This window comes from Monodon monoceros, unplaced genomic scaffold (assembly GCF_005190385.1).
Source record: "Monodon monoceros isolate NGI ecotype Baffin Bay Population unplaced genomic scaffold, NGI_Narwhal_1 Super_Scaffold_5, whole genome shotgun sequence".
In the NCBI taxonomy this organism is placed as follows: Eukaryota; Metazoa; Chordata; class Mammalia; order Artiodactyla; family Monodontidae; genus Monodon; species Monodon monoceros.
The window spans coordinates 32,004,229-32,061,341 of NW_021703782.1; the positions used below are offsets into that span (position 1 = coordinate 32,004,229).

General features: G+C 37.1%; 1 protein-coding gene across 2 annotated transcripts; it reads left to right on the forward strand.

The window, feature by feature from the left end:
• Positions 1-2,670: 2,670 nt before the first annotated feature.
• UBQLN1 (ubiquilin 1) lies at positions 2,671-51,380 on the forward strand. 2 transcript variants are annotated; one of them, XM_029201635.1, is made up of 11 exons: positions 2,726-3,400; positions 30,790-30,941; positions 32,030-32,145; positions 36,314-36,576; positions 37,051-37,209; positions 37,382-37,616; positions 43,089-43,231; positions 46,186-46,269; positions 47,476-47,591; positions 47,849-48,017; positions 49,379-51,380. In XM_029201635.1, exons 1-11 carry the CDS (start codon positions 3,218-3,220, stop codon positions 49,529-49,531), a joined length of 1,773 nt encoding a protein of 590 aa, XP_029057468.1. In that variant the 5' UTR covers positions 2,726-3,217; the 3' UTR covers positions 49,532-51,380. The 2 variants fall into 2 exon arrangements, with proteins under 2 accessions (XP_029057469.1, XP_029057468.1); XM_029201636.1 differs by lacking the exon at positions 46,186-46,269 and having other exon boundaries at positions 2,671-3,400.
• Positions 51,381-57,113: the final 5,733 nt, after the last annotated feature.

Genomic DNA, 57,113 nt, shown 5'->3' on the forward strand with positions numbered 1-57,113 from the left:
AGGATGGTGACTTTAGACTGAGGCAAAGGAATCTGTAGGAGGTTATTGTTGCAATCTAGGCCAGAATTAATGAGGGTGTGAACTAGACTGGTAGCAGGAGAAACAGTTTTAGATAATAGAAGGTATGTTACAAGTGATGAATTGTCTGGTGAAGTGTACAAATGATTATGATGGTCAGAGGAAAAAATTATCCTGCTTGGGTGTTTTCTAAGAGAGAAAGCAGCAATAATGGACACAAACTCAGGGGGTGTAGTGACTTGAAGGAATGATCATAGGTGAGAAAACTACAATGTACATGTGCTTCTAGAGATGAGAGTAAATATGTTTGACTGCAGCAGATTGTATCTATAAAGTAATGGGAGTGAAGCTTGAAAGACCAGGAGTTAGTTGTAGAAGGCCTTGCATCCAGTTAAGAAGCTTGGGCTTCAGTTTTGAGACAATGGGAGTTTAGAATGGATCTCGAGTAGGGGAGTAACATGATGAAGGCGTGTTATTTACACCACTTATTTGACATATGTACCATCTTGTGTTATTATGTAAGTTTAATCCTGGACACAGGATTAAAGTTTGCTCAATAAATTCTTGTTGATTGACTGAATCGATTGACTCATTTTGTCAAGGAAGAATTCTTCTACCATGTGAATAATAATCTCATTAATATACTTTAATTCTGAATATTGAGACTTATAAAAAGGGATCTATCCAGTTAGATCTGGCTCATATTGGCTTGTGAAAACTGAATGATAAATTTTAGGAATTTTGTGAGCAAGGACCACAAGTTGGTAGCTTGAGATTGGCCATTTTGCAAGTATTTACATCAAGGAGATTGGGAAATGCTAAAAAATCAAAGCTTGTTTTCTGGAGAGTTGGTTATTAAACATATATCACCACGGCACTGCTTATCTCCACCTCCCTTCATTCTTCTAACCCCCCCCCCCCGCAAGGTTTTTGAGGGCGGAGACTGAATCTTATTTGTCTCTGTATCCTCAACACAGTATTTGGACATTAACGTGCTCAATTAATGTTTATAGAATGAATGAAATATGCTCTTGTAATTTTTTTCCAGACTATTTAATAAACAAAAATCATTCAAAAGAAATTCAAATAGAAATCTAGACCTTGTGGGCCAAATCAGATCCTATGCCTGTTTTTGTAAGTAGTTTTACTTGGACACGGCCAGGCTTAGTCATGTATGTATTGTCTATGGTTGCTTTGTGCTACAAGGGCAGAGCTGAGTATTTGAGACAGGAAATGTATGGCCCACAAAGCCCAACATATCTACTATTTGGTCCTCTCTGAAAGTTTGCTGATCCCTGATCTAGACCCACACATCCAACAGTTTCTTAAAAGGTAGGATTGTTTCTAAAAAGGGCCATAATGAATTACTATACCGTATATTCTTATAGGTAAATTATATTACTTCATAAATTGTGCATAGACATCAGAATTTTGTAGAAATTAATGTAGACACAGATAATTATAGAGCAATTTCATAAGCGTAGGGTTAGATATAAATGGTTTTCCAGTGGTGGAACTTTCTACCTTGAGAAGTAATGATTACCTCACATGTAAACATAAGCAAATAGTCATCCTTTAGCAGAAAGCCTTGTGTAATTTGTTCATGTTATTGAACAATGCTGCCAGAAACAGCTGATATGAAATGATGTCTATATTGCAATTTATACTTTAAGAACTTCTCTTAGACCCAGATTCCAAAATGTCCCTGCTAAAAAGTGGTCTTCATGCAAGCGTACTTACAGCCAGAACACAGTTGTATGGTTTAAGAACAGAAATACACAGTGTATCTTTGCATACACGGTGTGGTGTCAAGAGTTTACATTTGCAATACTGGTTAATAAAGTTCAGGTCCAGTGTTGTACATTCCTTGCAAGTCATCTTTAAAGGCAAATGACGAGGTCATTTAAAATTTAGAATTCTCTACGGGAAAATTAACTTCCTGTTTCTTATTTGTACCCATACTACATCGATAATAATTTTTGAACTACCTTTAATGCCACCTAAAGTCTGAAATGGAGCAGTAACTTAATTTGATAGAATATAAAATGAACACCTCAGCTACATTAAACTGTCCCAGTTGGGTGGGCACTCCTTGGGTACCCTGTTTCTGCCCCAAACATCCTGGGGAACCGCATTCACAGAGAATTCAGGGGTGGGCTAGCAGGGCTGTCAGCGCGGGAGCGAAGGCCATTGTCAACACAGGTGGCCTGATCACCTGACCAAACCGGGCTGACCCGAGGGTGGGAAGCTCTGGTCGTGGAGCAATGACTCCGCGTAACTGCTCAGGGTAAGCTACAGGCGCGTACACCATTTTCCCTTCGTTATGATAAGGATTTTTTTTTCCTCCATTAACCTTTCACCTCCGGCGCACCGGACTGTAAGAGCAAGCGTTTTAAATTTTTCAAGTATGCAAAACTTAAGCACATTTAAAAATGAACCACATAAAAAAAAATGAACCACAAAAAAACCTCGCAGGCATGTTTCAGACCCTCCTCCCAGTGGGGTATGCGAAGCCAGCACAGGCGCGGAGTGGGTGCGCACCGTAACCGCGGGGTGTGAGATGACTGGGTGGAAGAAACTACCTAGCCCGCCAGCGCGCAGGCGTATTTCCGACCTCAGCGCCCAGTGGTCGAGCCCCCTTTCCAGTAATTTCGCTAGCCGTGACGTCATCCCGGTGCGCCCTTACGGTGCCTCCCAGAAGCCGCAAATTCATTTTTTGGTAAAGGGGTAAAAAGGAATGAACTGACCTCTTCCGCCCCACTTTGTTTTTAGTCCGTCTCTCTGAACGCGCCTACGCTTTGCAATGGAACGGGAGAGAGAAAGAAAACCGGCCAGAGCTCCAAGCGGCAGCAGGCAGGCATGACTCGGCGACGTCGCCAGCCACGTTACCCGGCGTGCCCCGCGCGGCGCCGGCGGAGGGACGTGGGGGGAGGGGCGGGGAGGAGGAAGCGGCGGCGGCGGCGGCTGCGGATGTCGCTGCGACCGAGTGGCGTCTGAGCACACGGCGGCTGCTGAGCGCCCGACCCGGGCCTGCGCCGGAGCCCACGCCAAGCTCCGCGGCCCCTCGCCCGCTACGGCGGCCTTGCGCCCGTTGTCACTGAGGCGACGTGCCCCACATTCTCCGCTGCTCGGGCTGGCCGGCTCTGGCGTCCCCTGGCTCCCCCGCTCCCTCCTGCGCGCCTGAGTCACCGCCGCCGCCATGGCCGAGAATGGTGAAAGCGGCGGCCCTCCGAGCTCCCAGGACAGCGCCGCCGCTGCCGAAGGTGCTGGCGCCCCCGCCGCCGCTGCTGCCTCCACGGAACCCAAGATCATGAAAGTCACCGTGAAGACCCCGAAGGAGAAGGAGGAGTTCGCAGTGCCCGAGAATAGCTCCGTCCAGCAGGTGAGGGCCGCCCGAGGCTCGGGGCGGGGTGGGGATGGCGGCAGGACCTCCTCCCGCGGCGGGAGAAGCTTTTGCAAGGGCCTGGGAGGAGGGGGTCGTCCCCGGAGCTGCCCTCGGCTTTTCTCCCGGGCCTCCTCCCAAGTTAGATCACACCCAGGTTCGTGGGTTTGCACCTGGGGACGCCGCAGAGGTTTGTGGCGGGGCCGCGCGGCCTGTTTGCGGGACGTGCCGACGCCGCTTTCCACAGCGCCTTCCTCCTGCTCGGGCGTCCGCAGACCCCCAGCCGCCTCCTCCAGCTCCCCGCCCCCAGCCGCCTCCCTCCGGCTCCTCACAAAGGAAAGGGACCCGCCGCCTGGCTCCAGGCGGGGTGGAGGCTGGGCGAGGGTTTGCCTTAGCCTAGTCCGCGGTTTTGCCTCATGAAGGAAAAAAAGAGGGGGTGCTCATTGTTTTACCTGCCTGCGGGTTAAGGTGGATTTTGGGGGGTGAGGATCACTTGTACATTTAGTTCTGCTGAAATCTTTCCCACCTTCCAGTCTTTAAAGAAAAAATTAACTGTAATGTGGAAATTGCTTTCAGCCGCATCTTAATAGTACAAGGCTTAAGGAGAAAGGTGGATGACTTTCAGTTACGACTTGCTGGATTTCTTTTTAAAGTATATTTGTTATCCCTTAGATGCTAATCGTTGGGGAGGATTTTGTTTCATTTTAGAGGGATAGCTATGTTCTTCAGATACTAGCGCTTGCAATCTGATAAAAGAGAACGAAATTGGAGTTACTGGAGAAAAATAAAAAATAATTCACGGCTTAAAATCTGTTCAGGAATACAAATTTTGTAGTTAATAATCTTGAGGAATTTAACAAATCGTTTTAGTTTGTTGTTGAATATATGTCCCAGGATATTGCCCTAATTATTGAATTGATTTCAGGCAATGTGAACAGTTTATGAAGAAGCAAAAATTCCTGAAATGTACCTACAGATTGCCCTAGGAATAATAAATGATTGGGGTATTTTTTTATGTAATTCTGAAAGGTGGTGTGTAGTGAGAAACTTTGACCACCTATTGAATCACTTCTTTTGGTCTCTCAATTCTCCTATAAAAATTTTCCTTAACATTTTAATATTTTGCGACCTACAGGAAAATTGAAATGTGCAGTGAACACCCATGTGTCCCTCACCTAAATGAGAGTTTTGCTTTATTTGCTGTATGGCACAATTAATCATTTATCAGTCAATTTTATTTTTTGGGTGCATTTCAGAGTAAGTTGCAAGTATTAGTACATGTTACCCTTAAAAAGCACTTAAGCAATGTGCATATCATTAACCTGAGTTCAATTTTTAACTTAAAATTTTTTTTACGTAAGTTTGACTTGCAGTGAAATGTGCACGGTTGCCATTCCACGAGTTTACACAAATACATACACCTGTTTAATCCGAAGCCTAATGGAGTTGTAGAACTTCGTAATTAACTAGAAAGTTCCCTCTTGCCCTTTTCCAGTCAGTTCAGTCACTCCCCTCTGTCAACCAGTGTTTTGATATTTTTCCTCCATGGACTTATTTTGTTTATTCTAGAATTTCACATAAGTGGGATTATATGGTATGTACTCTTGGGAAAGGCTTTTTCATTCAGCTTAGTGTTTTTAAGTCTCGTGTATCCTCAGTAGTTCTTTCCTTTTCATTGCTGTGTTGTCTTCCGTTGTATGAATATACCACCATAATCTATCCATTTTCCTGTTGAGGGTCACCTGGGCTCTTTCCAGTTAGTTGCTATGAGTACTCTTATACAAATCTGTATTGTTGGACAAATGCGTTTATCTCTCCTGTTAGAAGTGCTTAGAAGTGGAATGACTGGGTCATAGCGTAGCTGTAGGTTTAGTTTCATAAGGAACTATGTTTTTTAAAAGTGCTTGTACCATTTTACAGTCACACTGACAGTACATGGGAATTCCCGTTGCTCCACATTCCTACTAACATTTGATAGTATCAGTCTTTTTTTAGTGGGTGTGTAGCCATATTAACTTTTGAAGCCCGTAGTTCTATCTAGGATTCCTGGTTCAGGTCTTCGCCATCCTGGCTGCTTTCAGTATTTTACTGTAAAAGATTAGAAATAAAGTCAATATTTTGTAAATAGAAGAATGCATTTAGTTCAGTTTATTATGCTTTTATCTGTGAGGATTTTTTAACTTTTTGTGATGGTGAAACTAGAATTTCAAATTCTGTGGAAGTTTTAGTTTTACTCCTCTGTAACCAAAGTAAAATTTTAATAGATAAAATTAAAGTCTCTCTGTAGCAACTTTTTGTCATGGCAGTTGAATTTTTGTTTTGACGAATACTTTCTGTTGAAGCAGAAAACGTGATAAAAATTGAAGCTCATCACTGCGTCAAGAACCAGAAGACATTGAACTACCTATGGGCTCTGTTAGGGGAAGTACATACAGAAAAATGTACAAGAATAAGAAAAGTAGTTTTCACATGGTTTGTAAAATTCCACCTGAAGCACAAAAAAAAGGATCTGTCATTTTATAATTTTAAATTTTTTCTAAGGGTTTCACAGATTTAAACTATTTGCTACAGATTAAAATTTGTCATTAAAATGAACTTAATGACATTGAGATTTCACTAAAAATGTTTAGTAAAAAATTGGGAAGTATTTGGTTCAGAAAATTCTTATCTAATCTTAGAGGTAAAGAGGGTAAGCAAAAGACCTACAAAAGGATAATATTGCAAGCTTAGGCTTTCTATCAGGCAAATCCCATTTTCTGCAATTTAAAATTTCTTTCACTGTTTCTATATAATGTAAATTCTCAATACATTATGCTGAAGTAGTATTTATATGAACATGTTCTAATAATTGATGAAACTATATTAAATCTCTTAGGTATAAAAAAGTTGTAAGGTGGTTATTAATTTTCTTGTTTTTCCCTCAATTTCTGTTTGTATATAACAGGCAGAAACAAGATACTTTAATACAGTTTGTATTTAACACTTTTAACTTGTTCAATTGATAATAAAGCTTATACTTTATTAAAATTAAAGTGAAATTTATTTTTCATTGCGTACTCAGAATCAGTTGAGTAATGTTTAAATTTCTAACTAAAGGTGGTTAGAATATAAACTTCACTATGTATGTTCCAAGATGATTTCATTAATAAGGGTTTTCATAATATAAGTAGATAGATTTTTAAAAATGTGTAATGGCAAAAAGTCCCTGTGTATGAGATTATGTTTTCTATTAATTATTCATTATTTTCTATTGGAAACAGTTTGAGGATTTCTAAGTGTTAAACAAGATGAAGTCCAGAGGAATGTTGTCTGTGTGTGAGTGGTTAAAATTAGTGCAGAGAATGGGAAGGGCAGTTTTGTATACAAGCTCCTAACTAGCTTGTTCTGGGATTTTTGTGGCTCTCTAGATTATAGTGTAAGATTTTGAAATGCAGTCACGTGAAGTATTCAGGCAGTGTATATTCTAGTTTTAGAAAATACCTTTGTCACTTGAATCTTTTAGAAAAATACTAGCATACTTAGACATAACGTAAATATTATGTATTGAATAGAAGTGAACCTTTCCTTGATAAGAGAAATTATATTGCATCAGTGTCATCATCACAAACATCATTTAAAATTATAGTTTATAGGGTAGATCTAGAACTCTTGTTCACAGTGGTGCCACCAGCCACATCTGACTGTTGAACACTTAAAATATGGCTAGACTGATTTGAAATGTGCTGTAGGGGTAAAATACACACCAGATTTTGAAAACTTTTGGCTTGTTTCTTTGCATAATGTTTTCAACATTTATCCATGTTGTAGCATGTATCAGTACTTCCTTTTTATTGCTGAATAATATTCCCATGTATGGATATATATGTTACATTTTATTTTTCAATTAGTTGAGGGACATTTGGGTTGTTTCTACTTCTTCACCATTATGAATAACGCCTATGTGAATACTTATACAAGTTTTTTGTGGCCATATGTTTTCATATTTCTTGAGCATATGCCTGTGAGTTGAATTACTGGGTCATGTGATAGCTCTGTGTTTACCTTTTTGAGGGACTGCCAAACTATTTTCCAAAGTGGCTGTACCAATTTTTATTCCCACCAGAAGTGCATGAGGATTCCAATCACTTTCCATTGTGTATAACACTTGTTATTGGTCTGTCTTTGATCGTAGTCTTCCTAATTGCTATGAAGTACCTTACTGTGATTGCTTGGCTTCCTGTTGCTCAAGCAGCAGTTCTTAATATGGTCTGGGGGGTCACCAGGGCCCTTCTCGGAGGATCATAAGATCAAAATTAGTTTCATGATAGTTCTGAGAGGTTATTTGTGTTTTTCACTCTAATTTTATCACAAACAAGCAGCGTACTTTTTCAGAATCTTTTAGATGTGAAAATCCAATTGTCTTCTATTATGAGACTAAAGCGATGTGCAAAAATTTAAAACAGTGCTATTCTTCAAACTAGGAAAATAGCTATTTTTCATAAAAAAGGCATTTAATGTAATGAGTTTGTTATCTTGAATGAATTTTTCAAAGATTTCTCAGTTTTAATTTCTAGTGTATCAGTAGATATAACCTACATAAACAAAAACTCTGGGGGTTCAAATTTGTAAGAGTTGTGCCCTGAGGCCAAAAATTGCTGCAATGGAGTATTTAATAGATTACGTAGATACTTATAAGATTGAGGATTGGGCTTCCCTAATGGCGCAGTGGTTGTTGGGAGTCCACCTGCCAATGTAGGGGATGCGGGTTCGAGCCCTGGTCTGGGAAGGTCCCACATGCCATGGAGCAACTAAGCCCGTGAGCCACAACTGCTGAGACTGGCGTGCCACAACTACTGAAGCCCGCGCGCCTGGAGCTGTGCTCCATAACAAGAGGAGCCAACTCAATGAGAAGCCCACGCACCGCTACGAAGAGTAGCCCCTGCTCGCTGCAACTAGAGAAAGCCCGCGCGCAGCAGTGAAGACCAAGGCAGCCAAAAATAAATACATAAATTAATTAATTTAAAAAAAAGATTGAGGATTGACTTCAATAAATTACCGTTATTTCTTGCCTAGAAACTGTGGTAGCCTACTGGTCAGTCTCCCCCATTAATTCCTAGAGCGATCTCTGAAAAATATTAATCAGATCATTTTATTCTCTACATAAAACTAACAGCTCCCCATTGATCTTGGACTTATGTAATGTGGCCATGAGGCCCTGTGAGATAAGATTCTATCCTGTGTCTCCATTCTGACACCATCTTTCCTCCTTGGCTCTTGCTTTATTGACTTCTTAGTTCCTTGACCTGTTAATCACATTTTTTTTCCTGCCTCAGGAGTTTTGTGCAGTTTGTTCTTGCTACCTGGAACGCCTCCTACTCTTTGCCCATTCTCAATGCAAAGGTCACTTTCTCAAAGAAGTATCCCTGATTTTCCAGAGTTGGTTGGGATTCCCCATCGTACTTTCTCACAGCACCCTGTTTTTGGCCATAATTTATTACAATTTAAAGTCTATATGTGATTATTTGATTAATGCTTTTTTTTTGCTAGAGAGGATCTGTGATTGTTCATTATTGTGTTACCAGAGCTTAGCACATAGTATGTGTTCAGTAAATATTTGTTTACAAGTGAATCTGTCATATGCATGATAATGTGTAATTAATAATTACGACCAGTTGTTCAGTCATTAGTGAATGCAGTACAGTTGTCCCTCGCTATCTGCCAGGGATTGGTTCCAGGACCCACTGTGGATACCAAAACCCACAAATGCTCAAGTTCCACAGTCGCCCTCTGCATTTGTGGATTTGGATGGCTGAGTGTGTACATAATCTCATTGGTTTCTAGCCCTCCTCTCACAGCTTCGTTTTAAACTGCTCTCCCCTTAGCTAACCACTCTTGACTGCCACAGGGTGTTCACTCTCGCTTCTGGTTACTGGAACAATTCTTCTAGAATAGCATTTCTTTTTTTTTTTTTTTTTTTGCGGTACGCGGGCCTCTCACTGTTGTGGCCTCTCCCGTTGCGGAGCACAGGCTCCGGACGTGCAGGCTCAGCAGCCATGGCTCACGGGCCCAGCCGCTCCGCAGCATGTGGGATCTTCCCGGACCGGGACACGAACTCGTGTCCCCTGCATCGGCAGGCAGACTCTCATCCACTGCGCCACCAGGGAAGCCCGAGAAGTTAATTCTTTACATAAAGTAGGGTGTGCTGCTAAATGTTTTATCAACTAGTTCTTTGGGGAAAAACAGCACTGATTTACTGTAGTGTTTGCTGATTTCCATTTGTAAATACCTCTCACCATGGAAGATTTTAGGCTACTGATTCTAAACTGGCTTACACAGTTCCTGAAAATTCAGCAGTCTAGCTGGTAGGAGCCATTGCTTACAGTGGGTGTCTTAAGGCAGGTGTCAGCAAACTAGAGTGGGCCAAATCCACCATGCCCATGCACGTCTCTATTTATGCTTTCAGGACAGACCATGTGGCCCACAGAGCTGAAAGCATTACTATCTGTCCCTTTACAGAAAGTTTGCTGACCCCTGCCTTTAGGGCATTAGGGCTTACTGGATCTCGATTTTGTCACACTTCCTCAAAACCCTTCTCATTGGAAAATTTTGCCATGACTTAAGTTTAACAGTGTGACCAATAGAGATAATGCAAGCTACATATGTAATTTAAGTTCTCTCAGCCACTTCAAAAATAAAATTAATTTTTTATTAGAATATTTAGAACATAAAATTTACCATCTTAACCATTTTTGAGTGTACAGTTCAGTGACATTAAATACATTCATATTCTTGTGCAACCATCACCACCATCCATCTCCAGAACTCTGTTCACCTTGAAAAACTGAAACCCTGTACCTGTTAAACAATAGTTCCCCATTATCTCCTCCTGCCAGCCTCTGGCAACAACCATTCTACTTTTGGTCTCTATGAATTTGACTACTATAGCTTTCTGATAAGAGTGGAATCATAGTATTTGCCCTTTTGTGACTGACTTTCACTTAGCGTAGTGTCCTCAAGTTTCACCCATGTTGTAGCATGTGACAGAAATATCCGTCCTCTTTAAGGTTGAATGATGCTCCATTGTATGTGTATACCATTGTATGTATATACCCACTTTGTGTATCCATTCAGCTGTCAGTGTCACTGGGTTGTTTCTATCATTTGGGTATTGTAATGTTAAATATGTTTTATTTAACCTAGTATATCTTAAGTATCATTTCAACATGTAATTGATATTTCAAAAATTGAGATATTTTACTTTTTTTTTCATACTAGGCATTCAAGATCTGGTGTGTATTTTACACACACAGCACATCTCAATTTGGACTAGCCACATTTCAAGTGCTCAATAACCACATTTGGTTAGAGACTTCCGAATTAGATAGCATAGCTAATAAAGTCTTCATGCTTCATTCCCTACTTACCTCTCCCCCTTTATTCACTGCATTTCAGCCATTTTTAAGTCTTTCCCTCCAACTATCACTAGCTCTTTCCCTTTCTGAGCTTTTGCCAATGCTGCTAATGACAGTAACATAACAGTACTTATTCCAGGCTTATCAAGGCATACTGCATTATTGTTATTTTTTTTAAGTTTCACTTTATGATGAAAGTACTGTTGTTTCCTCCTTTTTAAAGTGAAGAAACCGGAACTCAGATTAGTAATGTGATTAAATTTATACGCCTGTTAAATAGTGCAGCCTAGATTGAAATCCAGTGACTAACTTTGGAGCCCACACCTAACCACTGCTCCAAGCTGCCTTGACTTTCCTCTGGTTGGCTTTTCAGCCTTTGGGTTTATTTAAATGTCAGTTCATTAAAGGTTGATTGGACTCATCAATCTAAATTAGATCAATGACTATAATCTCTTGATACCATTTTGTGATTATATGGACTTTTTCCTCTCCACCCCATACTGTCAGAATTTACAAAGGTAGGGGTGTTTTGCTTACCTCTTAATCCCATTGTACCTACCTAGTATTGCACTTGGCACACATTGAGTAATGCAAATATTTATTGAGTGAATGAACAAATAGTGTTTTAAAGATTTGTTTGCAGTATTTTGTACTTAGTTGGGACTATTTTAACAATGTGATTTACTTAGAAAAATGTGACATTTATTCGTAGTTCAATCAAATGTCTAAAGGCATTTTTTTAGTTGTTTTTGTATCTGAGCAGCTTAAAAAGAAAATCCCATTAAAATTAGGATTGGGAATTTATTAAGAGACTAAAGTTGCTATCTTCAAATCTGTTTGATGCAAATATTACTGAGTTAACATACCGAACAAATTCCATTTATTATAAGCATAAATAAAATGTATATATATGCGCCTCTATTTTGCAAATACTTTCATTACAAGAAGATATGAACTCTGGTTTGTTCCAGGTAAGTTCATGCCATTCTGAGTTAGTTTGATGTTCTGTAGATACGACAACACAGACTGCTTGGTTTATTGATTAAGCAGCTTCTATACAGATTTCTAGACTAGTAAAATGTTTTTGATAAATTTTGTATAGCCTTTAAAGCTCTCTCCAGTTTTTATAAAGGATATGGCTTTATTCATTTTTAAAATACAGACTGCAAAGAAAATGAAATACATTATGCATGCTGTTACTTTAGGAAGTTCAAATGATGTAGAAAAGTATGAAATAAGGGGACCCGTTCAAAAAAAGTTACTCTAAATGTGTATCTATCTATCTGATTCGGTCCGGAAACGTGTTTCTCTATTTACCCATATATAATTTTCTATTTATTCCTGTTAAGCAGATGGATTATTGACCACACTTCTACCTTACTCTTTTTATTTGTATCTTTGCAGTCTTTCCATATTGGCATGTGTAGAGCTAACTCATTCCACTATTTATGATTATTTGTGTTTTTATATTAATATTTTGAGAAGTGGGGAAAGGGTGTTGTCATTATTAACATTGAAATGTGGTCTGCATTTTGGAGAGAGCATGAACCTTGGAATTTGAGAGATCTGACTTTGGGCAAGGCGCTTGACACCTCTGAGCCTCACAGGCCACGTTTTTTTTTTTTCTTAACAACTTTATTAGGGTATAATTGCTTTACAATGGTGTGTTAGTTTCTGCTTTATAACAAAGTGAATCAGTTATACATATACATATGTTCCCATATCTCTTCCCTCTTGCGTCTCCCTCCCTAACCCACCCCTTCAGGCGGTCACAAAGCACTGAGCTGATATCCCTGTGCTATGTGGCTGCTTCCCACTAGCTATCTACCTTACGTTTCCTAGTGTATATATATCCATGCCTCTCTCTCGCTTTGTCACAGCTCACCCTTCCCCCTCCCCATATCTTCAAGTCCGTTCTGTAGTAGGTCTGTGTCTTTATTCCTGTCTTACCCCTAGGTTCTTCATGACATTTTTTTTTCTTAAATTCCGTATATATGTGTTAGCATACGGTATTTGTCTTTCTTTCTGACTTACTTCACTCTGTATGACAGACTCTGTGTCTATCGACCTCATTACAAATAGCTCAATTTCGTTTCTTTTTATGGCTGAGTAATATTCCATTGTATATATGTGCCACATCTTCTTTATCCATTCATCCGATGATGGGCACTTAGGTTGTCTCCATCTCCGAGCTATCGTAAATAGAGCTGCAATGAACATTTTGGTACATGACTCTTTTTGAATTATGGTTTTCTCAGGGTATATGCCCAGTAGTGGGATTGCTGAGTTATATGGTAGTTCTATTTGTAGTTTTTAAAGAAAACTCCGTACTGTTCTCCATAGTGGCTGTACCAATTCACATTCCCACCAGCAGTGCAAGAGTGTTCCCTTTTCTCCACACCTTCTCAAGCATTTGTTGTTTCTAGATTTTTTGATGATGGCCATTCTGACCAGTGTGAGATGATATCTCATTGTAGTTTTGATTTGCATTTCTCTAATGATTAATGATGTTGAACATTCTTTCATGTGTTTGTTGGCGATCTCTATATCTTCTTTGGAGAAATGACTATTTAGGTCTTCTGCCCATTTTTGGATTGAGTTGTTTGTTTTTTTGTTATTCAGCTGCATGAGCTGCTTGTAAATTTTGGAGATTAATCCTTTGTCAGTTGCTTCATTTGCAAATATTTTCTCCCATTCTGAGTGTTGTCTTTTGGTCTTGTTTATGGTTTCCTTTGCTGTGCAAAAGCTTTTAAGTTTCATTAGGTCCCATTTGTTTATTTTTGTTTTTATTTCCATTTCTCTAGCAGGTGGGTCAAAAAGGATCTTGCTGTGATTTATGTCATAGAGTGTTCTGCCTATGTTTTCCTCTAAGAGTTTGATAGTTTCTGGCCTTACATTTAGGTCTTTAATCCATTTTGAGCTTATTTTTGTGTATGGTGTTAGGGAGTGATCTAATCGCATACTTTTACATGTACCTGTCCAATTTTCCCAGCACCACTTATTGAAGAGGCTGTCCTTTCTCCACTGTACATTCCTGCCTCCTTTATCAAAGATAAGGTGACCATATGTGCGTGGGTTTATCTCTGGGCTTTCTATCCTGTTCCATTGATCTATCTTTCTGTTTTTCTGCCAGTACCATACTACCTTGATTACTGTAGCTTTGTAGTGTAGTCTGAAGTCAGGGAGCCTGATTCCTCCAGCTCCGTTTTTCAGTCTCAAGATTGCTTTGGCTATTCGGGGTCTTTTGTGTTTCCATACAAATTGTGAAATTTTTTGTTCTAGTTCTGTGAAAAATGCCAGTGGTAGTTTGATAGGGATTGCATTGAATCTGTAGATTGCTTTGGGTAGTAGAGTCATTTTCACAATGTTGATTCTTCCAATCCAAGAACATGGTATATCTCTCCATCTATTTGTATCATTTTTAATTTCTTTCATCACTGTCTTATAATTTTCTGCATACAGGTCTTTTGTCTCCTTAGGTAGGTTTATTCCTAGATATTTTATTCTTTTTGTTGCAATGGAAAATGGGAATGTTTTCTTGATTTCACTTTCAGATTTTTCATCATTAGTGTATAGGAATGCAAGAGATTTCTGGGCATTAATTTTGTATCCTGCAACGTTACCAAATTCATTGATTAGCTTTAGTAGTTTTCTGGTGCCATCTTTAGGATTCTCTGTGTATAGTATCATGTCATCTGCAAACAGTGACAGCTTTACTTCTCTTCCGATTTGGATTCCTTTTATTTCCTTGTCTTCTCTGATGGCTGTGGCTAAAACTTCCAAAACTATATTGAATAAGACTGGTGACAGTGGGCATCCTTGTCTTGTTCCTGATCTTAGTGGAAATGCTTTCAGTTTTTCACCATTGAGGATGATGTTGGCTATGGGTTTGTCATATATGGCCTTTATTATGTTGAGGAAAGTTCCCTCTATGCCTACTTTCTGCAGGGTTTTTATCATAAATGGTTGTTGAATTTTGTCAAAAGCTTTCTCTGCATCTATTGAGATGATCATATGGTTTTTCTCCTTCAATTTGTTAATATGGTGTATCACATTGATTGATTTGCGTATATTGAAGAATCCTTGCATTCCTGGAATAAACCCTACTTGATCATGGTGTATGATTCTTTTAATGTGCTCTTGGATTCTGTTTGCTAGTATTGTGTCGAGGATTTTTGCATCTATGTTCCTCAGTGATATTGGCCTGTAGTTTTCTTTCTTTGTGACATCCTTGTCTGGTTTTGGTATCAAGGTGATGGTGGCCTCGTAGAGTGAATTTGGGAGTGTTCCTCCCTCTACTATGTTTTGGAAGAGTTTGAGAAGGATAGGTGTTAGCTCTTCTTTAAATGTTTGATAGAATTTGCCTGTGAAGCCATCTGGTCCTGGGCTTTTGTTTGTTGGAAGATTTTTAATCACAGTTTCAATTTCAGTGCTTGTGATTGGTGTGTTCATATTTTCAATTTCTTCCTGATTCAGTCTTGGCAGGTTGTGCATTTCTAAGAATTTGTCCATTTCTTCCAGGTTGTCCATTTTGTTGGCATAGAGTTGCTTGTAGTAATCTCTCATGATCTTTTGTATTTCTGCAGTGTCAGTTGTTACTTCTCCTTTTTCATTTCTAATTCTATTGATTTGAGTCTTCTCCCTTTTTTTCTTGATGAGTCTGGCTGATGGTTTATCTATTTTGTTTATCTTCCCAAAGAACCAGCTTTTAGTTTTATTGATCTTTGCTCTTGTTTCCTTCATGTCTTTTCCATTTATTTCTGATCTGATTTTTATGATTTCTTTCCTTCTGCTAACTTTGGGGTTTTTTGTTCTTCTTTCTCTACTTGCTTTAGGTGCAAGCTTAGGTTGTTTATTTGAGATGTTTCCTGTTTCTTAAGGTGGGCTTGTATTGCTATAAACTACTCTCTTAGAACTGCTTTTGCTGCATCCCATAGTTTTGGGTCGTCGTGTCTCCATTGTCATTTGTTTCTAGGTATTTTTTGATTTCCTCTTTGATTTCTTCAGTGATCACTTCGTTATTAAGTAGTGTATTGTTTAGCCTCCATGTGTTTGTATTTTTTATAGATCTTTTCCTGTAATTGATATCTAGTCTCATGGCGTTGTGGTTGGAAAAGATACTTGATACAATTTCAATTTTCTTAAATTTACCAAGGCTTGATTTGTGACCCAAGATATGATCTATCCTGGAGAATGTTCCATGAGCACTTGAGACAAATGTGTATTCTGTTGTTTTTGGATGGAATGTCCTATAAATATCAATTACGTCCATCTTGTTTAATGTATCATTTAAAGCTTGTGTTTCCTTATTGATTTTCATTTTGGATGATCTGTCCATGGGTGAAAGTGGGGTGTTAAAGTCCCCTACTATGAATGTGTTACTGTCGATTTCCCCTTTTATGGCTGTTAGTATTTGCCTTATGTATTGACGTGCTCCTATGTTGGGTGCATAAATATTTACAATTGTTATATCTTCTTCTTGGATCGATCCCTTGATCATTATGTAGTGTCTTTCTTTGTCTCTTCTAATAGTCTTTATTTTAAAGTCTATTTTGTCTGATATGAGAATTGTTACTCCAGCTTTCTTTTGGTTTCCATTTGCATGGAATATCTTTTTCCAACCCCTACTTTCAGTCTGTATGTGTCTCTAGGTCTGAAGTGGATCTCTTGTAGACAGCATATATAGGGGTCTTGTTTTTGTATCCATTCAGCCAATCTGTGTCTTTTGGTGGGAGCATTTAGTCCATTTACATTTAAGGTAATTATTGATATGTATATTCCTATTCCCATTTTCTAAATTGTTTTGGCTTCGTTATTATAGGTCTTTTCCTCCTCTTGGGTTTCCTGCCTAGAGAAGTTCCTTTAGCATTTGTTGTAAAGCTGGATTGGTGGTGCTGAACTCGTCTCAGCTTTTGCTTGTCTGTAAAGGTTTTAATTTCTCCATCAAATCTGAATATCATCCTTGCTGGGTAGAGTAATCTTGGTTGCAGGTTTTTCTCCTTCATCACTTTCAGTATGTCCTGCCACTCCCTTCTGGCTTGCAGAGTTTCTGCTGAAAGGTCAGCTGTTAACCTTATGGGGATTCCCTTGTGTGTTATTTGTTGTTTTTCCCTTGCTGCTTTTAATATGCTTTCTTTGTATTTAATTTTTGACAGTTTGATTAATATGTGTCTTGGCGTATTTCTCCTGGATTTATCCTGTATGGGACTCTCTGTGCTTCCTGGACTTGATTAACTATTTCCTTTCCCATATTAGGGAAGTTTTCAACTATAGTGTCTTCAAATATTTTCTTATTCCCTTTTTCTCGTTTTCTTTTGGAACCCCTATAATTCGAATGTTGGTGCGTTTAATGTTGTCCCAGAGGTCTCTGAGACTGTCCTCAGTTCTTTTCATTCTTTTTTCTTCATTCTGCTCTGCAGTAGTTATTTCCACTATTTTATCTTCCAGGTCACTTATCTGTTCTTCTGCCTCAGTTATTCTGCTGTTGATCCCATCTAGAGTATTTTTCATTTCATTTATTGTGTTGTTCATCATTGTTTGTTTCATCTTTAGTTCTTCTAGGTCCTTGTTAAATGTTTCTTGTATTTTGTCTATTCTATTTCCAAGATTTTGGATCATCTTTACTATCATCATTCTGAATTCTTTTCCAGGTAGACTGCCTATTTCCTCTTCATTTGTTATGTCTGGTGCGTTTTTATCTTGCTCCTTCATCTGCTGTTTGTTTTTCTGTCTTCTCATTTTGCTTATCTTACTGTGTTTGGGGTCTCCTTTTTGTAGGCTGCAGGTTCGTAGTTCCTGTTGTTTTTAATGTCTGTCCCCAGTGGCTATGGTTGGTTCAGTGGGTTGTGTAGGCTTCCTGGTGGAGGGGACTAGTGCACAGGCCACATTTTTAACATGTGATATAATATCTGCTTCACTAGATTGTTTGGAGGATTTCATGAGATAATATGTAAAAGTACCTGGCTCAGAGTTTATATACTTTACCTGTATTGGTTTCTTTCCTCCTGTACGCTTTTGTTTGCCAGTGAATTGAGTCTTAATTTTTTTGTAGTAGAAGGAAGAATGTGAGCTTGTGTAAGTGAAGCATTTAGTTTGTGGATGTTAGATTTAGGTCATAGAAACTCCTAGAAATTACATTTTTATTGATAATGCACTATAACATTTTTGACTGAGTGTTCAGTTTTATATTTATAAGAAGGTGCCCTTTTCTCATATAGCTGCTTATGTCTCTAGTTTATCTTATACCCAACATCTTCGTGTAAGATTTATGCAATGGTTTTTTTTTTTAATATATATTTTTAAAATTTATTTTTGGCTGCGTTGGGTCTTTGTTGCCGTGTGCAGGCCTTTCTTTAGTTGTGGTGAGCGGGGGCTACTCTTCATTGGGGTGCGTGGGCTTCTCATTGCGGTGGCTTCTCTTGTTGCGGAGCACGGTCTCTAGGCTTGTGGGAGTAGTTGTGGCTCACGGGCTCTAGAGCACAGGCTCAGTAGTTGTGGCACACAGGCTTCGTTGCTCCGTGGCATGTAGGGTCTTCCCTGACCAGGGCTCAAATACGTGTCCCCTGCATTGGCAGGCAGATTCTTAACCACTGCGCCACCAGGGAAGCCCCTATGCAGTGTTTTTTAATGAGGGTACTTTAAGGTTACTCAGACTCAGGCACTTGTTGCAATAAGTTTTATGTTTCTGCAGACGAATAGTGTTTGTGGACTGCCTCTGTCTAAAGCTGCTTTGAGAAGTTTTAAGATTGCTAATTGTTTTTTTTCCTGAGTCAGTATTACTTAGTTTCTGATTTTTTGTTGTAGTATTCAATAAAAGTTTAGTAGGTAAAACAGACATAGAAGTAAAGTTCAAATGTTAGAGATCAAATTTTGGAAAATTTGAAGCCACTGTAAGCTATTTCCTCTGCCTTTTTTTAGAGTGCAGAATAGAAGTTTAAGGATATATGAAGTATGTGCAGGATTTTTGGCTCTTCTACAAACACATAACATTGTTTAAGTTGATCATATTTGGATTAAAATTTTATAAAATGCAGCTTATTTGGAAAAGTATAGCATATCTCTTTGATATGGTACAGTTAAAAACTAAGATTTATTCATTTTTGTTTCTAGTGGAGTGGCAGGCAGCTGAGCGTCATAATCCTTGGGTTTTGTAAGTTTGTTCCAAGCTTTGGGTAACTTACTCAGAGTAAATGAATATTACATTAGTCTATTTGGGAGTAGTTCTAATACCTAAATTGTTTGACATCGGTTGTTTGAAATGTAAAATTTATTTGTATAAGAATTAGATTATAATAAGTAGTCAGATTATACAGTTTCCCTTTGTATGGCACTAGAAGTATAGCTGTACCCTATCTGTCATAATGCTCTCCAACTTTCACCATGAAGTGCTATAAACTCATACTTTTGAATTGCCTTAGGTGCCCCTCAGAACCAAGAGTTCCATGAGGCTAGAGGATCCTAGTATCAGTGATGCTAATTTTCAACAATGCTGTGATTCTGTAGGAGGAAGTTATTTCTTATGGGTCTTGTTAAGGACTTTGGTTTCTTGAGATTTTGTTGTGAGGATTGAATGAGATGATGTGGGGGTGTGGTTCCAGGCACATTGTAGCTGCTAAATTAGCAATGAATGTAAATGCTTTTTGAACTGTGTGCCTTAGGATTTTACTCTTTTGCATCTAGGATACAACATAGAGAAGCCCCTAGTCTGTCCAGAAAGCCCACCTATCCTTCCTAACACTGACAACTCATGGCTAGTAGGATTCCAGCCCTTAAATATTACTAAGGGGTCAACTAAACTATTCACAGCTGTTCTATAAGCATTTGATGCTAGATAATGATGTTCATGGATGACCGTCTCTTACTCTTGAGTGATCATTCCTGCTGTGATTTACGCCTTATAGCCACTCTGGTCTGCTACCTAAAACTAAGGTATCTTCCCCCCTCCCCAGACAAATTTTATTTATTTATTTTTAAATTGTTATTGGAGTATAGTTGATTTCCAGTGTTGTGTTTCAGGTGTACAGCAAAGTGAATCAGTTATACATATACGTATATCCACTCTTTTTTTATATTCTTTTCCCATATAGGTCATTACAGAGTATTGAGTAGAGTTACCTGTGCTATACAGTAGGTTCTTATTGGCTATCTATTTCATGTATAGTAGTGTGTATATGTCAATCTCAACGTCTCAATTTATCCCTCCCCCTTTACCCCCTGGAAGCCATAAGTTTGTTTTCTACATCTGTGACTCTTAAAACTAGGGTATTTTCATCCCAATTTGCTTCTGATGACCTACCCAAGACAAGGTATATGATAGCTTTCTGGCTAGTTGAGTCACTTGAAATTGGATGCTCAGGAAAGTTGGTCATTTACGTTTCGACTTTCTGCTGTTTCTTATGTGTAGGGCATTCACAATCAACTTTTAAACCTATTTTAATTTAAGTATAGTACAGAAGAATGCACACATAAATGTACAGCTTCATTTATTAGCACAAAAGTTAGAAGCAGAATATTATCAACTTCCCAGATGTCACTTGTGATCCCTTACAATCACCACCTCCTCTTAACTACAACTTTTCTCACTTTTGACACTATGGTTTTTGCCCCTTTCCTCTCTTTTAACTTATGTTAATGATAACTTATGTTAATGAAATAACGTAGTTTATTGTCATTTGTGATTGGCTGCTTTTGCTCTACATTGATCCATGGTGACATGTGGTTGTAGTTCATGTGTTGTCATCATGTGTAACAGTCTATTGAATATATCACAATTTGTTCTACAGTTGAAGGTTTGGGTTGTTTTAAGTTTTGGGGTAATAAAGTTTGAACTTCCTTGAACGTGTCTTTTGGTGTACCTGTGAACACATAATTCGTTAGATAAAATCCCAGAAGTGGAATCGTTGAGTCATACAATAAGCATAAATTCAGCTTCTACTGTGAAATGTTTTTCTGAAATATGTGAATTTATACTTCTGTTTGCAATATATGTGGATTCCAGTTGCTCCAAATCCTCTGCAACAGTCTGTAACAGTCTTTTTAAATAGTACAACCACTTTGTTTATTTATTTATTTATTTATTTAGGCTGCATCAGGTCTTCGTTGCAGCACATGGGATCTTTTGTTGCGGCACCTGGGCTTCTCTAGTTGTGGCCAACAGGCTCCAGAGCGTGTGGGCTCTGTAGTTATGGCGTGCGGGCTTAGTTGCCCTGCGGCCTGTGGGATCTTAGTTCCCCCACCAGGGATCGAATCCTCATTCCCTGCATTGGAAAGTGGATTTTTAACCACTGGACCACGAGGGAAGTCCCTGTAACAGTCTTTATACTGGACTGTTCGGTGGGTGTGTCACTGGTTTTAAAGTTACCTGATGTTGTTAATTAGGATGAGTCCCCATTTTAGATGTTGTTAATTAGGATGAGTCCCCATTTAGATTTCATTTTTGTGAAGTTCCTATTTCAGTCTATTGACTAGTTTTCAGTTGGGTTGTGTCTTGCTGATTTTCATGCTTTATGTATAAAATCTGGAATCAAGCTCTCTGTTGGTTTTTGGTATTGTAGATATTTTTTCTCTGTTGCTTATCTTTTTACTCTATTAATGATAGTTTAATTTATTGTGCCGTTTTTATGGCTAAATCTTTTTGTGTCCTGTTTAGGAAATCTTTTCCAATTGAACTAATATTTTATTGATTCATCTTTTTGGTACTGTTTAATTGCAAGGTACTGTTTAATTTGCATGTAGTTAAAGTACATACTCCATATGATTTAAAATTTTTTAAATATGTCGACTTACTTTATGGCCCAGTATATAAGTTTGTAAATGTATTTATAAAGAATACTTACTCTGTAGTTGTTGGGTACAGTGTTCTATACATGCCAGTTGGGTCATCAGTTAATTTTGTTGTTCAAAGCTTTTATATCTTTTTTTTTTTTTGCCCTATTTTATTCTATCAGTTACTGAGGTAAATATGCTAAAATATCTTACTGTACTTTTGGATTAGTCTGTTTTTCTCTGTAGTTCAATTTGATGTTTGCTTTATTCTGAAGCTATATTATGTACATATACACTTAAAGTTTTATCTTCTTGTGAGTTGAACACTTTATAATGTTGAAATGTCCTAGTTGCTTTTGTACTAAAGTTTGCTTTTTCCAGGGAACTATATTCAATATCGTGTGATAAACCATAATGGAAAAGAATATGAGAAAGAATGTATATATATGTATAACTGAGTCACTTTGTTGTACAGCAGTAATTAACACAACACTGTAAATAAACTACACTTCAGTTTAAGAAAAAAGTTTGCGTTGTCAATTAGAGTAGCCTCATTAACTTTATTTGGTTAATTTTTACATGGACTCTCTTTATTCATTCTTTTTATTTTCAATCTTTCTTTTCCTTAGTAGTTTATGTGTATACCTTTTTTAAGCAGCATGAAGTTGGGTTTTTAAATCCAGTCCGGCAATTTTATCTTTTTAACACATAGTCTGTTATGTAATCACTGATACATTAGGTTTACGTTTACCATTATACTATTTGATTTCTGTTTTTCCTGTCTCCTATGTTGCTTTTTTCTCTTTCTTTTGTATTGTTTTGTATTATTCCAGTTGTTACCCCCCTTTTTCCCAGTTGCCCCTTTTATTAGGTTGGTAGATGCATGCTGCTTAAACTATTCTTTTAGTAGTTATCCTAGAGATTACTATATGCATCTTATAAAATGTCTAAATCAGAAAGTACTTGTACTTTCCAGTTAATTCAAGAACCTTAGAACAGTTGAACACTGTTCACCTGCCTGTGGACTACACTTGATGTTCCTTGCTTCCTTCTTTCCTCTCTTATTTTCTTCCTTCCAACACAAGACATTGTTACTAATGCTTTATAAAGTTGGTTTTTATTTCAATTTATTCTTTCTGTTTTTTTATTCCTTCATCTAGGAGAGGATCATTTTCTTCTGTCTGAGGAACATTTCCTGTAGTCTGTATATGCTGGGTAACAAATGCTCTGTTTTTGTGCGTCTGAAAATGTCTATTTTGATTTCATTTTGAGGGATTTTGCACTGGGTATAAAATTTTAGTTTGGCAGTTAATCTTCCCTCTTTATAATTTTTTTCTTAATTGTTTTTTTCTTGTGTGTGTGTGGTACTCGGGCCTCTCATTGTTGTGGCCTCTCCCGTTGTGGAGCACAGGCTCTGGACGCGCAGGCTCAGCGGCCATGGCTCACGGGCCCAGCCGCTCCGCGGCATGTGGGATCTTCCCAGACCGGGGCACAAACCCGTGTCCCCTGCATCGGCAGACGGACTCTCAACCACTGCGCCACCAGGGAAGCCCTTTTCTTAATTTTTAAATCATGGATAATTTCAAATATACAGAAGTAGAGATAATCGTAAGTTAGCTCCACCATGAATCCTTCACCCAGCTTTGACAATTAATTTTGGAGCCAGTCTTGTTTCAGGTGTACTTTCCCTTAAGGCCCCTCTACATACCGCATTATTTTGATGCATCTCTTATGCCTTATATCACTTCATCCTTTAATATTTCAGCATGTATCTCTAAAAGCTAAGGATCCCTTTAAAAAATGCAATATATTATCCTGCTTTACCAATTAATAATGTCTTAATTTCACCAGTCCAGAATTTCCCCATTGTTTCAAAATGATTTTTTAAGTGTAATGTTGGCATGGATTTATTATTATGTAGTTTTAACTTTTAAAAAATACTTTACTTTTTTGAGCAGTTTTAGATTTACAGCCAATTGAGCAGAAAGTACAGAGTTCCCATACTCCCTGCTCCCCCTACTTTAACCTCCCCCACCATCGACATCCTGCTCCAGAGTGGTACATTTGTTACAATTAATGGACCTCTATTGACACATCATTATCACTCAAAGTTCATAGTTTAAGATTCACTCTTGGTGTTTTGACAAATATATAGTGTATGTGCTCTACCTCTAACCAAACTCTTGGCAACCACTGATCCATTTACTGTCTCCATAGTTTTGTTCTTTCCAGAATGTCGTCTAGTTGGAATTATACAGTACGTAACCTTTTAGATTGGCTTATTTGACTTAGTAGTATGCATTTTAGGTTCCTCTATGGTTCTTTTCATGGTTTGATAGCTCATTTCTTTTTATTGCTGAATAATATCCCATTGTCTGGATGTACCAAGGTTTATTTATCCATTCACCTGTAGAAGAATTTCTTGGTTGCTTCCAAGTTTTAACATTAATGAATAAAGCTGCTATATACATCTGTGTGCAGGTTTTGTCTGGACATAAGTTCTCAATTCCTTTGGGTAAATATCAAGGAGAGGGTGATTGCTGGATCGAATGGTAAGAGTATGTTTAGTTTTGTAAGAAATTGCTAAACTGTCTTCCGGAGTGGCTATACCATTTTGTATTCCTATCAGCAGTGAATGAGAGTTCCTGTTGTTCCATATCATTGCAGCATTTGGTAGTGTTATCTGTTTTGGTTTGGCCATCCTAGTAGTTGTATAGCGCAGTCTCCTTATTTTAATTGGCAATTCCCCTAATGGCCTATGATGCAGAGCATCTTTACAGATATACTTATTTGCCATCTGTATATCTTCTTTGATGAGATGTCTGTTAAAATTTTTTGCCCATTTTTTAATTCAGTTGTTCAGTTTCTTGTTGAGTTTTAAGAGTTCTTTGTATACTTTGGGTAACAGTCCTTTATCAGATGTGTCATTTCCAAATATTTTCTCCCAGTCTGGCTTGTCTTCTCATTCTCTCGCAAAAGATTTTTTTTTCAAGTGGGATCCAAATAAAGCTCACACATTGCAAGGGACTGGTAAGTTTCCTATTTTTCCTTTTCTGGCAAGTATGCTTTTATTTCTTCTTCCTGCCTTGTTGCATTGGCTGATATTTTTAATATGCTGTTGAATAGAGTGAATAAAGAGCAGACATCCTTGTTTTGTTACTGATCTTAGAGGGAAAGCATTCAGTTGTTCACCATTACTACACCAAATTGTAGATATTTTGTAGATGCCCTTTATCAGATCTGGGTAGTTCCCTTTTATTCCTGATTCCCTGGGACTTTTGTCATGAATGAATAGTTTCAAATCCTTTTTTACTATCGATTGATAAGACGGTGTGGATTTTCTTTTGTCAGTGTGGTGAATTATTGATTTTTCAAATGTTGACTTACTTAGCGGCACATTTCTAGGATAAACCTAACTTGGTAATGAAGAATTACTCTTGTTCTATATTGCTGGATTTGTTTGCTAGTATTTTACAGAGGATTTCTGCATCTGTGTTCATGAAGGATATTGGTCCCTAGTTTTCTTTTCTGGTTTTGGTATCAGGGTAATATTGGCCTCACAAAGTAAATTGAGCAGTGTTTCCTCTTCTGTTTTCAGAAGAGAGTGAATGAGTTCTGGCAGCTTGAATCTTTCAAGAAATTGGTCCATTTCATCCAAGTTGTCAAATACTTGCATGTAGTTTTCCTTATTCTATTAATAAAATCTGTGAGGTCTGTAGTCATTTCCTTCTGTTGTTCCTGATATTGCTAGTCTATGTCTTCTCTGTTTTTTTCTTGGCCATTCTATCTAGAGGTTAATCAATTTTACTAATATTTTAAAAGATTTTTCTCTTATTTTTCTGTTTTTATTTTGATTTCTGCTCTTATTTTTATTTTTTGTTGGGTTTCATTTGCTTTTTGTCTAATTTCTAAAGGTTGAAACTTAGATTACTGATTTGTGATCTTTCTTAAATTTAAGCCTTTAATACTATAAATTTTCCTAGGCATTGCTTTAGCTGCATCTCAGAAATTTTGACATATTGTAACTTCATTTTTGTTCAGTTGAAAATATTTTCTAATTGCTCCTCAAGACTTTCTTTTTGACCCATGAATTATTTAGAAGTATTTTGTTTAATTTGGGAGTTTTCCAGATATCTTTCTGTTACTGATTTCTAGTGTAATTCCATTATTGTCAAGGAATATACTTATATGGCTCAATTATTTAAAATTTCCAAGGTTTGTTTTTATGGCCCAGTTTATGGTCTTACCTTGGTTGAGTGTCCCTTGTGTACTTAAAAGTATCATTTCATCTATAGGTTCCCCTCTGCTTTTTCCCCGTAGCAATTTATTTGTTAAGGACACCTTTTTTGTTGACTTTAGTAGCTGTATCCTTTTAATGTCACTTAATGTATTCCTTTGTTGCTTACAAATCTGGGGGAAATTTATTAGACCTAGAGCAGGCAGTGGTTCTTAGTAGTGTCCATCAGAATCACCTGGGAAGCTTGTTAAGCCATAGATTACTGGGCCCCATCCTCAGAGTTTCTGATTTGGTTGGGGCCTGAGAATTTGCATTTCTACCAAGTTAACCTGAGAATGATGAATGTTGCTCACCTGGGGACAACACTGTGAGAAGTACAGCAGTTTCTCAATCTTGTTATTGATTACATTTTGAGTTGGAAAATTCTTTGTTGTTGGGGCTGTCCTGTGCATTGTAGGACGTTCAGCATCTTCGGTCTCTACCCACCAGTGGTACTTAAGCCCTGTTGTGACAACCAGAAATGTCCTTAGACATTGCCAAATGCTTCTCAGGGCAGATAGAGACCTCCATTCACTTTAGGAACCGCTGCTTTAGGGTGACTAACTGGGGAAAACTCTTAGATCTTTATCTCTAAGTTCTTTTATTTTAATTCTCCTTGGAGACACTATATATTACAATCTTTCTGCTTGGATGTTGAAGGTCCAGATGCCAGCATTCTGTTTGATAGGTGTGAGGTGAAGGGGGAAAGGCTCAGTATCTGGTATGTCTCTGTTTACTTAATCTTCTGTTTTTAGTGTTTTATGTCTGTTCTTAATGTGTCTGGTGTGTTCTTTAGTTCAGAGACCCTCCGTTCCCCTTCCAGAGAGAAAAAAAAACTTCTAGTCTTTTGTCGGGTTTGGGGAGGGACAGTTGCTTACTTAGTGTGCAGTGAAGATGTGTCTGCTTCTTAGACTTTCAAATCCCGTTATTTTAGCCCTTAGGCACCTCTCACCTTATACCTTATCCTCAGCCTCTGGTGGTACCATGTCGAGTCTTCCAGGAATTCCGTAGATTGTGGGGATTGAATTAGCTTTTAGCTTGGCTTTCTGTATTGCCAGTTCAGTTCTCTTGGGTCCACTGGATGTCTGGGTTGAAAACTTTGTTCCAGTTAAGACCAAAAGGTCTCAATTTGTTCTGTTGTATGAGTTTCTGCTTTAAAAATTTCTTTGTGCAGATCGTATGTCTGATAAGACTTGTATGTAGAATATATAAGGAATTTTTACAACACAATAATAGGAAGGCAAATAACCCAATTAAAAAATGACAAAGGATGTTAATAAAGTTCTCCAAAGAAGATATATAAATAAGCACATGAAAAGATGCTCAACATTGTTAGCCATCGGGGAATGCAAATCAAAACTACTGCACATCTACTAGGATGGCTATTAAAAATACCAGTCAGGTAATAAATATTGGTGAAGGCATGGAGAGATTAGAACCCTTATACATTGCTGGTAGGATTGTACAATGGTATAGCCATTAGCCACTTTGGATAACACTTTGGTGGTTCCTCAAATGATTAAATCAAGAGTTACCATATGACCCAGTAATTTAATTCCACATCTAGGTATATACCCAAGAGAAATGAAAACATTTGTCCACAGAAAAACTTGTACATGAATGTTTATAGCAACATTATTCATAGTAGCCCAAAGGTGGAAACAGCCCCCATGCCCATCAGTTGAATGAATAAACAAAATGTTGTATATTCATACAATAGAATGTTGTTTGGCCATAAAAAGGGATGAAGTATTGATATATACCATGACATGGATGTACCTTGCAAACATTGCATATTATATGATTTCACTTATTGTGAAATGTCCAGAATAGGCAAATCTACTTGACAGAAAGTAGATCAGTGAGTGGTTTCTTTTTTTGTTAAATTGGTATCTGTGGAGTCACTGACTTTTTTTTTTTTTTTTTGGCCGTGCCACTCGGCTTGCAGAATCTTAGTTCCCCAACCAGGGATTGAACCTGGGGCCCTGGCAGTGAAAGTGTCTAGCCCTAACCACTGGACCACCAGGGAACTCCCCGATTAGTGGTTTCTTATGGTTTGGAGTGATGGGAGAATAGGGAGGTGATAGCTAAAGGGTACTGGTTTCTTTTTGAGAAGATGAAAATTTCAAAATTGACTGTGGTGATGGTTGCACTATCTGTGAATATACTAAAAACCATTGTACACCTTAAATGGGTGAATTGTATATGTGAGTTTGTTATATCTCTATAAAGCATGAAGAAATCTTTCATTGTTGTTTCAGTGGGCATTTGAAAGGATGTAAGAGATGTGTGTCATCAATCTGGCAACTTACCTTCAAGTCCTAAAATGTGCTAAAATGCTATATAATTGTATGTTAAACAATTAAATTATATGTTTTGGAATGACGTGAGGTGTATCAAGGATTCTGAAAAGGATTTCTTAGTTTAAGGTTAAGAAACACAAACTTAGATTAACCTCATTTTACATATGAAAATGTTTTGATGTTCTTGAAGTCAGACCTAGATTTCAAGCTTAACCTAGCAGTTTATTAGCTGTGTCACTGTGAGAGGAGGGGGACATATTGAACCTCTCTGTTTCTATATCTGAAATAGGATTAAAAGTCATCTTCAGGGCTTCCCTGGTGGCGCAGTGGTTGAGAGTCCGCCTGCCGATGCAGGGGACGCGGGTTCGTGCCCCGGTCCGGGAGGATCCCACATGCCGTGGAGTGGCTGCGCCCGTAAGCCATGGCCGCTGAGCCTGCGCGTCCGGAGCCTGTGCTCCGCAACGGGAGAGGCCACAACAGTGAGAGGCCCACATACCGCAAAAAAAAAAAAAAAAAGTCATCTTCTTCAGTTACTGAGGATTAAAAGAGCTGGCATTGTAGTAGCTACTATTTATTGACCACCATGTATGTGACTGATGCTTGAATTTTACATACATTCTCATTCAATCCTTATAAAAACATGTGTTCTGCTCGTTACCTTATGACTATTTCTAATAGCTGCCAAAGAGAGAATGAGATGTTTAATAATAGGAGAATGGTTAAATCATGGTTTGACTTACTTCTTTATATAGAATATTGTGCTAATGGTACTTTAAAAATATTTTTCTTGTTGGAAATTGCTTACCTTAGGTAAAAGGGTTATATATCATTTATTTCCTTTCTTTTTAAATTAGTTTTTATTGGAGTATGGTTGCTTTATAATGTGTTAGCCTCCACTGCACAACAAATGAATCAGGTATATACATAAAGACATCCCCTCCCTTTTGGACTTCCCTCCCATTTAGGTTACCACAGTGCATTAGGTAGAGTTCCCTGTGCTGTACAGTATGTTCTTATCAATTGTCTATTTTATACATAGTATCAATAATGTATATGTGTCAATCTGTCTCCCAGTTCCTCCCACCCCACCCCTTTCCCCCATACATTTGTTCTCTATGTCTCTGTCTCTATTTCTGCTTTGCAAATAAGATCATCTCTACCATTTTTCTAGATTCCACGTATATGTGTCATTATATTTGCTTTTCTTTTTCTGACTTACTTCACTCTGTATGATGCTTTTTAGGTCTGTCCATGTCTCTATAAATGACCCAATTTCATTCCTCTTTATAGTTGAGTAATATTTTGTTGTATATATGTACCAGATCTTCTTTATCCGTTCCTCTGTTGATGGACATTTAGGTTGCTTCCATGTTCTGGCTGTTGTAAATAGTGCTGCTGTGAACATTGGGATGCATGTGTTTTTTTGAATTATGGTTTTCTATCATATATTTTCAAATGTAGGAAAGTCAGATGGAAAAGGTCCAGAATATTTACTGCAGTATAATTTCTCATTATCTGTATGATTTTTTAAAAAACCAGTTGGTTACATTGAATGTTGTAACTTGATTATGGAAAATTTCATTTATACACAAAGGTAGAATGTGATGAACTTTTGTGTACCTCTCATTTTCAACAGTGATTGACATATGGCCTATCTTGCTTTATATTTGTATTCCTCTTCATCTCCCTCCTGCCTCTGCAAGAAAATGTTAGATATCATTTACTGTGTCTTTCCACTTACTGTGACAACCAAAAATATCCCCTTTTATTTCCAAAACATTGTCTTGGCGATAATGCTATCATCTATCGAGAGCCACTTCTGTAGGGCATTGGTGTCTGTAAGGCATTGGGGTAAGATGTGATTCTTTGAATTTCTTTACCACCCTGAGGTTTCCTGACTTTGACAGTGGAGTAAAAAAACCTAAGTATACAGGTGATTTTGATGAAGGTTTGAGAAACTGATCTAGTGTAGAATAAGTAAGCCTTTCTTATAGTATGACATTCTTTTCTATTCTCTGTTTTTGCATTTTATTCTTGTCCCTGGGAAGCCTTTCTTCAGGTTTTCCTGGCTACTTTCTAATTAGTTTTCACTGGAAAACTTTCTCTAACTACCCTTTGTGCTTCCTCTGTACTTTGTGGTTTACTGATTGCTCGCCTTCAGGGAAAGATTTTTGCTTTCTATCTTTGCATCTGCATGATACTGCTTGTTAATAAATGTTCAATGAAAGAGGTGGGGCGTAAAGTCAGTATAATTGGCTTTCTTTATATTGAACTAGAAAGGAGCAGGATTTGAGATGGAAATCTGAGGAAAAGATTATTGTAAACTTGGTAAGAGCTATGTGTGGCTTGAACTATGTTTAGCACCATTGATATAAAAAGAATAAGGCTATGACAAAGAAGTGAATTATTGGATCTTAGCAGAAGATTGAATATAGGATATGTACACCTATAATAAAATGTTTGCATTAGAGATGAGTGAGGTGGTAACACTCATTTCCCACTAAGATCAAGATATGGACACAGAAAGACTATGTCTTTATATTTGAATTGTTGCAGTATCTATAGTGGGGGCTTCTTTTGAGGTACTTTTCTAGAAACTAGACTAGATGATGTTATGCAAACATCCGTAATACATATTTATTTTATCTTATTTAGTTCAAGGAAGAAATCTCTAAACGTTTTAAATCCCATACCGACCAACTTGTGTTGATATTTGCTGGAAAAATTTTAAAAGATCAAGATACTTTGAGTCAGCATGGAATTCACGATGGACTTACTGTTCACCTTGTCATCAAAACGCAAAACAGGTATGTTTTTAGAAGACATTCAACTTTAAACCATGAATAAATGTTTACATTTCTCTCTTAAAAATAACCAGTCTTGGCTTTAAATGGCTTTCTGTCATTAATATGTAAATGGATTAAAATTCATTTATTTGCTGCTCACATAGATAGCAAATGTTTTAATGATTCAGTAATGCTAATGCTTACACATCTCATTTTAGAAGGTTTATCATTATTGAGTTATTATCTGAATTACAAAACAAGCAAATTAATGTTTTTAGCTATGTTTTTTGTTTAGAGAGAATTTTGGACAGAGATCAGGGGTGACTCATCTTCTTGGCAAACCACAAATTAGTAACCATGTTTCATTAAATCTAAGGCACCATTCAGTTTTTAAGAGATACCTTTATTTGTGTACCACTAAGTAAAAATATCGCCAATCAAATTGGTATATTTTCTTTTCACTTAAAATTATTTTATACTTAGTGAAAGAGCTCCTAGAGCGCCCTTAGACTTATTTAGATATGGTATTTTATCATCATTCAGATGAAATGAGATTCAGAACTCTTAACTGGTGTCCCATGGAATGGGTTTCCAATAAACTCTCCTTATTTTTTACTTAAGGATATTAAGTAATAATCAGTTATTACTTGTATTGATTTCTCAGCCTTCTTTTGGTGAAGTCTCTCTTTATTTTTTACTTTTAACTTCTTTAGTTTCTGAGTAAAAGTGCCCCCCCAACCCTCAAGAACTTAGAAAGGGGTAGATAAAAAGTAGCTTTTATAGTCAAGCTTTGTGATTGTGACCAGTCATTGATTCTCTTCAATGACTGGTGACCTGTCTCCCTCTCTTACGTAATCAGTATGATTGAAAGTAATAAAATATTTATGACAGTATACTTCAGGAAGGGCAGTTGAAATATAGTTTGGATTTTGTGGGGTTTCACTATGTTTCTTTATATTTGTGTTCCTAGTGCTTAGTTATTTCAGGGTATTTACTCTATGATAATTTGAGTTGTTCTGAAAACTTAATTTCTGCATATTGGAGTTCCAGAGGTTCTTTTGAAATAATTAGCTCCAGTGTTTATATCATGATATAATTATTTTTCCTAGGCCTCAGGATCATTCAGCTCAGCAAACAAACACCAGTGGAAGCAATGCTACTGCATCATCAGCGCCTAATAGTAACTCCACATCTGGTTCTGCCACTAGCAACCCTTTTGGTTTAGGTAAGTATCTTTAGTCATTTTTTATAAGGATTTTTTTAAAACTTCCTTCCCCCCAGGGTAGTTTTAACTAAAATGATAGAATTAAACATTAAGTCACTTTAGCAATGAAAACAAAAACTTGTATAGCTTATTTCTGTAGTTGTAGGTATTAAGGGAGTAGTAGTTGGAAATACAGATGTACTTGCTTAGCTTACATTTACATATAATAAGTGGTCAGTAAGTGACACATTTCTTTTCAATAATGAAATGTACTGTATGTATACCTGATCCGACCACCACATAATTGACTCTGGAGAGGATTAGCTAGTTGTTGATCATAAGCTAACCCCCTGAATACAATTTTCTTGTTTGTAAAATGAAGGGATCAGATTGCATTAGTGATTTCCTAACTGTTTTGAATGTGCACAAAAAGGCCTGGGCCTGGGAGCAAGCCCAGTGGTTAAGAATCTTCTGCATCAGCTAAAACTATCAATAGTTTTCTTATATCAGTTTTTACACTGAGGTTCTTCGGGAGGTTTTTTTTTTGGGAAAAGAGTAGTCTGAAGCTAACAAAAGTTGAACTAGGTAGCTAAATGGCTTAATGCTTCTTTCAGTTCCGAAGTTGTATGACAAGTATAGTACCTTGAAATGACATTTTAAAAAATATGTACAGTTTTCACATATCGAGGATCAAACCTTCCACCTCTTCCAGAAAAAGTTTTTTAGTAATGGCATGGATTCACATTTGCCTTTTTTTAAATGCTTGATTCTCTTATTTTTTAAAATGATCTTGGGTTAAATGTGTCTCTTTTGGTTGAAGCAGATGAGTTTTAGATGGCAAAATTATTAACATGAACAATCTAGAGAGATTAGGATGAAATTATTTAGTGTTCGGACTCATGAAAGGTGTTTTTGAGGTAAGTCTCTCCCCTCTTCCCTCATTTTATAGGCAAAGAAATTGAAGCCCACGGAGGCTTTTAGTTAATTTGTCTGAGGCCATACATCTCCCTAGTCTCTTCATTTCTTATCTCATTCCCACCCCCTCCTATCTTAGTTACTTTTCTCCACCAGTTATTCCATTTACCCTACATATTCAGCTTTTCTTTTGCTGTCTCTTTTCGTTAAGGTCTATTCCACTTTTGAAAGCCACAGAATCCCACTACCACCTTTCTTTTGCTTCCTTTGTCAGCTATCTTTGGAAAAGGCATTTTCTGTTTTCTGTCTATATTTCTCTTTCACTAAGTTTGCTGTGCTCCATTTCTTGTCCCCATCACTTTAGTGAAAATTCCCTAGATATAGTCACCATTGACCTCTTAGCTTGCCAAATTTAGTGGACACTTTTTTAGATTTTTAGATACTTAGATTAAAAGAAAGTGATTTAAAATCTAATTCACTCTCTTCCAATGCATACCAGTCTTTCCTTGAAATTTTTTTTTTCTTTAATTCCTGATATTCTTTTTCCCTGGTTAATTTTCTGACCACTTTTTTTCTCTCTCATTTGTGGGTCTCTTCTTCCTATTCCTTATATTAGTATTGTTCCCCAGAGTTCTGCCTTGTTTTTCATCTCTTCTTTTACTCTATTTTCCCCAAGTGACATTATCCTAACTATAACTTGTTGACTCTCAGATCTTTACCTCAGCCCACATCACTTCTGAACTCCTTGCCTTGTATTCAGCTCTCTTTGATATTGCCTGATGTTCTCTGAGTCCGTTAGCCTGTATGTGCCTCCTTAGAAAGCAAAGAAGAAAAAACAAATATAAAAACTCATCATCTTGTCTCAAACTACTACCTCTCCCCAACCAAATCTTTTAGTCCATAAAATCTTCTCTATCCCACCCCATGCAATTATTCTATTCTGTTGTTACTTCCTTGATGTAGCTCCTCAACTTTTAAAAATGTTTGCTCTGTGTCATTTCCACACTGTTATTAGAATATCTTAAGTGACTGTCTTGCTTTTAAAATCTTTCAAGACTTTGTGATGTAGTCCCTGTCTACCTCTCTCCATCCCCATTTCTTACCGTATCTCAACAGTTATACTAGTTAGGATAGGCAATCCTGTGGTAATAGATAACCCCAAACTCAGTGGCTTATTACCACAAGCTTAATTTCTTGCTCTAAAGCTTTTCTTCATTCTTCATTTTAAAAAAAAATTTATTTAATTGAAGTAGAGTTGATTTACAGTGCTGTGCCAATCTCTGCTGTACAGCAAAGTGACTCAGTTGTACACAGAGACATTATTTTTTTATATTCTTTTCCATTATGGTTTATCACAGGATATTCAGTATGGTTCCCTGTGCTATACAGTAGGACCTTGTTGTTTATTCATTCTAAATGTAATAGTTTGCTTGTGCTTCATGTTCTTCACTGGTCAGTGAGGCCTCCATCTACATAGTTCTCAGGGACTCAAGCTAATGGAATTCTGCCATCTTGTAGCTGCACCATTTGGAATGTGGCAGAATAGACAGCTAAAGTGTCCCAAGCTGGACCTTGTATTCTGTACTTGGGCCAGAAGTGACACACATCATTTCTTGCAATCCTTTGGCCATAACTAGTCACATGGGCCTGTCCAACTGCAAATGAAATAGAATGCTGCACGTGAGATGTTTGGTGAGCACTGCTGTCTGCCCTTTTGGTCATACTGAATTGTTTGTGGTTTCAAGAATACAGCAATTCTCACATTTATATCTGTGCTTTTGTATATAATGTTTGTTGTGCCTAGTATTAAATCTTGCAGCACTCCCTACTTCTTGCAACTTACTCATTTTCCAAGTTCATTAAATGTCATCTTGTGGGAAAGCAGCCATTTCACTTAGGTACTATACTACCGTGATATCCTGTGAATGTCTCTTTTGAAGTACTTATTCTGCATTTGTTTTCTTTGTCAGTCTTTCCCACCAGATTGAGTTCTGAGGGTATACTTGTGTCTTCCTTGTCACCTTATTCCCAGCATGTAGCACAGTGCTCAGTAAGTGAGGAATGAATGCATTTGGCTGGTTATATAATTTTACAAAGTTTTACAATAAGCACTTAATCATCCTCTTGGATCTATTAGGTTTCTCCATGATTTAATTCCTCCAGAGAGACATCTATTTTCATGATAGGCAGTAGCTCTGTTCCAACCAGTCATAGGTGAATTCTACTTGGTAAACTTAAAGTAGTCTTCTGGAAAGAGATTATTAGAAGTATAATCTGTATATTTTTCATTTCTTCCTTTGCGGACATATTCCGGGGTGTCTTTCTGACACCAGCCAGTTCTCCAACACTGCCTGGGTGGGTATCCAGTAGTTCAATTTGGACACTGCCTACTTGGAGTTAGTGTCAGATCCCACAAGTTAAAGGACTTAGTCCCCCATGACTGCTCCTACTTCAGATACCAGTCCATGTCTCAGGCTACCAGTACTTCTGACTGGCAGGCTTTAAATAAGGTGTTCCCACAACCCCCTTATCAGGTTTGGTAATTTGCTAGAATGGCTCACAGAACTCAGGAAAACACTTTACTTAAATGTACCAGTTTATTATAAAGGATACATCTCAGAAATAGCTAAGTGGAAGAGAAGCATAGGGCAAGGCATGGGGGGTGGGGGAAGAGTGTGGAGCTTCTATGCCCTCTCTGGGCATGTCCTCCTAATAGCACCTAGATGTGTTCACCAACCCAGAAGCTTCTGAACCTCATTGCACAGGAGTTTCACAGAACTCCATCTCTATATCCTCTTCTAGTCCTGGATGGGGCTGAAAGTTCCAGCTCTCAAATCACTTGGTCTTTGTGGTGACCACCCCATCCTGAGGCTGTCTAGGGGCTCCACCCTAAGAAACATCATTAGCATAAATGAAAAAGACATTCCCTTCAGTCAGGAAATTCTGAGGGTTTTAGGAGGTCTGTGCCTAGAACCAGGGACAAAGACCAAATATATTTTTGTATTATACTACACATAGGAAATATATATTTATTTGGTTTTATTACTTATACTTAAATATCAAAGTGAGTGCATTTTTTACAAGTGAATTATAGAAATTAAACATGTACTTATGAAAGTAATAGGAATTCTATTTTTGCTTTAAACTGAATGGTTTTCTGTTAATAGGCTGTTGATTCAGTTAATATTTTTGCATCTTCATATTTTAGCCTAGTCGTATTAATGATAAAACTTCTGAATTTCATTTATGTGTGTTCTTCTCTTTATCTTCTTAGGTGGGCTTGGAGGACTTGCAGGTCTGAGTAGCTTGGGTTTGAATACTACCAACTTCTCTGAACTACAGAGCCAGATGCAGCGGCAACTTATGTCCAATCCTGAAATGATGGTCCAGATCATGGAGAATCCCTTTGTCCAGAGCATGCTTTCAAATCCTGACCTGATGAGGCAGTTAATTATGGCCAATCCACAAATGCAGCAGTTGATACAGAGAAATCCAGAAATTAGTCATATGCTGAATAATCCAGATATTATGAGACAAGTATGTGGAAAGTTTCATTTAGCTAAGAAATTATATACTTACTTCTTCCTATTTAATTTTCTGTATTTAAAGAGCTTGCCATATTTATAAGCTAAAAAAAAAAATTCCTAATCCTTGTTCAGGAAAACTCAACAAAGCTGTAATTCGAACTATTTGAACTTTGAATTTTATGCTGTATTTTAAAGATTTTTGTAAACAGTTATTTTGCAGATTTAAGAAATAAAAAGAGTCCAATTCAAGAGATGGACAGTCATGCATAACAAAGTGCTTCTCTTTTGATGTTATTTGAATGTTAGCTTTTTGAGGTGATTTCCAACAGGAATTATTCAGAATAATTTTCTGATTTAAATATTGAAGATTGCTAATTCATAGAATTAGAAAACTTATGAAATTAACTGTGGCAGTTAATAGCTAAAATAGTTCATGTGTATTTCAGCACCTTTTCCCCCCCCACCCCGGAAATCTTTTTCTTAGACATTGGAACTTGCTAGGAATCCAGCAATGATGCAGGAAATGATGAGAAACCAGGACCGAGCTTTGAGCAACCTGGAAAGCATCCCGGGGGGATATAATGCTTTACGGCGCATGTACACAGATATTCAGGAACCAATGCTGAGTGCTGCACAAGAACAGGTAATAACACAGGCTCTGAGGCTCAGGCCAAGGCTCCTGTTTTAACATAAATATATGTGTGGTTGAGGGTTGCCTTTATGTGCAGAAATGCAATTTTCATTAACAAAGAGTTCCATATCTGTTATTTAAAACAAAAGCTTATTCTTTATAATTTTTGTGTCTTTTATTACAGTTTGGTGGCAATCCGTTTGCTTCCTTAGTGAGCAATACATCCTCAGGTGAAGGTAGTCAACCTTCCCGTACAGAAAATAGAGATCCATTACCCAATCCATGGGCTCCACAGGCTTCTCAGAGTTCATCAGCTTCCAGTGGCACCACCAGTGCCGTGGGGGGCACTAGTAGTGGTGCTGCCAGTGGCACTGCCGGGCAGAGTTCTACTGTGCCAAATTTGGGGCCTGGAGTAGGAGGTATGCTCATAACAACTGATACTTTTTCCCTTTGTTCTCACTTATTCGGACAATGAAAACATTTCTTATACTGTTATCCGTAGTGCTTTTGTGTGTGTATGAGGAACAACTTTTGTGAACTATCTTTTCATGTTGCAAGGTGCTTTTTTTGTTTTTTAAGGATGCTTTAAATACATAATAATTAGTATTAATCACTTGTGTGCATTTTAGTGCAAGAGGTTACTTGAAGGTTTCCAGAGGCAGTTTTGTGGTTTTCTCTTCTCATAAGATGGTTTGGGAGAAGTGGGTTGTCTTCTCCTTTCAACAGCATAGGAAAACTGAAGTGTAGGGGTAACACAGTTACCTGTGTACTTAATTACTGGGACACATTTTCCTTGGCTTTAGTCCAGTTTTGTGTTCTTTTATAGAAAATAATGGGTATCCACTCCTGACACTGGGACTAAACTAGCTGCATCAGAGTACCTGCCAGTTTTGTTTAAAAATCAGATTTCTAAGTCTTAACCTCAGACCTTAAGGATCAGAATCTGCCACAGTGGAGTTTAAGATCTGTGTTTGTGTAAAGTTACTAGAGATTCTGATGTGTGAGCAGGTTAGGAATTTACTTTTGGTCATTTTTCTGTAGACCAGACTCAGTAAGTGGATATCCTTTTCAACTATTTAGATGTTTAACATGCTAAGAATTAGGTCCAAAATCAGTAGCCAGAATGATGATTTTAGTCCTAAAAGTTAGCATTTAAATGAGAAGAAATGAAAGCACGGAGCCATGTCCCTAAGGTGAGAGTGATTAGGTATGTTTAAAAAGATACCTATGTTTTGGCAGAGGAAATAGAAAAATGAGATGCTGGATGAGGAATTTTTAAAAATTCACTACTGAGAGGAAATAATCAGAATGGTCACCGTAGTATATATTCCTTTGTAGAATACAGTGGATATCATCAGGTTTTTGGATAAAATATAAAATGTTTTTATAAAAATTTAATACCGTTTTAAAAAATTAAGGTATGATTGACATATAACGTATTAGCTTCATGTGTCAGGTGTAAAATGTAATGATACAATATTTATATAGATTACAAAATGATCACTGCGATAAGTCTGAACATCCAGATAATACCATGTTTAAAACAAGGAAAAGAATTATCCTGTTCTGATTTTACTTAATGCTTATTTGATTCTTACTGACAGACTTATGAGAGAGATGCTTTATTCACATTTTAGAGGTCTAAGAGCAGAGACAACAAAGGTTTAATTGGGTTTCCCCACTGATAGGCGAATTGTTTTTTTTACTGTAGCGTGGTGTCTGTAGTAACAACTTTGTCTTACAAACAAAAAATGGTTTTGCAACTTCTTACTCAGATTTTTTATTTAATGGCTTGATACAGTATTTAAGATTTCATGTTAATATTTCCATCAAAGGAAAATAAGAAACAACAAAAACGAATGTACCCTGATGGCTTAACATTCTTATTATATTTTTTTACTATTATAATGTTTACTCAACTCTTCGAAGTTAGTTAGGTATGCATATATATTCATAAGTACACCTCATATACCCGAAAGGTGAAATTCGTGACTCTTCTTTTGCCCTGTAAGCGCTCACTCTGGACGGTGAGGAAATCTTAGAGCAGGGGTCAGCAAATTTTTTCTGCAAAGGGATATAATACTTTAGGCTTTGCAGGCCAAGAGGCAAAATCAAGAATATCACATTATGAAGGGAATTCCCCAGTGGTCCAATGGTTAGGACTCCATGTTTTTTTGTGTGTGTGTGTGGTACGCGGGCCTCTCACTGTTGTGGCCTCTCCTGTTGCGGAGCACAGGCTCCGGATGCGCAGGCCCAGCGGCCATGGCTCACGGGCCCAGCCGCTCCGCGGCATGTGGGATCCTCCCGCACCGGGGCACGAACCTGTGTCCCCTGCATTGGAAGGCGGACTCTCAACCACTGCACCACCAGGGAAGCCCAGGACTCCATGTTTTCACTGCCTAGAGCGTGGGTTAGATCCCTGGTCAGAGAATGAGGATCCCGCAAGCCATGCGGCGTGGCCAAAAAAAAAAAGAAGTATTACATTACGAGAGAAAACAAAGTTCCACAATTTCTTTTATTGATGGAATTAAAAATGTAATAATAATTGGGTATAACATTTTCTTACACATAACAACTAATGATAGGAATGGAATTCTTTTTAGGGATGACATTTTGCTTAATTGATGTTCACAGTGTTTCCTTTTGTCAATTGCAAATCATTTGCAAATGTTCATCTGGTAATACTGATAGGTAATGAGATTTTACTTATTTCATTCAAATGTGTGTTCATTCCCAAAATATATTATTACAGTAGCATATTCATCAGTTGGAAAGCATTTATAGGATTCTGTTAGATTCTTTTTGGCTTTTAGCATGTCATGACAGATTAATTACTTCCAATTGAAGATTAGGTGGTAGTGCCTCAATTATACAATTAAATGAATTTTAAAATGTGGATATTTCTTTGCACTTGCACTGAGGTCCAAAAAATGCTGTTGGAACAATACTGTGGGCTCAAAACTATTTTTACTGCACATTTGTGGGAATGGAGAACTTGCTGCTTGTTTTAACTTGACAGCACGAGAATGTATAAAGCAGCCTGACATTGCCTGTGATTCAAACAATTTCATTTGTTGTCAGAATGACTTAACCACAGTATGAGTTTGGCGTATAAATGCTGTTTTGCCTTGTAATTTTGGGAATTAATTGAGAAACATTACCAAGTCTTTAGCAAAAGGTAATTTCCAAAGTCATTTATTTATTGTTTGATAATGGTGGTCGAGTGGTTCAGAAGAATTTCAGTCTTAGCTCTGAGCTAAAAAAATTGCAGTAAAACTTTACCTCTTTAAACACAAACAAACAAAACCAGAAAACTTGACCTCTGTTAAGCCGTCAAACTGCTGTTTGGGCAAGTTAGCATATTTCTGACAAAAGTTCATGATATTGACTATGGCTGAGTTCACCGGAGTGAAGTGAAGTTCATCATTGATACTCTTACCAGTTGAAAAACGTGAAAGTTCAAAATATGTTCCAGAGTACCTGCTGATGAATAAGACAGTGATTAACTATAGCCTTCAAATACCTTATAAGCATTTAAATACTTATAAGCATTAAAAATACTTTATAAGCATTCTATCTTTGTCCAAGTAATTCTTTTAATACTCCACATGTGTTTTTATCATCATCAGATGTAGCACATCTTAGCAGATTCTACCTCAGGTTGTACCAAATGAGTGTTCTCTCAACTTTGAAAATAGTTTTTGCCTGTAAGTCCATGCAGACTGTTTATAAAAACTAATTTTTCAGTTACTTCAAACTTGACATTGACTCCTCAAATACAAGAACTGAGCAGTATCAGTAACATTTGTCAAGAAGCAAGGAATACTTGCTTTTTATGAAATTATTTAAATGAAAATAATTTTCATTTAAAAAAAATTATGTAGTTTCATATTCTGTATAATTTTTAAAAATATATTTATTTATTTGGCTGCGCCAGGTCTTAGTTGTGGCACGTGGGATCTTCATTGCCACGTGTGGGATCTTTGTTGCAGCATGCAGGATCTAGTTCCCTGAGCAGGGATCCAACCCAGGCCCCCTGCATTGGGAGGACAGAGTCTTAACCACTGGACCACCAGGGAAGTCCCTGCATTGTTTTTTAATTGATTATTGATGTAGAGCCCAATGTCCTTTAACTCTTGAGAAACTGTTTTCCTTGAAATGCTAATGGTCTTAAATTTATTTTCTCTGGACACATTTACTTGGCTGCCGCAGTCAAGATTTAAATAATCATGGTAATTAATCACCACTAGTGTACTGCTTTCCTTGGTTGGCTAACAAAAGAACCATTTGGGAACCTAACTTTGGTTGCAGCCTTATTTTCATTTTTTATTTTTGTGAAGCAGTTTGGCTATGATGAGATAATTGTATTTTAGATTTTGTATTTTTCTGACTTTACTGTGAGTTGGGAATACTGTGATAAGTGTTGTAGCAGTGTTGAAGTGTATTGTATTCTTTCAGTGTCATTGCATAGTAAATACGGTTTTGCCATCTCATTTGATAAAGTAATCCATATTCTTCTGTGCCTTAAAAGCAGGGCATTCATAGTCCAATTCTCCCCTTTTTCTTCTTGTTCTGACATAATTGGTATGCAGTGGTAATGAAAAAAGAAATAACAGCATGCTACAGTGATTCGTATGGCATGAGGTATAACTGACTCACTGATTTGTGGTATGCTGAACAGCAGTATAGAGCAGTATGATAGTGCCATGTGGAGCCTCTGTCGAAACGACTCTGCTTTTGTAGTGCAGAGGCAGCTATAGATAATAAATGAGGGAGCATGACTATGTTCCAATAAAATGTTACTTATGGATCTTGAAGTTTGCATTTCATACAGTTTTCAGATTTTATTATTATTTTTTTCAACCATTTAAAAATGTAAAAACCATTTTTAGCTCATGGGCTGTACAAAAACAGGTCATGGGCCATATTTGCCCTGCAGGCTATGTTTATCAGCTATCTTTGAATATCCTTGGACTCTAGGATGTGGGGGGAAGAAACCTAAATTGAAATAACATGAGAGAATAGGAAAAGCAAAAATTATTACAGAAAAAGAGCAGAATTATAATAAACTAGAAAGGTAAGCTGGAAGAGTCAAATGTTTTGAGCCCATTAAACTACACTGGGTGGAATAAGAACAGAAGGGAAATGAAAAAGCTAATCAGTTGTAAGTTTACTTGAGTTTGAGTATATCTAGCCAGCAGGTGAAAATCTGGATATATGTGGAACAAATTAACTAGTTTTCAAAGAATGTTGAATTCACGTAAATTTAGCTATAGCTCTCTACAAAAAAGAATAATAGTAACAAGCATCTACACATTAATTTAATTGTAAAAACCACTCTATCAGGTAGATACTGTTTACCCCATTTTACAGATGGGGAAACTGAAGTAAGAAGAAGCTCCCTTAATTTGGGGTTGAATTCATTGAGTGCCAGGAGTCAGTGAAAATGGGGTGGAGGCCTGGGCGAGAAGGCTTCCTTTCTTAAGTGGGAACATATATTGAGTGCTGAATATGATTCTAATTAAGCGATCCTGGAGGAAAAGTTGGCTCAGACTTCTTCACTTAATGAGGTTTTTTCAGTAGTAATTTTTACCATATCAAATTTTTTCCTTAAATTGATTTTTTAGAACCTAGCCTTTCCATAAGATGTGATTTTCCCATAAATGCAACCAGAATGTTTAAAGTCCATAAACCCTCCTTTATTGGTATATGTTGGGCGTGTAGTTTTGGAGATCTTAGTTTTAAAATTCTTTCTTAGTTCAATTGATAAGTAATATGTGTATTTATCTGCAGTTGCTAAAATTATGCACAGTATATGTGTTTTAAAACTTTCTTTTATGTATCTTTTCCTTGATAAAATGTCTTTTTTTTTTTTTTAAACAAACTTTCAGCTAGTATGTTCAACACACCAGGAATGCAGAGCTTGTTGCAACAAATAACTGAAAACCCACAACTTATGCAAAACATGTTGTCTGCCCCCTACATGAGAAGCATGATGCAGTCACTAAGCCAGAACCCTGACCTTGCTGCACAGGTGAGTTTATAATTGTATTATAAAGGACTGAGCACTGTGTATTGAAGTGGCCTAATCAAATAATTGTGATTTTGGTACATTTGTGTGTGCTGCCTTAACACACTAGAAAAGTAGGCAAACTGCATCTCGAATTTTTTGGACAGTTTGTTTCTTTACAGTAAATTAATACTTCACAATATAATTAAAACAGCTTAATTTCCGCTGTTCACTCCCTTCAGAAAGAAGTGCAGGTTTAGTTTGTATCTACATATGTTGATATAGGAGATGAATACAAAAGTTTTGAATTGATCTCCCTTTTGAAGCCTATTCTTTAGTGTAAGGTAAATCTTGAAGGTGATTTAGAAGTGTTAATACATTTGATACTTTTATTTATTAGATCACACAGATTCTGAATAATAGTCATGTTCAAAATGGCAGTTATAAAATAGCCTGAAATTGTTTACTATTGGTGAAGAGAGATTTGTGGGAACAGTATTCTCATTCTTTCCGTTACAGATCTCCACCCAAAGTTAGTATACTGGTCCTTTATTAAATAATTCATTTTCTAACTTGTTTCTGAACAGACCATAACTAAAAAAAATGAGTGGATCTCAACCCTAGCTTGACATTTGGAATGACCTTGGGAACTTTAAAATTAAAAAAAAAAAAAAAATTCTTAGCCCTGTCCTGAGAGATTTTGGTATAACTGTATTGAATTTTTTTTTTCCCCAAGTTCCCTAGGTGATTCTGATATACCCATAGAGTTAAGAACCATTGGGCTTGAAAAACCGTGGAGAATGTGAACTAAACCGTGATCATCTGTGATTTGTATTTGCTATTTATTAAGAATGGCTTCCCTTCTGTGGAATGTTGGGAATTTGAAATAGTTTCCTTTATAGTCACTTTCCATTTCCAGAATTTTAAAAGCTTTTAAAGTTAATCACTTTCTTCATTATGTCAAATGAAACAGTTTTTATACTTCTAAAATTTGGAACCATGTTGATTCAAGTATATAGCAGATACCTTTGAGTTGCAATCCTCAGCAACAGCTTCTGTCCTCTTAAAATTTGTAAAATTGGAAGTAAAGATTTTTTAGATAAATTTTTTGTATACTTTAAATTTTGTATATTGTAGGTACGTTTTATGAAATACTGTTTTATTCATAAGAAAATTATTAGACTGAGTTATTACTATTAAATGCTTCAACTTACTGTGATAGTGCTTTTGTTTAAAATAAATGGAAAATATGTATGCAGAGTGATCCTATTTGTATGGTTTTAAATGTATATTTAGCTAATTAATAATAAGCATTAAATGTGCGTCTTGCTTTAAAATTTTGACTTTAACAAGCACATTCCCGGCCATTTAAACTAACAATTTTACATTTATAAAGTGACTTGAGCACTTTTGTATGCTGCTTTTTTACTCTAAAACAAAATGTTGACAAAAGAAAGCTAGATATGAATCGTCCTTTATTATAGACAGTTGTTAGAAATGCTTATAATGTACTTTGGTTACCAGCAGATTAAAGTTTGTAGTTTCTCTATTCTGATTTTGATTTTTAGGTATTCAAAAAAGTCTGATTGTAAAAACTGTTGTTATATACGGTCAGGTACGTTAGGAGAACTATCCTAATCAAATGAGATACAATTTTCTGAGAAGGAATGAATCAGTTTAAGATGACACACTTGTTCAAATAACATGAATCCTGAAAGATAAATGTGATAACTTTGATATATGTTCATAATAAAAAATATTTGACTGGAGCCGTTAAAGAAGCAGGTTTGTTGGTCTCAAGTAGGTTTTACTTTATTTACTGTGAACTTATTGGTCACTTTGAAATAAATGCTGTATATCCATAAAACATTGTCTGACTTCTTCCTACTTTATTTTGTTGAAATTAATCTACTTTGCAACAATTGATAAACTAAAGGAGGGAGGGAAGAATTCTCTCTACTTCTAGTAGTTAACATATAATTTCTCTCAAATATAGTTAATTACTTGAGGGCAAGGATCATCCCCCACCCCCCCAGACTTTGGATGTGGACTGGTAAATAGGCTATCAGTAAATCATTGTTAGTTGACTTTTCACTCCATCTGGGGAAACTGATATAAAAATTTGTCTTTTTTGAAGCTATGAGAATTTACTAGTTTCTGGTTATGCTGATCGTGTATTGTAATCTTATTTTCAGGTATACAACATCATGTTAATATTGACCCTGACTTTTTAACTCTTAACACCCATTTGAAGGTTAGGAGGCATGCCATTTTTCTCATCTGTGGTGGTAGTGAGGTGAAATCCAGAGGCTAATCTTCGTGTTCTCAAATGGATTTACATCTTTTAAGGTCTTTTTAAAGCATTTTAATACTTTATCCCCAGAGATCTATCGGTGCTAGTCCTAGGCTTATATTTACCTAGCAGCTCCATTTCTCTGGCAGGTTGGTTGCTGTTCTGCGGTGTTATTTTTCTGGACCTAATATTATCTGTTTTGCAGTAGGCAGGTAGATACAGCAGTTCCAGATGTGGATTTTCTCTGTGCTTGCCACTTGTGTGTTGAGGTGTCTGTGCAAGCCATGTATAGTTTCATGTATTGATGCTTATGTTTATTCTGTCAGTGTAGCAGAAAATATATCTTCATGAATGCCAGTTACTCCCATTTTTCTTTCAAGGGCAAATATTCACCTTTACTTAAGGAAAAGTCAAAGAAATGGTTGCTTTTATTTTTTAGGATATTGCATGTCATTATCATAATCACCATTCCCATTGAGAGAGAAGATGCCTCGTTTTTGTTTTTGTTTTTGTTTTGTTTTGGCAATCCCTTTTGTGGACAGTATCTTCCCTTTTTTATTCATGTTCTACCTTCCTCCCTGTTAAGTGCCAGATTAGGCACTTGGGGGAAGATAGACTATTAAACAAGGTACATTACTTGTTTCAGATATTTCCAGTTAAAATTGTTTGAACACTTGCCCCATAGATGATGCTGAATAATCCCCTATTTGCTGGAAATCCTCAGCTTCAAGAACAAATGAGACAACAGCTCCCAACTTTCCTCCAACAAGTGAGTAAGAAAAGATGCTAGCTATCTTCGGTAATGATTTGCTTGAAAAAGTTTGGTGATAAACATTTTCCTTGCTTTTCTCTGGCTGATAGCAAAATGTAGAATACAGTCTGCTGTCAATTTGCAGAGAATTCAGCTTGATCTTAATTGAGCCCCATTTCACTGCTGAACTTTTGCTTATATTTTTTAAATATAAATTCTGAGGAAAGGACCATTTGGTTTTTGCTTTTGAGGATTTAGGATTTTGAATGCTTCGTTAATACCATAAACCATTTCCTTTCACTTTACTAACTTTGAAGTGCTTCATTGTCATGTTACACTTTATGGTTTAACTAATCTCTAGTGACAGGAAAGAGCTACCCTATCCTATTTTACATGTTTGATTTCTTTGTAATGTTTCAGGTACTCCAAATTAATAGAATGCCTGTTTTCCAAGGGGTAGATCTCATTCCTCAAACTCGAATTAGCAAGATTAAAATTGTCGGTGTTGTCATATAAAGAAGGTTTTATTATTAGAAAAGTACTTGAGATGGCCATGGTAATTTTATTATTTAAAAAGAAGAGAAGTCAGTCTTGGCATTTTGAAACTGGTAGTTCTAGGGAGGGATTTTAAATATTATGCAAATGATCCTCAGGCCTGTAAACCATAATCCAAGGTTAGTGTCCTTGATCTATTGTAATGATGGAAGCCTATCTTTTTTGGTTAGTCATGTGGTGTATATTTGGAAGTAGGGAAGCTGAACCGGACACATGTATTAACTTCACCTTTGGAACTATTGTTTTAGAGTGTATCTGGTAAAATTGTTACATCAGCAACGGATAACACTTGGTCAGGAGGAATATGTGGCTTTCACCATTACTACCATGTTATATAAACTGTGCTTTTGGAGGTTGTCTCTCAGAAATAATACTTTTATCTGTTGGTAAATGGGGAACAGCTGTGGCTTCCAGAGGAGCTCCTGATTGTCTTTCATTATGAAAAATGGCTTTCATGATGGACTTGGGAGGAGGTCAAGTAACGATTTGCACACTAGATTGCTGTCAAAGAGGAGGTGCTTGTGTTTATTTTGGGAAAGAAATAATGGATTCACAGTGTCTAGGAGTAAGGTATTAGATTTTCTCAAGAAGTGTAGCAAAGAAAACATTTAAATTTTACCTTCACTGACTTTAATTCCCTCGTAACCACAGGTTTTCTTTCTTCCTTAGATGCAGAATCCTGATACGTTATCAGCAATGTCAAACCCTAGAGCAATGCAGGCCTTGTTACAGATTCAGCAGGGTTTACAGACCTTAGCGACTGAAGCCCCCGGCCTCATCCCAGGGTAGGTTTGTTTGGGGAAGATTATGAAAGTGCACAATGTTTTTTTTCTCTGAGAATTTCAGACTTAATGCCATCGTGCCTTTTTTTGGTTGAGATTGTTTTATTTAAGACAGAGTTTTCAAAGTTAAAAATGGTTATTTTAAGAAGATAACTTGGCTAATACTGTGTTGAAATGTAACTGATTTACCATCAGCTGGCCTGGTCTGGCCTCTTGTTTTGCAGGAGTTTAGGTTTACTAACAATTTACGCTTTTTCTAGGTTTACTCCTGGCCTGGGGGCATTAGGAAGCACTGGAGGCTCTTCAGGAACCAGTGGCTCTAATTCTGCATCTGGTGAAAACCCAAGTCCCACAGCAGGAACCACCGAATCTGGACACCAGCAGTTTATCCAACAAATGCTACAGGCTCTTGCTGGAGTGAATCCTCAGGTAATGATTCTTTTCTGCTCTTCTTAATGTTAGAAATTTCAAGAAAAGAAAAGAAGGTGGCCATCTTTTTGGTTTAGCCTGTAATGAAAAGTGCAATCTTAATTGATTCTAAAAAACAGGCATTACAAAAATGGTTAACTTTGGTACTATATTGGACACTAAAGGAAACGTTACAGTTGAAGGGAAGAAATGCTTTGCCTTAATTTTTGAAAGTTGCCTTCAAAAATGCATTCTTTTTTGCAGTCCCTGTTTGAAAATTATTTGAAATAGGTTATATTTTATAAAAGTTTGTCAGGGAGGAGTAGAAACTTGGTTATTCTCAGTATCTCCTGAATTCTATCTAATCTTTGTACTTTGATGTAAAAGAATTCCTAACTACCTCACCCCACCCACTACTGCCTCCTGTGGTAACTTTTGTTACATATATACACCTCACAGATATGGCTAAAAAATGTGAATGCCTAATATTCTTGCATCTGGAATCATTTATTTACTAAGAATATGCCATTATGATTCCCAGTTCAAACCTATTACAGTAGATTGTCCTTAAACTTCTATGTGGTGAAAATACAGCATAGTTTTTTTTATTTTAAGCCTTATTAAATACAATAAAAACAGGTCAGAGATGTATCTTATAAAGAATTTGTATTCCCGATACCTAGCATAACTTCTGGCTCAGTAAATATTCTTGGAATTAATAAGAAAAAACGATTTCATGTATTAGGCCAAATTGTTATCTAAGTTGAACAATCTACAGGCCTCGCCATTATCAGGTTGCCCAGAATTGAGTGATCATTTATGTATTTTTGGCTTACATCATTTCTGAAAAGGAGGTGGAGCTGAACAGTCAGAAGTGTAGTCTGTGCATGTGAAACTGGAACTCTTTTCTCAAGACTTGATTGGCTGATACAGAAATTAATTCTACATTCTAAGCCTCCTTAGAACTTTAGAATTTTATACATGAGGACACTGGCTTTTATAATTACCCAATTGGTCAGTAGCTACAAAATAAATAATCTAATTCTAAACTATTTGCATACATACTTTTTAAAGTTTGCCTATATGTTCATGAGCTTCTTAAGTAATGGTTGAAGTCTATTAAGCTTTTTTTTTTTTTTTTAAAGCAGAGTTATATGATCTTTGACATCATTGTTTAGGTATAAATTAGATTGTTTAAAATAAAGTGCTAATTGAACTTTTAAATATGTTGAATATGTTTCTAGAGAGGCCAGTTCTTTTATAGCTCAGTAGTCTAGCATATGTTATTTTAAAAAGCAATTAAAATTTTTAAGATTATTTAGGTGTGACATAGACTGATTTTCCTTAGAGTTTTTGTTTGTTTGTTCGTTTTTCTTTAACAGCTACAGAATCCAGAAGTCAGATTTCAGCAGCAACTAGAACAGCTCAGTGCAATGGGATTTTTGAACCGTGAAGCAAACTTGCAAGCGCTAATAGCCACAGGAGGTGATATCAATGCGGCTATTGAAAGGTTACTGGGCTCTCAACCATCATAGCAGCATTTCTGTATCTTGAAAAAATGTAATTTATTTTTGATAACGGCTCTTAAATCTTTAAAATACCCGCTTTATTTCATTTTGACTCCTGGAATTCTGTGCTGTTATAAACAAATGCAATATGATGCATTTTAAGGTGGAGTGCAGTAAGATGTGTGGGTTTCTCTGTGTTTTTGTTTGTTTGTTTTTTGTTTTTTCCTGGAACAGTGGGAATCAATGCTTTTTCATTTAAGGCTACTGCATGCATCAACCACTTCTGCATTTATTGTAATTTTTAAAAAACATATCACCTTTTATAGTTGGGTGAACAGATTTTTGTCCTGCATCTGTCCAGTTTATTTGCTTTTTAAACATTAGCCTATGGTAGTAATTTATGTAGAATAAAAGCATTAAAAAGAAGCAAATCATTTGCGCTTTGTAATTTGTGGTACAATATTGCTTATTGTGACTTTGGCATGTAGTTTTGCAAACAAAAATGCTGTAAGATTTATACTACTGACAGTTTTTGCTTTATTTGTATACAGAATGTGTATGCACATTTGGGACTGCATTTCTAGAAACATATTGCAATAGATCATCTGAGCAAAAACATCTGTAACCAAAAAAGTGAAGATAAGGAAATACTTTAAAGCTGAGTATTTCCTAATTATGTAGAATCTTACAGCATCTTTGATACACATCTCAGCAAAAGTACCGGTTAGTCAGGTTTGTTGAAAATATAGTAGAAAAGCTGATTCTGGTTATCTCTTTAAGGACATTTAATTGTACAGACAAGATGATGTAACATTGTCTCAACATTCACAGATTGACTGTAAATTACCTTAATCTTTGTGCATACTGAAGGAGCACTGTAGTATAACCCAAAAGTGCATTTGCCTAGGACTTTTCAGCTTCTCCCATAGGTAGTTTAACAGGCATTACAATTTGTAATTGAAATGTTGCTTTCACTGAAAGTGTCTTGATGTTTCAGTTATTTTTAATTGCCATATAAAAATAGAACTGTCTTCTGGGTTTATCATTTTTCTTATGCACAGGCAATACATGAATTTAAAATGATTTGTGAGCCACTTGTTTCTGAAGTGTTTTGGTAGTTCTATTAAGAAATAGTTAAATATTGTGCTTTTCAGAGCCTGAGAGAGGGGAATTTTGGGGGTGGGGTGGGGATCTGTCCTGGATTGGGCCAGCCTGAATAATACTGGCAACCAAGATTCTGTTAGGATTTCTGTGCATATAGTGTAGTAAAGAAGTATCTTTCAGGGGTGAAAACAAAGAGCCGTTTTAACAATGTTGAGTACATTTGGCTGTTCCACAGCTTTTTTCTTCCCTCCCCAAAGAAATTCTGTTTGCCTAACTCTCAAACTATTGGGGTGGTACATTCCTTTAGGACCAATTAAAACATAACTTTGGGGTCAGTAATGTATTTGGCTGACTCTGGTTTAGTATTCTCTTAGGTCATTATATTCTCTCATGTACAGTTAAAGGATGTTAAAGTAACCTAAAGTGAATTCAGACCAGTAAAATCAAGGGGAAATACAAGTTGAATTCCATTACTTCTGTAAGTTTGCTTGCTATTAAAAAAGGTAAAGAGGCAGGTTGCCCACCATTTCATGCACTGTTCTGACACTTTCCCCTGGAAAAAAACATGTACAAAGGTCAAGATGGAGGCATGGCTAAGAGGAAGTTGTTAAGGATGATATTCATGTGTCTGCTCTCTCTGCCTTATGCCTCAGTATGGTTTAAAAACTTTTGTACTGGCGAATATGGTGGTATACAGTGTGGGATAGTGTCATAACCAATTTGACAATTTATTAATCACAAAATAACAATAAATCTCTAGCTTTTACACTTGTTTGTCTTGCCTTTTTTGTAGAAAGAAAAAGGTGTCTTCAGTTTACTTTCTCTAACCATGTCTTTTAAAGACTATTGGAGTTGGTTTACCTGATTTTATTACACTTGAGATTATTTTTCATTAACTTCTTGTTTCCTCAATCAAAATATGTGCATATATACTATATTGTGTGTTAAAAAGAGAGCCAGCTGGGAAGTCAGGTGGCCTGGGCTTTGCTTGCTCTTTTTGGTACTTGACTAGTTATTTTTGAGTCAGGACATCATGATTTCTTCACTGAAAGTGGTGGTAAGGCCTGTGCGGCACACCCAACTGGGTGATCTCTTAAGTACCTTTTAGTTGTTGCTCTGGTGTGATTTTTGTTGTTGTTTGTTTGTTTCTAATATGTTTATCTTAGTTCAGGAGTTCAAAATACTTAAAATTCTCAAAAGCATTAAAAAAACTCTTGAAATAATATAGACTTAAATTGTTCTTATACTGGGTTATTACAAAATGAATAAAGAATAGAGTGGTGAAAATAACATTTCAGGATTTTATTTCCCAAGTGGAATATTTGTGATCCTAAACAAAGTGCAGCAAATCAGATAAATGACAGCTGGCCTCTGTGTATTCAGAATTGGAGTTTCAGACTTGGCTTAAATATAGTAATGAAAGGAGTTTTTTGTTTGGGGAGACATTATGACTATGTTAATTTAATAGGCAAGTTACAACAAATTAGGACAGATAAGAATGTCACTAACATTAGTGATAAAAGTGAAGCTAGGGCGCATGTCTGTGTCCTTGTGCAAAACAGAAAAAGGTTATGTTGTTAAGGCAGGGAAATACTGCATACTCTATTAACATTAAACACGTTAAGTCAATAAGAAGTCCTGCATTAAAGAAACCTGTTTAATACAGCTTTGTCCTATCCTCTGCTGTCCTTTTTACTTAACTATTTTTTAAGGTAATGCTATATCCAGTGAACACACTTGGGGAAAACTATACTTAGTAAATGCACATGGTATTCTCTTCTCTGGAATTTCATCTGTTTTCTTTGGCTTATATAAAGCCTACCGTGCCCTCTGGGATCAGTTTTGTAGTCTTCCTAAACTTTGCTAACCAGTTGATACACTCTGAACTGTCAACTGCTGCATTCTGTCCCTCTCATTCATTTACAGTTTGGGGAATTTTTGTTTGGTTTTCTGCTCTGAAATTTTCTTGGCAGTTACTTAGGTAACAATAAGTGTTTCTCTTCAACTTCTTTATATCTTTCCTCTCATCAACCATAGGCAACCATTGACTCAAAGTAAATATTTATTGAACATCTGTTGAGTAACAGGTTCTTTTCTAGTTGCTCAAAGTGTATAGCAGTAAATAAAGTCTGTCCATATGGGGTTTAGATAGTAGAATGTAGCGAGACAGTAAACAAAACACATATATGACCCTGTTAGGTGGTGGCAAGTGCTTTGGTGAAAAATTAAGCAGAGTGTTAGTTCAGGACAAAGGGATTTTATTTTGTATAGGGTAGTCAGAGAAGGCCTCATTGAGAAGGTGACATTAAAGTAGAGACTTGAGGAATATGTGGGAGGGTGAACAGCTTTTCAGGAAGAGGGGCAACTAATGAGAATACCCTGTAATGTGAATGTTCTGAGTGTGTTTGTAGAATACAGGGAGTTTGGTGTGACTGGCAAGTGAGCTAGGGAGAAAGTGGTGAAGGGACTGTGGCGAGATGGGGACAGGTAAGTGGTGCAGGTGTTTGATGTGGAGGGCTTAATACTCAAATTTTTGTGTCCCATCCCCAGAGTTTCTAATTTACTAGTCCTAGGGTTGGAGGAGAATTTGCATTTCTAACAAGTTCCCAGGTGAAAACCATTGGACTAGGGGAACCAGGGTGGAAGCTGAGAGACTGTTAAGAGGTAGTATCTCAGAGATAATACCAACTTGGGTTGGATTGGTAGCAATGGAGGTAGTAAGAAGTAGTAGTCAGATTTGGGGTATGTTTTGAAGGCAGAGCCAGTAGGTTTTACTGATGGATAAAAGTGTGAGGTTAAGAACAAGAGAGATGTCAAGCAAGGTGAGCAAGGTACATATGGGGAGGAGTGTAAGTCTAGTTTTGATGTGTTAAGTGAGATGTACTTGATTAGATATATAACTGGAGATAATGAGAAGGCAGTTGGAGGAGAGGTTCAGGCTATAGACAGGTTATACAGCTGCCAGTGTGTATATAGGTAGTATTTAAAGCCAAGGAACTAGATCAGTGGTTCTCAACCAGAAGGGACTTTGCCCCCCAGGGGGGCTTTTGGCAATGTCTGGAGACACCTTTTTGACATCATGATTGAGGCTGCTATTGGCTCTAGTGAGTAGAGGTCAAGGATGCCACTGAACATTCTCTGGTGCACAGAGCAGCCTTCCACAACAAACATAAATATCTGGTCCAAAAATGTTAATAGTGCGAAGACTGAGAAATCCTGGCTAGATGAATTTCAGAGATTGTTTATAAACATACTTTGGGAAGATTTGAGTCCTGGTTTACTCCCAGTTCAGAGAGATGATAGGAAACCAGAAAAAGACATGAACAGGCAGGTAGGCTGAAAGCAAGTGGAGAAACTTTTTCACGAGGAGAAAGATGGTAAATGAAGTGTGTTAAATGCTGTTGCTTCAAGTACTCATCATGGATTGACTATTAACCTATGGATTTAGTAAAGGGAAGGACCTTTATGACTATGACAGGGGTTTTAAGGGTGATTAGTGTAAAATTCTGGTTAGAGTGAACCTAGAAAGTATCAGGAGACACAGAATTTTGAAGTAAAGAGAATCAGAGAAATGGGGGCAGTAGCTGTGGTGAGGCGAGTGGTGGCGGTATAGAGGAAGTTTGCCCTTTGTGTTCTTTTAAGATGGGAAGTACTGCTGCGCGCGCGCGCGTGCGCTTGTTTTTGGAGGAGAGTATGGAATAATTGTTTTCTACCAAAAACTACAAACAGAAAGGAGTTACCACCACCTTTGACCCCCAGAATAGGTTTGATAGATAGATCCAGATAAGCAGGCAGACACATTCGTTATATGGGCTAAAGTGTGAGGGAGAGGGTTTGTCTTTCAAGCCATCATCTTCCTCAGCTAGGTAGCCAGCTGCCTTTCCTTGTTAGTAGGAGTGGTACCTTCCAGGCCCATCTGAACTTTTTGTGGTCAAGGAAATGGAGGAAAAGCAGCCCCCTCCCAACATCTTTGCTTTGGTGAGACTGAATAGCAATAAGCTTGAGGTTTTTTCCAGAGCTGAGATGGTGATGAAGCACATTCTCAGTTTGTAATTCCAATTTATACATGTTACCATTTGTGCCTCAGACTCCTTAATTATAATGTAACCTGTCCCAGATTCACAACCCAGTCTCTTGCTTACCACTCTATGCTTAGAACAGAACTAGGCACATATAGGAGCTCCCAGTATAGTTTCCCTCAAAAGACCGAAGCTGAATGTGGGGTCTGATTGTTTAGTGGGATGTATAGTAGTTGCTGTATATTCAAGCTAGATGTTTTTAAAGCTATTCATAGACCCATTCTGCACTCCTTATACTTTCTAGAGAGGGAAGGAAATTTCCACTGTGTTGTGGTTATCTAATGCCTCATAACAAACTACCCCACAGCTTAGGGGCTTAGAACAAAAATCAGTCACTAATTCTATCATGAATGAGCAGTTTGGCAAGGATTGGTGAATACTGCTGGAGCAACTTGACTGGGTCTGGAGAATTTATTTTCAAGAAGGCTTATTCACATAGCTGTTTAATTACTACTTTCATCTGGGAGTACAGTTGGGTTCTCAGTTCCTCTCCACCTGGGCCTTTCTACAAGGGCTGCTTCTGCTTCCTCACAACATGGTGGATAGGTTTCAAGAGCAAGTATTTCAAGAAAAATGAAAGTTGTCAGTTTTTTAAGGTCTGGCCCCCAAACTGGCCCAGTGTCATTTCTCCTGTATTCTACTGGCCAAGCAGTCTTAACTTGCCCAGATTTAAGGTTCATAGGCCCAACTGCTTGATGGGTAGAATGTCACAGAATTTGTGATCATCTTAATCTAACATACAGTGTGATCCCAGAAGGGGAAAACTGTTGGAGGAACACATTTTTGTTCTTCAGTATTCACTCTTTTCCAAGGGAGAAGTAGTGACTTAACTGCTTATTGAATACTGTAGAAGGAACGAGGTACACTTGACCGAGCCCCTGTTCTTCGGGAAAGTCTGTCCAAAGGAAGCATGCGTTCTAGTCGGCTGTCTTATTAGCACATATGATAATAAGGTTAGTGAGAAAGTTCTTCTTGTGGGGGAAGACCTGTGGTTTTCATTTTTGCTAAAAAATACAACAAAATTGACTACTATAACCGTTTAAAAATGTATAGTTCAGTGGTATTTAAATACATTCACAGTGTTGTGTAACTGTCACAATCATCCAGAACTTCTTCATCACCCCAAGAGGAAACCCTATAGCCATTAAGCAGTCACTCACCATTCCCCCCTTACCCCAGCCCCGGGCAACCACTAGTCTGCTTTCTGTCGTCTGTGCGTTTACCTATTTTGGATGTTTCATATAAATGTAATTACATAATACAGGCATACTTATATAATTATATAATACAGGAGATAGTGTGGGTTCAGTTCCAGACCACTTTAGTAAAGCTAATAGCACGATAAAGCGAGTCACACAGTGTTTGGTTTTCTGGTGCATATAAAAGTCATGCTTACACTATACTGTAGTCTGTTAGTGTGCACTAGTATTATGTCTAAAAAACAATGTATATACCTTAATTAAAATATTGCTAAAAACTGCTAATCACCATCTGCACCTTCAGTGAGTCGTAATCTTTTTTTATGGTGGAGGGTCTTGTCTCGATGTTTGTGGCCATTGACTGATTAGGGTGGTGGCTGCTGAAGGTTGTGGGGTGGCTGTGGAAGTTTCTTAAAATAAGACAACAATAAAGTTTGCCCCATTGATTGACTCTTCCTTTCACAAGTGCTTTTTTGGTAGCATGCAGTGCTGTTTGACAGCATTTTACCTACAGTTGAACTTCTTTCAAAATTGGAATCAGTGCTCTCAAACCCTGCCACTGCTTTATATTAGTTAATATGTGATATTCTAAACCCTTTATTGTCATTTCAACAATCTTCACAGCTTCTTCACCAAGACTATATAGATTTCTTCTCAAGAAATCACTTTCTTTGCTTATCCATAAAAAGCAACTACTTATTCGTTAAAGTTTTATTAGGAGTTTGTAGCCATTCAGTCACATCTTCAGGCTCCACTTCTAATTCTAGTACTCTTACTATTTCCACCACATCTGCAGTTATAAGAGTAACATCAAAGACCACTGATCACAGATCACCATACAAATATAGTAATACTGAAAAAATTTGAAATATTTCAAGAATTAACCAAAATGTGACACAGAGATACGAAGTGAACAAATGCTTTTGGAAAAATGGCCCTGGAAGACTTGCTCAACACAGCGTTGCCACAAATCTTCATTTTGTAAAAGTATTTTCGAAGTGCAGTAAAGCACGATAAAACGAGGTGTCCCTCTATGTGGCCTTTTGTGTCAGGCTTCTTACCATGTTTTCAGGGTTCATTTAATGTTGTAGCATGTATCAACACTTCATTCCCTTTCATGGCTGAATAATATTCTATTGTATGGACATACCACATTTTATTCACTTACGTGTTGATGGACACTTAACATCATTTAGATATTATGAATAATGCTGTAACATTAGTATT

Excerpts from the sequence above, each read along its gene's own strand:
- UBQLN1 (XM_029201635.1), top strand. The coding sequence starts at position 3,218 with ATGGCCGAGAATGGTGAAAGCGGCGGCCCTCCGAGCTCCCAGGACAGC. Across the intron at positions 32,146-36,313 it reads TAGCAACCCTTTTGGTTTAG|GTGGGCTTGGAGGACTTGCA; the intron begins GTAAGTATCTTT and ends TTATCTTCTTAG. Across the intron at positions 37,617-43,088 it reads TTTGGGGCCTGGAGTAGGAG|CTAGTATGTTCAACACACCA; the intron begins GTATGCTCATAA and ends ACAAACTTTCAG.